The following is a 71,818-nucleotide window of genomic DNA, read 5'->3' as shown; positions in this document are numbered from 1 at the left end:
GAGGCCAGCCTGGTCTACAGAATGAGTTCCAGGACAGCCAGGACTACACAGAGAAACCCTGTCTCGAAAAACCAAAAAAAAAAAAAAAAAAAAGAAAAGAAAAGAAAAGAAAATCCGCCTGTGTCTCTGCCTCCCAAGTGCTGGGATTTAAGGCGTGCACCACCACCACCACCCGGCTTGAATTCTTTCTTTTAATACCCTTCCTGTATTGCTTTTATTTTTCTGTCATTGTTTTCTTCTGTTTTGTTTTTTCTTTTTCTTTTTTAAAAGATTTATTTATTTTATTTATGAGTACACTGTAGCTGTCAGACAGACCAGAAGAGGGTATCAGATCCCATTACAGATGGTTGTGAGCCACCATATGGTTGTTGGGAATTGAACTCAGGACCTCTACAAGAGCAGTCAGTGCTCTTAAGTGCTGAGCCATCTCTCTAGCCTTCTGCTTTGTTTTTCAAGACAGTTTTTTTCCTTGAAAGCCTTGGCTCGCCGGGCGGTGGTGGCGCACGCCTTTAATCCCAGCACTTGGGAGGCAGAGGCAGGTGGATTTCTGAGTGCGAGGCTAGCCTGGTCTACAGAGTGAGTTCCAGGACAGCCAGGGCTACACAGAGAAACCCTGTCTCGAAAAACAAAAAAAAACAAACAAACAAAAAAAACCAAACAAACAAAAAAAAGAAAAAAAAAAAAAAGAAAGAAAGTCTTGGCTCTCCTGGAGCTTGCTTTGTAGACCAGGCTGGTGTTGAATTTACAGATCAAACCTGCCTCTGTTTCCCAAGCTGGTATCAACAGTGTGCCCACCACCTTGCAGTTTATCTATTTCTAAATATTGTGAAATTCCATGGTTCTGATCGCAGCCTCTTTTCTGTGTCTGTGGTGCAGGAGACACAACTCCCAGCCTCACGCTTGCTGGGGCTGCATTCGAACATTGAACTGTAGCCCCAGTCTTTTCTCTCATTTGAGTGGCTCCACCTCCAGGCCTCTTTTCATTCTTTTTCCTTCACTAGTGTGTGTGCTCTGTGGATGCATTTGCCATTTGGGCTTTTGCACCCAGTTATACTCCAGTCTAATCTGGCTTCAGAGCTGAATATACTATAGTACTTCTTTACCATGAACAGTGTTGGGAGGCTATCATCTTCGCAGCTACCTCGAGCCATATACCCTGACAAGAGAGTTGTTTTTCAACAGCCCACAACAGCTGAGCACACTCATAAACATCTTGTTTTTCTCACATATCTTGTTTTGCTGTTTAGTGCCCCCAGCTGCAAGGCACACGAGATATCCACGCCTGCAAGGCACGTGGCAAAGCGTATAAATACCCAGGATTTCCTTTCAATAAACAATACTAGAAAGGAGACTAGAGATTTGACCACATAACCTGTCTTGTCTCCAGTCTGCATGTCTCTTGCCCCTCCATCCCCACTCTCTCTCTTGCTAGACCCTGTTGTCTGATCCCCTCGGACCAGAGCACTTAGCCCCAAAGTGAGGGGCAGTGTGGCCGCAACATAGAGGCCCCCAAACGTGGGGCTGTGCAGTCAGCAACAGAGCAGGATCCTTGAAGCAGAGAAGGGGTAGTTAGAGAGGTGTGTCCTATGCTAAAGTTCCAGTGAGGTCTACCCAAAAAATTAGTCACTGCCTCATCTTCCACAGGCTACCCTCCAAATCAGGATGTCATCGGCTGGGCTGTAGAACCTTGGCCTGCTAAAACTCATACTAAGAAGATGGAGTCTTATTGCGCATGTCTTTAATCCCAGCACTCAGGAGGCAGAGGCAGGTGGATCTTTGTCAATTCGAGAAAAGCCTGGTCTATAAAGCCAGTTCTAGAACAGCTAGAGCTGTTACACAGAGAAACTCTCTAAAACAGAACAAAAAACAATAACAATAACAAAAACCAAAATAAAACAAACAACTCAGGACAAGGGAGTCTCCTGTCCTGCCCATCTCCTCAAAATTAACTTGATTTTGTTGTTGTTGTCAATGGGGTCTCAATGTGCCGCTTTGGCTGCACCGGAACTGGCTGTGTAAATCAGGCTTGAGGCTGGCTGGCCTCAAAATGAAGAGCCACCTGCCTCTACCTCACTGGTGCTGAGATAAAATCTGCGTCACCCTGACCAAACAGTTTGAATTTTTAATTCTGGTCTCATGCTGAAACCCGAAGGCAGGATCTCATAGCTGTAGCTGAAATGAGACCAAACCATGATTATGTACAAGACAGTTGCGTTTCCTTCATTGATGTTGCAGCCTGGGCTGAAGGGAGATAACACTGATTAAAATTTGAGGGAAGGGGTGCTTAGAATCATCATCTTACCTTCCGTAATTATAGGGTAGAGTTACTTTCCATGCTTGAGTTGTCAAGACACACAAAAGTAGTGCAGAAGAAACACCTGCTCCCATGGTCAGCACGCCATTGCATTAATACTGTAGTAGGGTCTTGGACAAAACATTTCTCAAGTGATCAGCGTGTTTCTATGAAGAACACAGCAGCCTGACTGAAAGGCTGAGTCAGCACAGGGAACAGATACAAGACTGAGATACCAATCGGTTTTTTTTTCCCCTATTTTAGCTTCCATCAGATATGCATATGCTTCCATAGAAAAGGTACTTTGATTTATTTTTGAGACAAGGTCTTGTAATATAGCCAAAGGCTAGCCTGACATTCAAAATCCTGGGGCCTCTGCCTCCCAACTGCTAGGATTATAGTCAGCTGCTACTACCTCCTGCCCTGAAATTGATGCTTTTGGCAAAAGCAGCCTTCAAGTTATTGCTAAGTTTAACACTTTTTCCTCCTGAAGCTTATTCAGATGACCTCCTTCAAAACTTCTCATCCACCATAGCATGGTGGCTCACGCCTTTAAACCCAGTTCTGAGCAGAGGCAGGTGGGTCTCTGAGTACCAGGACAGCCTGGACTATACAGAGAAATCCTGTCTCAACAAACAAAAGAAAATAAAACATCTATCCATTCTCCTTATTTTCTCCATCCGCTTCGAAATCTTCTGTTGCAGTAAATCTTCAACCCTAATAAGTCAATGCAAAGAACATATAGCTCGGTTATAATATCGATACGCCTAGATTGGGCAGCAAACCACTACACTGCTCTGTTGCCCCGCTATGAGATCCCTTGCTGCTTGCAGCTTCTCCAGGCCACGTGGTTCTGCTCCATCTTCCTTCCACCTCCTCTTTCTCTGTCTTCCTCTGTCTCCTCCGTCTCATCTCTCTCCTTCCTCTCTTCTCCTTCTCTAAAACCTCTAGCTCCACTTTTCCCTTCCACTGCCCAATCACAGTATCTAGCCTTTATCTGACCAGTTCAAACGGGGAGAAGGTTCACATGAAACCACCTGAGTACAGGATCCACTCCTCGTCAGGGCAGCTCCTCTTACCTCCCCAAACCCCCACAGGGTTTCCTCTGTGTAGCCTTGGCTGTCCTGGAATTCACTCTGTAGACCAGGCTGTCCTTGAACTCAGAAATCCGCCCGCCTCTGCCGCCCAAGTGCTGGGATTAAGGGCGTGCGCCGCCACTGCCGGGCCAGGGCAGCCCCTCTTGAGCCGGTAGAATTAATATCAGAATATATCAGCACCAGGGTAATCCACAACAATCTTCCCCATCTTTGCTCCTAGTACAAAGTAGAAAACATTCCATGCTCTTTAGCGGTAATTCGATTAAGTTACTCCGTAGTTTGAAATCCATGAAGACAGCTGGGTGTGGTGGCACACATCTTTAATTCCAGCATTGGGGAAGCAGAAGCAGGCAGATCTCTTTAAGTTCAAGGCCAACCTTATCCACATAGGGAGTTTCAGGCTAGCTAGAGCTACACAGTGAGACCCTGTCTCAGAAATCAAACCGAATGACCACACAAACAAACAAAACCCCAAACTGTAACGCCTCGTCATCAGCCACAGGACACGGACAAACCCATCCTCAGCAGTCTATTTATACACCCACAGTATTTTTACTTCACATTCAAAATCTGAAACTATCTAAAGTGAAACCCTAGAAGCCCTAAGCTTTCAGGCTGCAGAGATGACTCGGCCATTAAGAGAACTGGCTGCTTTTAGAAATGACCTGGGTTTGATTCCCTGGACCCAGAGGATGGCTCACAGCCATTCATAACCTCAGTTCAAAGGTGTCCATCAGACATGTACATGATGAGTATCTGGACATGTAGGGACATTTATTTTATGTATTTTTTATACATAAAATAAAAACAACTAAGTTGAAATATATTCTTTATAAACTTTCATATGGTTCTATACCATCCTCAATATCCCTGACTTACTTGTCCGTAACTAAATTATTCAAGTCTATTTATTTGTTTGTTTGTTTGTTTGTTTGTTTTTGAGATTGGGTTTTCTTTGTTTAGCCCAGGCCTTGGTTGACCTGGAACTCCCTAAAGAGACCAGGGTGGCCTTAAACTCACAGATATATACCTGCCTCTGATTAGATTAAAAGCTTAGATTACAGCCTATTGACCTTGAAATCTTGATTTCCCCCTGTCTCCACTCTCCTAGTGCTTACAGGAATGAATCACTTCACGAAACTGCAACCTCCTATTCTATCTCTGTGCTGGGGACAAAACTCTGCTGGGACAGCCGAGTAGGTCCTGGGACTGTGGAGGCACATGCTAGCCTGTGGCTAACTTCTACCTATTCTTTATAACTCCTTTGGGTAATAGAACCTTTTTGATTACTTTGCTAAAACCTCATTTACAATGTGAACTTACTATGGACGGATGTCTTGGCCAATGTAGATACTCCAAACCTAAGAGCTCACAAGTTTTATGCACCCAAAAGACACTAAGGATGTGGTAGTGTGTCCTGGTGATCCCAGATCTGGTTGGCCCAAGGAGGAGGGCCAACAAACAAAAGATACATTGAATATGAAAGGGAGGGAGTAATTAAGGGAGGGATTTGTAAGGGTGGGACTGGGAGACAAAGAGGGAGTGGGACTGTGATCAGGATATAAAGTGAATAAAAAAAGATTGAAAAAAGCATGATATAGTAAGTATATCTGGTTTTTAATGCCTAAAATCCTTGAAAGTTCATGAGTGTTAATAGTATCTTCTGTCATTTATAATAAGCTCCTGATCTTGCACAATGTTCACTCCTGAATTTATGCTAATGAGATTATAGAGACCCGAGGCAAGAAATCCTTTAAATGAATTACAGCAATGACTTAGAGGTTAGGGTTGGAATTTGTAGACTCACTCATTGGCTTCCAGGAAGCTGGGATGAAAAACTCAGAAACCTATAAATGCTGGGTTAGTCCTGTCTCCTTTCAAAGAGGTTGGTACAAACCAGCAGTCAAGAGTTCTGTGTCCCTGACTCTGCCAGAACCCAGCCTGCCCTGTGTACCTTTCCATTAAACTCGTCATCTTTGAGAGAGCTACAGTGAGCTGGCAATCTTGGTAAGTTCTGGGAGAATGGTAGCAAATTATCAAAGATAAGGGAGTCTCAAATACTTCTGGCTGGTCAGAAAGACCAGAGGTCTGGCCTTGTGTTATCTGAAGAGGCAACAAAGTCTAGGAACTGAACCATTTACTGGTAGGATCTAACAACTTAGGCAGATAAGGTTGGTATCAAATTGTAAGACACCCAGTTGATGGAAATTGGTGTGAAAAATAGAACATTGCATATCTGATGTTAGGTATTCTGTGTGAGACTAGGTGTACCAGGAGGATGCTATAATATCAGACAGAAAGCAGGACTTTAAGGGTAATTCTCAACTACATGAGTGAAGCCAGCCTAGATGGCAAGACAGTCAGTAAAGGTTGGATCCCCTGGAACTGGAGCAACAGATGATGGTGATTCACCATTTAGGTTCTGGGAATGAAACCCTGGTGCTCTGGAAGAGCAGACAGTCCTCTCCAAATCAACAGGCTTTTTTTTTTTTTTTTTTTTTTTTTTTTTTTTTTTTTTTTTTTTTTTTTTTTTTTTTTTTTTTTGGTTTTTTGAGACAGGGTTTCTCTGTGTAGCCCTGGCTGTCCTGGAACTCACTCTGTAGACAGGCTGTCCTCGAACTTGAACTCAGAAATCCGCCTGCCTCTGCCTCCCAAGTGCTGGGATTAAAGGTGTGCGCCACCACCGCCCGGCCTCAACAGGCATTTCTATAGCCTAGAATCTAATCTTTTCTTTTCTTTCCTTTTCTTTCCCTCTTCTCTTCCCTGTCCTCTTGCTTCCTTTGAGACAGGGTTTTTCTGTGTAGCTCTCGATGTCCTAGAACTCACTATATAGAAGAGGCTGGCCTCAAACTCAGAGATCCTCCTGCCTCTGCCTCCCTCGTGCTGTGTGGGGGGTCCTGCGAGTCTTTAATTTCAACAATCTGGATGGCCAAGGCCAGAGGATCTCCGAGTTTGAGGCCAGCCTGGTTTATGGATGGAATTCCAGGACAGCCAGGATGGGTCCAGAGAAACCCTGTCTGGGGAAGAAAAAAGATGAGCACTACCATGTTCAGCTGTGTTTAGCTTTTGTACAAATCTGGCATCTTGCAACAAGAAGAAAGAGTGACAGATGATTAAGAAGATGAATATAGAATGCAGTACTGAATCCAATGCAGACTTAGCAAGATTGCATAGAGGACTTGTGGAGAATCAGTTATAGAAGTTCAGTTCATCAAAGTTGCCTAGTATACGATGAATCTTCCATCTTCCTTTTTCTTTCTTCTTTCTCCTTTCTCTTTCCTTTTCATTTTGTTTATAAACCTTTTATCTTTGTTTAAACATTTGTTTGTGTCTGAAAGAGTACGGAAATCCAATGAGTAAGTTATGGGACTTATTTCTTTTCCACGTGAGTTCCAGAGACTGAACTTGGGTCCCCAGGCTTTGAGGCACAAGCCCTTACCCTCACCAGCACTCAACCTTGTTATTGCTGTGAGACAGGGTCTCATGTAGCCTAGCTTGGCCTTCAATGTGGTTAGCCAAAGACGACTTCTGAACCTCCTGTCTCCACCTTCCATGTTCTGGGATTTCTCCCTGTGCAGGGATTCTGGTCCTATGCCAGCACACCTCATGCAAATGAAGGATCTTAATTTAGCAGGATGTAGAGTCTGCTCTACTGCTCAGGAGTGCAGGCTTCCCTACTGACAGCATGGTTTCTCAGACTTGCGCAGATGTCTGAATCCCCCAAGGACATGGTAAACACAGATCTTGCCAGATAAATACAATACGATCAGTTAAATGAATTTCAGATAAATAGGTAATTTTTGAGACTGTGTCTCAAGTACTGTAGTGTCTGAGAAATCATCTTTATCTGAGACCAAATGTACCTTCCTGCCACGCATCAGTAAACACCTTTAGATTAGTGGTTTCAATCTCCCTTGAGGCAGGTACTTGCGATGATTATCTAGTTTGTCTTTTTAGGAAATTTCAAAATACATAATCGTATTAGAGGATTTTTTTCTTCCTTACTAATTCTCCTATTAGCCTCACAGAGAAAAATCTCAGGAGAACATTTATAATCTTTCACATGTTCTACTCTTTTTGTTTCTCCTTAATTTTTACGCCTGCCTTGCCTTTTTTTTTTTTTTTTAAATCCATAGCTCATGAGCACCACCTTATGTACAGAAGTGGTATCTGTCTTCCTCCAGAATTATTTGATTTTTATGTAGGTGTTTGTGTAAATGGATAACGTGAATGTTAGGTACTAAACTCAGGTGCTGGGTACTGAACTCAGGTTCTCTGCAAGAGCAGGAAGTGGTCCTAACCCCCAACCATCTCTAGCCCACCCTCACACCTTACTGGAGATAGAATTCAGGGCCTTGTGTCTGCGAGGCAAATGTTCTATCACTGAACCATGTCACCCGCTCCCCTCTCCTCTGGAGACAGGGTCTTTTGTAGCCCAGCCTGGCCTGCCATAAGCTGAAGAGGACCTTGAATTTTTGATTCCTTTCCCTCTACCTTTTTACAGGTGTGCATCTTGGTTCAGTGCTGGAGACTGAACTCAGGGTCTCCTCCGTGCTAAATAACCTTTTCTACGGAAAGGACTACACCCTCCTTTTGTGTGTCTTAAAATTTTGAGATGGAGGTTTACACTAACTTGCCCAGGTTGACTTTGACCTCACTCTGTAATTCAGACAAGCCTTGAGTGATTGTTCCTTTCACCCCGGCCTCCCGAGTAACTGGGATTACTGGCCTGCACCAGGCTGGTCACTGGACCCAACTGTTTTTCTGGTTTTTCCCAAATAATCTCAATACTGTGAACTTTCTATCAGGGCGCTCTCTCCCTCAGAATTCTGCTTCTATCTTTCCCAGTGCATGTTTTCTTCCTTCTGCTCCCCTCGGCCCCCACCCCACCCCCAAGCTCTTTAATAAATTAAAAGCTGAAGAAATAAGCCAGAGCTGATTCTGTTTGGAATTGTCCTTTCGCTAGATTAGGTTCCTGGTCCGGGCAGAAGGGACTTCGAGAAACTCTTGCCTTGCTTGAGTATTTGTCGGGCTATTGATGGATGGCAGGCAGTTAGAACTTGGAAGTACGCGAAGGGGAAGCAGAGTCGCTGGCAGGCGGCGAGAGGGGAGGAGGTGTCTGGAAGAAAGAGCCAGTCAGGACGGCTTAAGGAAGGGGTGGAGAAGCCTGTGTTTGCAGCCCGCAAAGACCCTTCTGCAGACATTGTGCCTTTGTGAGCTGACTGCAGAGGCCTTGTGTAGGCAACGTGTATTCGAATGTGTGCGTTGTTTCTTTCCGATCTTGGGTCTGTGTGAACTGCTGACCGGGGGGGGAGGGGGGGGGAAGGAATGAATTGTTGAAAAGATTTTGCAGTCTGAGTGCTTGTTTGTGGTTGTGTGGTATGTGTAACTGGCTTTTTGCCAAATGCGCTGTTACTGGTTCCAGCTCTCCGAGAAAGTTTAGTAGTGGCCGGCTAACAGATTAAGCCAAGACACAACAAAAGTCAGAATTTAGAAGAAAATACAGGGGCGACATGAGGTGGAAACAGAAGCTGGCACAAGAAGAGAAAGAAGGAAAGGAGACTTAGAAAGGGGAGCGAGAAAGCAGAAGATAAATAACAAGTCCCGTCCTTAGGAAGGGGAGACATTTCTGAGGGGGAGAGGAATGAAAAGCTTTGCACACTTGATACTGGTGCAGGACAGCTCCAGTTTTTCTAGCTTGGAGGCTGGGGGATTCATCTCCCTCATTTCTTTCTTGCCATGTTTTAGCTTGAAATGTGGCTGCTATGTGTATATCTTGGTTATACCAGGGGTTTAAATCTTAATTATTCTGAAAAGAATAAGTGGTTGTTTGTTTGTTTGATCGGTTGGGTTGTCTTTCAAGACAGGATTTCTCTGAGTAACATTCCTGGAGACCCGGCTGGCCTCTAACTCAAAAAAGATCCACCTGCCTCTGCCTCCTAAATGCTGGGGTTAAAGGTGGGCACCACCACATCCAGGCTAATATACAGGTTTTGGGGGATTAAAGTCTTTGTTGCTGGTGGTGATATGGGAGGGTGATTGGACAAGGTGGAAGGGTGTTGATTTTGATCTATGACTCATGGAACAGCATAGAGAATTGTTTTGGTGATGGGTAATGTGTGAAGCATACGGCTTATTTCAAGAGCAGAGATAACTGAAATGCCTCCACAGTCCAGGAAGTGGCATTGCTATTATTGGCACTTTATTTAAATTCAACACCTGGAAGGGGATGTAGGTAGTCTAACACTGAACAGTAACCACAGGGTTACTTTTCGCCTGGCGAGGGTAGAAGAGAGGGGTCCTAAGTTGTGTTGGGCTACCTTTTTTGTAGACTGTGTTTCACTGTGTAGCCCTGGCTGGCCTGAAACGAGCCAAGTGGTCCAATCTAGCCTCGAACTCAGATGCATCTGCCTCTCCTTCTCAGGTGCTGAAAATAAAGGCGAGCTTCACCCTGCCCAGATAGCTGCTAACTAAATCCTTAGTATTGAATTTCAACTTCTGTGGTGTCTTTCCATTCCCAGCACTTCCTCTCCATTTCCCTGCCATTTTAAACCTATTGATCACTAGAGATCACTCCAATCTAGACACTAGAGATCACTACAGTCGCACCCTGAAGCTGGATTTTGCTCTGTTCCTTCATCTGCCTCTTCTCTCATTCTGCCACCGTTTCCTAAGCTCTTTCCTTTTTTTTTTCTCCCACCACAACTCAGCTTTTTGCCGGTTTGTCTTTCTCCCATTGCTTTTATGGTGTCTTTGTCTCCAGCAGACTGAATGCAGAGGCAGGGAACAGGCCTGGGAGGCAGAAGAGGAAATTCTGCTTCAACTACTTCTACCAAAGGCTGACTTAAAACTGTCCTGCACATCCCCTCCTCCCAGCAAGATGTCTCAGGTCTCACGTGCAGAGTGTCTCCATTTCCCCACCTCAAATTCCACCCTTCCCCCCACTTACCCCGTGACATCATTCTTCACCAGCTGTGACTGTCAAGGACACTGACCTACTTTCAGCCAGTCTGTTAGACACTAAATCCTGGTTTTTCTATTCAACTGGCTTTTCTGCTTAACCCCTTTTGTTCCCCACGTGTCAGCAGGTCCCCTGACACCTTGAAATATTTTATGGTCTCCAAATAAGAAGTTTTACTTTTCATGCCTGAAAAGAAAAACCATACTGATAAACGCAAGCAAATCTCCTTATGACTTAAATGGGTTTATTTTATCATCCATCAAAACAGAACCTGTACATATCTGAAGAATCATGCACTTACTAATTTTTGCTGAATTTTTATAGGTGATGCTGCTAATGAATTCTTTTCTCTTTTAAAAAATTTGAACGCATACAACTATCTTTCACATTTTTAAATGCCATTAAGCTTAATAACACAGTTAAATTTAAAAGAAGCAGAAAAACCCTGAAAGCATCAAGTTTGCAATCTTTGAATTGATGGTAAAAAGAACTGGAATAAACTATAGCAAGCTTGGCTTTGCCACTTACCAGCTGTGTGGCCTTAGACAAGATACTCAACATCTTTGTGCCTTAAATTGTTTATTTGCAAAAAGATACTCAAACCCAGGAGGGTTGTTGAGACCTAAAGGGCTTAATGTATATAAAAATCTTAGACGATTCCACGTCCTAAAATAGGCTTATTGTGACACTAGGGACAGGGATCTCTATGCACTCCAGGTCCTCTTGACAAGCTGTGACAAGCCGAAGTCTGCATTTACTATTAAGTGAGCCGGTATCTTGTGTGCCCAGCTGTTTAGAAAAGTTTTGGAGACAGAAGTTTCCTAGCAGTTTTGGCATTTCTACCCATTTTCTTTTCTTCTGGACACAGTCTCATGTGTCTCAGGCTAGCTTCAAATAAACTTAAGATGATCCTGCTCTTCCAGCCTCCCCATCCTGAGGACTGAGATTTCGTGGGCATTTGCCACCATCTCAGTATTCCCTGTATACAAGGAATACTGTTCCTCCCTCGGCTCCCCTCCAATAATCTTTTATTAAAGATTTATTTTTATTTCACATGTGTGCTATCTGCACTGCCTGAATGTTTGTGTACCACATGTGTACCTGGCACCCTCTGAATGAGCCCCTCAATGGATCCACAGACAATTTTAAGTCTCTATGTTGGCATTGGGAAATGAACCCTGAATTTTCCGGACCAACAGTCAGTGCTCTTAATCGCTGAGCCTTGAACCTGGGTTTCCTGAATCCTGAGATTACAGGTGTGTGGCTTGCCCGTCAGTGGTTAATCCTATTTCGGTTTTCTCCACTTAATGCACACTTGCTTTGTTTGTTTGACACAGGGAATCTCATAGTTTAGGTTAGCCTCAAAGTCAGTAGGTAGCTGAGGGTGACCTTGAACTCTCACCAAGCCTCAATTTCCCCTTTACCTCATTATCTGTCTGGCTTTACATTTGCCTGTTTAGGATAAAACTCCAACTGAAAGAGAAGAGAAGCTAAGAGGTAGTCAACAGATCTGGAGTTGATCTAAAAGAAGATGTGAAAATAAATAGCTCAATGATTTTTTTTTTTGAAGATAGTAAAGTAGAAATGATTTTTTTTTTTAAAACGGAGAAATAGAGCAGTAGTGAGAATTTGGGCACACCTTCAATCCCAATCCTTGGGAGGAAGAGGCAGATCTACATAGTGAGACCCTGGAAGGAAGAATTTGGACAAACTTTCTTTAAATGAAAGACAGGAACATGAACTTCAGCCAGCAGTGTTCTCTCATTTTTTTTTTTTTTTTTTTTTCGCGCACACACACACACACACAAACACACACACAAACGTGAAGTAGACTAGTACAATTACGGTGTCACCAGTCCTTATAGGACTCTTGATTAATCTGCGTATGTTCCTTATCATTGCCTGCTGCTGGGGAGTATGTACATGGGCGACAGATGTGCTACAGCTGTTGAGTGGTTTGAATGTAATCGTTTCTGGGTCCACTGGTGAACTGTCTACCAAGTCAGCCCTGTTTTCTTGCACCAAGTGAAGCATCGTTTTCTTTCTTCTCCCCATCCCCGATTTATTTGGCATTATCTCTTATTAGGAGAGAGCACGTTGCCTTTTCAAATTTCTTGATCCTATTGTTTCCCTCAAGTCTTCCAAAATTGGTATACTAGAAAATACCCCGGATGAGCATGAGCAATCAGGAGGACAGGAAATTATCACCAGTGATTTAATCTCATGGCTCACCTTTCTCCTGTGGGAGGGGCTAGCAATATTTACTCAACCTTATACGGTTGCTGGAAGCTGCAGTAAATGTTGAGTGCTTTCGAAAAGTAGCATTTTGCAAATGGTTACCTCGATCTCTTTAGCAACTTCTTCTGTGCGAACTAATCACCTGGCTTGGTTATTATTATTATTATTATTATTATTATTATTATTATTATTAAAATGCAGAATTAGGAGTAGTTTTAGAAGAGCTGCAGCAGATTAGGGTCGGAGGTAGGGACCACACACAACCCGCGATTTAAGCAAGCATCCAGGTGATTTCCTCTTGGGGGGCGGGGGGAATCTCACAGACAGATGCAATTAAAGAAAGGGAGGAGAGATCACCTCACTAAGATTTCCATTCTTTCAACTTTATCATTCTGTGATTCTGCGACCAAGGGAGCTCTCTTTCTTCTCCCGACCCACCTCCCTTTGTGTCCGCTCTGACCATTAGCATAGTTAGAAAAGAGGTGCACAGTTTAACGTGCAGAAATGGGAAAGAAGGCGGGGGTGTGGGCGGGGCAAGGCTTGACCAGTGTTTAGCTATTCTAACTGCGAAGTCTGCCTGGCTGGTTCTAGCCGGCTGACTCTGGCAGAGGAAGTCGTGGAGAGAAGGGGATTCAGCAACTCCTTGTTTGCCAATGGAAGCTCTGACAGAAGGCGCTCAGCATTTTTTCTCTAGCCACGTGACTTTTGCAGTTAGATGTGACATAAAGAAAACACTTAGGTGCTGGTAGCCATCCTAGGACTCAGAATGTATGCTACTTTGCAGCCCTCGTTTGCTATTTTGAGCCCTTCGTTTTTAATCAAATCCCAGCCTGTGTTTCCTTGTCCTGAACCTCAGAAGCAGAAGATTTGCAACAGATGGCGCCTACGGGGCACTTAAGATTTTTCCCTTGTTTTACAAGCTAGAAAAAAAATACAAAAAGAAAAGAAAACCCATAATTTTACCGTCGATTGCTGTGTGGATTGGTGTGTGTGCGTGTGCGCACACACACACGCACCGGTTCATATCAATATACACAATGCAGAGAAGTAGAACCTGCAGTTACCAGGACCTGGGTGAGTGTGGTGGTCCATGCCTGTAATCCTTACTCTTCACAGGGAGTTCGAAGCCAGCCTAGGCTGTGTAAGACCGCATTTCCCTCAAGACAACAAAACAACAAAGAGGCCCGTGTTTTGAGGCATCCCTGTAATTTCAGTACTCTGGAGGCTGAAGCAAGAAGATTTTGAGTTCCGGGTCAGACTAGGTTATTTAGTAGTTAGACTAAGTCTCAAACAAAAAGCAACGACAATAAAAACAAAGAGTAATAAGAGTTGGTTGGGTCTGGGCAGATAAATCTTATTTGATAATGAAGAGATAATCAGAGAGATCCAATTCTATGGGTAATAGTTTTGAGGTGTACTCAAAGTTCATGTTTCCTTTGACCAAGCACTTCCAAACTTACTAATGGTGTCACAGCCCAGGGCATACATTCAAATTTAATTATTTGTATTACTGTCACACGTATCTAAACATATTTCTTTTTGATTGCTACTCCACTATTTTGGTATCAGCTTGAATACTGGGTAATATTTATTGAGTTCTTATTATGTTTGAGTTATGTTAAAGTGCATGAAGTCTGGGTAACTTCATTAACCATAATTAAATAAAGTGGCACTAATAAGATTTTTATCTTATTGATGCCAAAAAAACAAAACAAAACAAAACAAAAAAACAAACAAAAAAGAGGTTTATGGATGTTAAGCAACAGTCCCAGACAGTTAGTAAGTAAAGCTGGGGTGTCAAATAAGATTATCTCACTCCAAGGGTGTATAGTATAACCTGCATAGTACCGACTTTCCAGGGGATTCAGCTCACCCTACAACCTTCAGAGCAATGTTCACTCACCAGGTAGGCTGGTGACCCACTGCTCCTCACTGACTGTTCCTCTAGAGAACCTAAGTTCGATTCCCAGCACCCACATTTTGGCTCACAACTATCTGAAATCCCACTGGGACTTAGGTAGTACACATGTAGGCAAAATACCCACACAAATAAAGTAATCGTTAAAAAAACAAAACCAAACCAGTGGGGATATAATTAAGTCAAGCCAAAATACTTATACTGAAGTATATTTTAAAAGAGATCTGAGATGAGAACTGTCTAAATATACCAACCATGAAGCAAGTCTTCGTATATGGCCATTCTTAGCATTTGGTTCACAGACAGGGAAGGTGGAGATTTCACCAGCAACACAGTCAATCAAAATTAAATGAGCTGGGCAGTGGTGGAGCATGCCTTTAATTCCAGTGGGATTAAAGGCCTTGGGAGGCAGAGGCAGTCGGATTTCTGAGTTCAAGGCCAGCCTTGTCTACAGACAGTTCTAGGACAGCCAGAGATACACAGAGAAACCCTGTCTCAAAAAACCAAAATAAAATAATAAATAAAGTTAAACATTATGTGTTAATCTAGCATTTAATCACAGTTTAAAATGAGCAGTATCCTTAGATAAACCCGAGTCAGGGTAATGTCTAAAATTCCACTAAGAAGCTCTAGGAATCCAGTTTGAGAGCTGACTGTTGTAAAGTTGGGTACCAGCTTATATTACATTAATCTTAAGGGCTATGCTTGTTCAACCCTCAAAGGATTTTTTTTTTGTGTGAACATAAAATAATGTATTTTGGTGTTCAGATATGACCAGGGAAAAGTTTCAAAGGATTTAGACCAGAATTTTGGTATTCTCCTTTAGAACTAAGCCTGGGGATGGTCTTTGCTTTATTTTGTAGTCTTTTCCAGGTCCCTAATGTGTACTTCGGTTCTATTTTAATGCTAAACACAGAAACACTAAAAATTAAGACAAAAGGCCATGCATTGGCTTTGTTTTCTTAAAACACTACTTCTTTTTGTCCCTTCCATTAACATACATTGTATGCATTCAGATGGTGCAGCGAGGGAAGTATGGTGGATGATAGGTAGCATTTGAAAATTGCAGATGGCCGGGCGGTGGTGGCGCACGCCTTTAATCCCAGCACTTGGGAGGCAGAGGCAGGCGGATTTCTGAGTTCGAGGCCAGCCTGGTCTACAGAGTGAGTTCCAGGACAGCCAGGGCTACACAGAGAAACCCTGTCTCAAAAAAAACAAAAAAACCAAAACAAAACAAAAAAAAAAAAAAAAAAAAAGAAAATTGCAGATGGCCAGTGAGTTGATAGAATGCCTACAGTTTCACCTGCACAACCTACTTTTTCTGGAAAGTATACGGTTACTATCAGTTGGATTCTGTTACAACAGAAAGAACAAGCTCTGTGCAACTTCTGCCTCTGCCACCCCCCCCCCCCGTGTGTGTGTGTGTGTGTGTGTGTGTGTGTGTGTGTGTGTATGGCATGCATGTGTTTGTGATCAAGTGTTTAAAATGCCTTTGAGAAGGCATAATCTTTGGTGGAACATGCTTTATGTGCCAGGGGCTGACACTCAGAGTAGCTCCTTCCCCGTTTCTTAAGGCAGTATATCATACCTCACATTGGCTCCTCTTAACGTGTACTTTGTGAAGAGCATCAAACCCTCTTCACAAAAGTTAGCTGAGGTTGCCCTCAATGGTGTATCAAAGAATAGCATAGCCACTCATAATTAGCAGGTGCTCTGTATCGGGGAGTGCTGTGTATAGTCAGACTTCTTTGGTGGTCTTAACCAACTGTGGATTAAAAACCATTTAATTGGGAACTTGTTCAGTGTTTACTCTTGTCGTTTGTATATTCGTTGTGTTCGGTATGACATCATCTGGAGATGGTTTAGGAAGTGTGTAGGTTCTATGCAAGGGTTACCTACCATTTTATATATGCAACTTGAATATCCCTAAGAGTGTCCTAGCTCCAGTTACCATGGATATCGAGGAACTGCTGTGCTTACTAGTTCCTTATGACAATTCTAAATAAAGTAGGTGTGGTGGCTATTCCTGGTTGTCATGGCCAGAATGAACTACAATCCAGAATTGGAAGGCTCTCCTGTGATCCAGATCTTGAGGCTGGAAGACTCAGGCTTCTGAATCAGATCTTGAGATACTTGGAGATCTTGAGGTATAGTGGTCATGAAAAGATAAGGTAGTACACACACCTTTAATCCCAGAAGATTGATACAAGGAGATCAGCATGGAACAAAGCAAGTCCCAGATCCAGGTATGGCAGTACACACCTTTAATCTGGGCCACACCTTCTGCTGGAGGCCCATATAAGGACGTGGGAAGAAGGAAGATGAACTCTTTTTGCCAGCACATCTGTCGGAACCTTCTACAGGAGACCAGGAGACCAGCTTAAACAACCTCGTGGGAACAGCCTTGTGGGACTCATTCACAGCTGCCCGTTTTTGGGTTACTTGGACTACAGACTGTAAGTCATCACAATAAATTCCCTTAATATATAGAGGCTTTTGTAAATTCTATAACTCTAGAGAACCTTGACTAATACTGCAGGTAACTTCTTTTCAAAGTCACCAGGGAGGCGAATTTTCTTCAGATGATCACGCAGGTAGCAGGAACAGGCATCCAATGCCCCGCGGTTCCCACCCTAGGTTATGGCACAGCTCTTAAAATTTATATAATCTCTGTATACACACATGGGGAGACAGAGCTAGATCATACTTATGGGAAGTGGTCTTCTGGCTGACAGAGGTGTACGGGTGCCGTATCCTCTGAGCAATTTCACCCACCCTCTAGACCAGTGGTTCTCAACCTTCCTAACGCTGCGACCCTTTAACACCGTTCCTGATATTGTAGACCGCCCCGCCCCCCCGTTACTTCATAACTGTAATTTTGCTACTATCATGAATCATAACGTGAATATCTTTTTTCCCCCGGTGGTCTTAGGTGACCGCTATGAAAGGGTGGTGACCCACAGGCTGAGAACCACCTGTGCTGCTGGTCTTCAGGATTCAGTATCTGAAATCAGCAGCAATGACTATACTCCTCCTCCCCTCCTCCCCGCCGCAAAAATGACAAAACGAGAGGCATAGAAAGGAATTGTTGGCTGAAGTGACTTGACACGGGGTACAAAGTGCTTAAATTGTATCTGGGACCTCTGATGACAGAAGTTATTTAGGACTGATCAGTGTAAAGAAAGACGTTACTCGTCACCCTTGGTTTCATTCATGGTGTAGAGAAGGGAGTTAAGCAGTGGAGTGTGGTCAAATGTTTCGCCTCTTCTTTGGACCATTTATTAGAAGGTTTCAGGATGTAGGAAATGCCCCTAAATATTATGTTTATTCTGACATCAGCTCTCCGAGCTAGCTCTAACTTCCTCGTCTATCTTTGAACCTGCCCAACCCATAGAATTTATTACGTCGCTTATTTTCTTTTGTGGCATAGGGTCGGTCGCCTGTGATCCTCCTGCCTCAGCCTCCCTTAGCGTGTCAAGCTCGGCGGAGACTGCAGTAATCGCGCCTTTCCTCACAGAGAGGTATTGTCTCCCGTGCGTTCGCAGATCGGGACTATTACAGTTACCATCATCTTTGTCCCCCAAATCTCTGCCTTGTGGTGAGGGCGGACGCCAGGGAAGGAGGGCTGCTAGCCCCACTGCGGGCGGCACGAGTCACCCCCGGCCAGACCTCGCGCGGGAGGCTCGGAGGGGTCGGCGGGCATCAAAGCGCTCACGGCCGCAGCCCAAGGAGGGGCTGCGCCGGCGGGAGGGCGCACAACGGCAGGGCCTACTCTCGCGGTGCCGAGCGGAACAAACCTCGCCCCCCACCCGTTTTCTCCGGCTCCGAGAGGACGGTTTGGCAGGGGGGCGGGGGGCGAGGCGCGTCCTTGGAGCGCCCGCGTGCCTCCCCTCGCGGGCGCGCGCCCCGTGGCTTCCCCTCCGGCCGCGGGGCGGTCTCCTCGCAGGTGTCAGTCGGCCGAGCGCGCTCGCGGCCCCGCCCCCCGCCGCCCCCCGCCGCCCCCCGCCCGCGAGTGCGGCGCTTGGGGGCGGGGCCGCGCGGGTCCTCAGCTCGGGCGGGGGGCGCGCGGCGCCTCGGTCTGGGGGACGCGGGGCGGCCTCGCCGGCGTCGTGCGCTGTGTGTGTGTGTGTGTGTGTGTGTGTGTGTGAGTGAGTGAGCGGGGTCTCGCGCGCGCGCGCGCGCGCGGCCGAGCGACAGGCGAGTGAGGGAGCGAGCGGCGGCCGGGCGTGAGCGAGTGTGTAGGAACGGGAGTGCGGGCTTGGGGGGGGGAGGGAGGGAGGGAGGGAGGGAGAGGCCGGCCGACCGACCGCGAGGCTGTGAGAAAGTGGGCGAGTGGGTGAGGACGCGCGGCCTGGCTGCGGGAGCCGGCGGCGAGGAGAAAGGAGGCGGCTCCCGGCATCCCGCCCCCTCCCCCTCCTCAGCGGACTTCCCGCGGCCCGCGCTTGCTCCTAGGCGGCGGCCGGCCGGGCAGGCGAGGGAGGAGCCGGCGGCCAGGTGAGCGGCAGGCCGCCCGCGGCGGCGGCGGCGACGGCGGGGGAGTGGGCCGGGGGCGCGCCCTCGAGCCGGAGGCTTCTGCCGCGGACCTGGAGCCGAGCTCGGCGGCGGGAGCGGACGCGGCGCTGTGCGGGGGCGGGCGCCGGAGGCCGGTGGTCCCTGGGTACCACAGTCGGCGGAAGCTGAGAGTCGGCTGCGTGCGGGAGGGGGCGTGAGGCGGCGATCGCGGCGTGACATTAGTCTGGTTTCCCGTGGCGCCGAGGGGGTGTGGTAAGCCTGGGAATGCTGCTTAGAGTCAAACCTGCCGGCTGCACGGCTGTCCTCAGGGGTGTGGTTGTCGCCACTGTCCTTGTTTCCTCTGAAGAATTTGATGTGACCGAGGCAGGAGGATGCTGCGAGCCTCACCCTGCTGTTACTACGTCCCTCCACCCCCACCCCCTCACCCCCGCCAGGAGTAAAATTTAGAGTAGCGATCGGCTATTTCCATTTTTTTTTTTTTTTTTTTTTTTTTTTATTTTACAACCTTTGGAACAAGAAGGAAGGAGGTTACCAAATAATTGAATGTTTGACTAGAGTAGACCACCCCCCCCACATACACACACATCCAGATAGAGAACAACTTCAGTCCTATTAATGTTTCTTATCCCAGGTTTGTAATCCCTGTATTCTGTGTACTCTGTGTGACGGAGTGTTAATCAATGAGGTTTTTATTCTAACCGAGTTGTATGTACCTTGAATGTAAATTCTTTCAATGTTATTTTCCCAACAATTGCCTACAGTTTTCCCAGTGTCTCTGAAGTTGGGTTAAGTTCCAAATCGAGGTGGAAAGTATATCAGTTGAATATGGAGGGTTTTTTGTTGCTTGGCTTTTTTTCTTTTTGGACATTCTTAAATCATTAACCATAACCATGAAGATTTAAATACCATTTAAATCTGTTCTTCATAACGGGTACGTTATTTCTTCTGTTGTTTTAAAACAACTGACTTTTTTTTTTTTTTTTTTAAGATGCTTGGAAGAAAACAAGGAAATTTCAGTCATGGAGATTGGAGTAGTTAAACCAAACCATTGTTGATCTTTCCTAGTAGTTCCTTGTGTAGTTGCTTCTTAGTTGTTAGTTTGGCAAACTTTATTTCCATCTCCCTGTTTCCTTCTGTTTGTTGGTAGTTTCTTTAGGTACTGGAGTCCATGTGTTAGGGAGCCTATGTGTTTTGTCCGATTCTGACAAAACAGCTAAGAGCTGGTCCAGCCTTGTAGCCCTCCACCCAGTCAAGAACCACTGCCTGGGCCCCCTTCCTTTCCAAATCGAGTAAGGATCACGGTACCTACATTAGCCTGTTGCCTGTTGCCTACCAGCTACCATCTGGCTTCTGTTAGTTTATACTGGACAGTTTTATGGGAAAAAGAATTTGAGTCCCTATTGAATATACACTTCAGTAGTTGCATGGGGATTGGAGTGACAATACAAAGTCATCTTCCCCTGCCCCCCATTTCCTCTTTGGCCATTGAACTGCTGGGCCCTGAACATTGAGGCAGGGACTAAGGACAAGGAACAGGTTCTTCACTCAGAAGCAGGAGTAGCTTTTCTCACAGCACATAAACTAAGAGAAAAGTGGGTGGAGGAAAAACTGTGAAGAGTGAGAAAAAACAGGATGGGTTTTATAGTAGGTCGCTGTGAGCACGTTAACGTGGATTCCTAGTGAGACTTGGGGCAGAGGAGTTCACAGTATTCTATAATCTCAAATCATAAACAGTCAAAACTGTGAGGGAGAAAATGTTAGCTGTGCTGACATACAGTTGTTCCAAGAGAAGCTGAGTAAGGTTAAGTACCGAGTTTAGAGAAACTGTCTTCTCTTGGAATTTTCTTGCTTGTCATATTAAGATTGTTGAGAAATAATATGGAACCTCCAAAATATCTGTACATAATATATATATATATTTTAGATCCATGTGCTATATGTATTTGTGCAGTTTAGGTTTGTAGAGAGAACTTTCTGGCTTCATAGTAACAAGTGCCAGGCTGTTGTTTTTAATGTTTTCCAGTATTTTCCCTTTCTCCAAATTGCCTTGGACATAAAAGCTATAATCTAGTTACCCCTATTCCCTCTGAGGCTGGAGTGCATGGAACCCCCATGTATGTGCTCTCTCCTTTTTACTAAAGTTTTGTTTTTGTTCTTCCAACTTTAACTGTTAAAACTTTCAGGATCAGAGAGGTGATAATGGACAGTGACATCAGGTTGTCACGACAACCCTGGCTTCACTCATTGTGTGGAACAGGCTGCATTTGAATAAAGAATTGCTATGCCAGCTACTCTCTCTGCCCTTCCAGTGCTAAAGATGTACCTGGTGCTTTGTGTACGTCAGTCAGACTATCACTGCTGCTCCCCTTCATTATGAAACATTGGGAAAATAAAGAAGGAACATTGGCAATTTAACTACCAACGTTTTATTAAGATGACCTGACATGAAGCAAGTTAAGGGAAGGATTTAATTTGGCTTATAGTTCTAGGGCAGTGGTTCTCCACCTTACTAATACTGGAACCCGTTAATAAAGTTCCTCATGTTGTGGTGACCCCTCCAACCATAAAATCATTTCATTGTTACTTCATAACTGCAGTTCTGCTACTGTTGTGAATCGCAATGTAAATATCTGTTGTAACTCCTAAAGTGATCACAACCCATAGCTTGAGAACCACTGCTCTAGGGGATACAGTCCTTCATGGTGGGGAGGCAAGGAGACTGTGTGTGTGTGTGGGAGGGGGGACGGAGGTGTGGTCAGGAAGCAGTATGCGATGAGTGCTGGTAGCTTACTTTGTTCTTTTGACTCAAATCACCTACAGAAAACACTCATGTTGTCTGTATTCAGGGTAGTCCTTCCTGTTCAGATGAACCTTTTTGGGACATCCTCATTGATGAATTTCCAAAGTGACAATGAAGAATAACCATCAAAGATGGTTAGTTACATTTAAATTTTATGGGACACACATTTATCTGGTATTTAATTTGTGTTTGACACAGCTAACTCAAAACACTTCTTTTCAGTTTTATCTGTTTATGTTGTGTGGGGTGCAGCAAGTGTGTGTGGGTGCTCTCGGAGACCTGAAGAGGGTGTCAGAACTGGAGCTGGAGTTACAGGTAGTTCTGATCCACTTCCCACATGAACACTGGGATCCAAACTCTGGTCTTGTCAAGAACAACAAGCACCCCAACTCATAGCCAGCTCTTAGTCTTATCCTTTGTCAGTCTGATATACACTGTGTTTTGTGTCAACCATTGGGGCTAACAGCAGAGAGTAAAACAGACGTGATTCTGTCTTCAGAGTTTGCAGTCCAGTTTCATTGATCACAGTACTAGTTGTTTTTTTTTGTTTGTTTTTGTTTGTTTTTGTTTTTTTTCGAGACAGGGTTTCTCTGTGTAGCCCTGGCTGTCCTGGAATTCACTCTGTAGACCAGGCTGTCCTCAAACTCAGAGATCACCCTGCCTCTGCCACCACAACCCAGCTGATGTACCAACTCATGGTACTTTTTACTCTTCCAGATTTCCCAGCAATGTCTATAAAGTATCAAATTCTCATATACCAACTCAGTTGATAAGCTAGTAAACAGCCTTATGTTTATGTGCTGGATTAATTTTATACCCTTTCCCACAAAATGTCAGTATGTCATGAATTATGACAAAAATTTAAAAATGTACTCATCACCTAAATGGTTCTGTACCTTTAACATCCTTCTGATACTACTTAGCTGGTTCATGCTCTTAATACTTAGACATAAAGTCTGAAACAAAAACATAAAATTGCTTTGTAATATAAGGCCACTTGTCTCATACTGCTTTGCTCTCCTATTTTGGGTAGTGTTTCAGTTTTTGTATTTTATCAGAAAACTACATTTTGGAATCTTAGGTAAATTTTCCCAACAGTACTCATACTGTTGGGCTCCAGTAAGTGAGTAGCTTTCAGATTCCTTTATCAAAGCCAGGAATGTCTGGGAAGGAAATTTGGGGAGGTTTGGCATTTTGACTTAAATGTGAGGAACTTTGAGCTACTCAAACTTTTTTTTAAACTTTGTACCATCTTGTAGAGATACTTTGTAACAATCTTATTAAGTAAACAGGATTTTTTGTTTTGATTTTAGAGTTCATTTATAGTTGGCTGTAGATGATAGACCAAAGGCTGATAATTTAATAACTAAAGATTCATACAGTTTAAGTAAAGGGTAATGTTTTTCTGATTAGTGTTAGAAGTATGTAAAACCTTGCAATTCACTTAGGGTTTTTATTTTTTTTCCTAATTTTCATGTATTACAATAAGCACCGCCATTTTCACTAACTTAGAAGTATCTATTTTCAAGATCTTACCTGCAAAACTGTACTTCTGTTCATTTGATGAAAATCTCTCATAATTTAGCCCTATAATTACCATTCTATATTTTATCTCATGATTTTAACTAGTATAGGTACTTCATCCAAGTAAAACCAAACTTTGTTTTACTGTAATTGTCATATTTGATTTAACATGTCCTCAGTGTTCATTCAACTTGAAGCATTTATCAAAGTTTCTTTCTTTTTTTTAAAGAATTATTTATGTATATGAGTACACCGTAGCTGTCAGACACAGCAGAAGAGAGCATCAGATCCCATTACAAATGGTTGTGAGCCATCATGTGGTTGCTGGGAATTGAACTCAGAACTTCTGGAAGAGCAGTCAGTGCTCTTAACCTCTGAGCCATCTCTCCAGCCCCCAAAGTTTCATTTTTTATAAAGACTTAGTAAATGTTTATATTTTATTTATGAGTGTCTTACCTACATATATGTATGTGTACTGCATATGTGTGTGGTTCCCCATGGAGGCCAGAAGAGTGTGCCAGATCACCTTGAACTGGACTGAGAACTCTAGGTGCTCTTAAATACTGAGCCCCCAAATTTATTTTCTTTTAAAAACTGAACAATTTGAGCTGCTGCTGGCTGGTGCTGCTGCTGGTGTTGGCGGGTGGTGGCAGTGGTGGTGGCACACACCTTTAATCTCAGGAGACAGGCAAGCAGCTCTGAGTTTGAACCCAGCCTGATCTGCAGAGTAATTCCAGAATGGCCAGGGCTGTGAGTGTCGGTGTACAGAGACCTATTTGGAGTCTGGCTTTAATTTTTGAGTTGGGATCTTTGTAGCCTAACCTGGCCTCAAACTCATTTCTTCCCCTTTCGATGGGAATCCAGGTGTGTTGTCAGTTACCATACACAGTGCTTCACTATAATTTTGGCTTGCATTTCCCTTAGTGATGTCAAACTTACGGTATTTAAAAAACGATTTACTTAAGTTTATGTGTTTATGCACAGGCTGTAGGTCTGAAAACAACTTTTGGTTGGCACTCTTTCCATCCTGGGCTGCAGGGCAGGAAGTTGAATCATCAGATGGCAAGTGGTTTCACTTGCCAAGCCTTTTGCTGGCCCACTCAGTGACAGGTTTTGGGGTGGGTTTTTTTTGTTTTGTTTTTGGTTTTTTTGTCTTTGTACATGCTAGCACTATGTCTAGTTCTTTGTGTTTAGTTTGATATCAGGTATAAGATATTAGATACTGAAATTCTGATGTGACTTAGTTAATTGAATCCTTTATTCTAGCCACTTGGTTTTTTTGTTTGTTTGTTGTTTTGTTTTATTTGGTGGTGTGATTAATTTTGGGGATACAATAGTTTGCTCTTTTTATTCTAGTAGAATTTTGTTTTTGATTCTCTTTTTTGAGAGAGGGTCTCTATATAGCCCTGGGTGTCTTGGAATTCACTGTGTAGACCAGGCTGGTCTCAAGCTCTGCTGGGATTAAAGGTATGAGGCACCACACTGAGGTTTAGTAGTATTTTTTGTTTGAATATAGGAATGCTTAGATGCCATGCAAAATAAAATGCCAACATAAAGAAAAACAGTGGTCTTGTTGCTGACGTGTAGCACAAATGGCCAAGGAGATAACTTTCTGTAATGTTGGACATGGGCAGTGTAAAACAGGAAAGTTACAGTGGCCTGTAACAAGAATTCCCGGATACCATTGTTGGCGAGATAAGAGTATATTTATTTCTTATAAGGTCCTAGAGTACTGGTTCTCAACCTTCCTAAAGCTGCAATCCTTTAATATTTTAATCCTTTAATACTTTATGTTGGTAACCCCAACCATAAAATTTATTTTTGTTGCTACTTCATAACTGTAATTTTGCTACAGTTATTAGAATTTAAATCCGTGTTTTCTGGTGATCTTAGGTGACCCCTGTGAGAGGCTCTTTGAACTCACAAAGGGAGCATGACCTACAGGTTGAGATCTACTTTCCTAGAGGCTCCTGGGCCCTGGCTTTACACAGCTGTCAGGGTCAAGCTCTGACACAGCTGTGGTTTGTCAGGGTTGACCTCTCCTTCAGTGGACTGCCTGTACTATTGTCACAGTGCCCATATTCTGATTGCATGGTGGAGGAAGGGCTAGAGGATGAATATGTGCTAGAAGGATGACTTAGAGAAGTTACAGTACTACTTCAACTCGTTCAACCAAGAATTCAGCCAGAGTAGTACTAAATCTAGCTTCAAGAAAGCCTACAGAGTATATAGCCTTTTGTTTACATGGCAGTCTGACCCTTTAGATCTGTCTGCTAAACAACCTTACTGTCAGGTGAAGTCAGTACTATGTCAGAGAAATGGTTTTGTTGATTAAATTGTAAACTAGCATTATATTTGGTATATATAACCATTTTTTTGGTATAGAACCCCAAGTGAGTTTTTCCTTCATCCAATTCTCTCTCTCTCTCTCTTTCTCTCTCTCCTTCCTTCCTTCCCCCTCCCTTCCTTCTTTCCTTCCTTTTTTAAAGATTTATTTTATGTATGTGAGTACTCTGTCACTGTCTTCAGACACACCAGAAGAGGGTATCAGATCACCATTACAGATGGTTATGAGGCACCATGTGGTTGCTGGGAGTTGAACTTAGGACCTCTGGAAGAGCAGTCAGTGCTCTTAACCACTGAGCCATCTCTCTAGTCCCCAAATTTTCATTGATAGAATTTTTGTGTATAGTAAAATGTGAAGAGAAATCTGGTTTTTAGGGAGGGGGTGTAAGGGAAGAATAGGGACAATAGAGGGTGGAAGAATGATCAGGAAGGAGCAGTTTGCTGAATGCACTTTCAAAAATGCTGAAACCAGAAAACCTTTATTCCTGGCTTTATTGTAGCATCTTGGATAGGTTCTTGTAGTAATACATGCCCTTCTTTTTTTCATCTGTATCATATGTAGCATAAATGAGTTAATGTCTGGAAAATGCTTTGTGAACAACTGTAAGTGAAAGTTTTTTTTTCATCCTTTTACCTACATCCATGTTTCACATCTGTCTTGATCTTGTACAAAAAGAGCAGGTACTTGTCTGTGTTTACAAGTGTTGCTTTTGCCACATCTCAGTTGCCTTTTGTGGTTTTTCTATATGGTAAAACTTTTTTTTTTTTGTCTTTTGCTTGAGGAACCATGTTGAATTTGGGTAGGAAAATGGTCATATAAAATAAGATAAATACTTTTTTTAGTGTCATGAGAAGAGATATCTTTTAGATAAAGGGCATGAATGGACAGGACATGAAAAATTTGAGGGTTTTGTTTAGTCTGTTTTTGTGATGACGTATACTTATATCAGGAGACAGTGGTGATAAGATTCCTGTCACTGCTAAAGTCCTTTTAAATATTGTCTGTCTGCCTTGAAGTGTATGAGGTTGAGTTGTCACTCAGGACTTGGAAGCTGTGATCCTAGAAGTGAGGATATGTATGAATTCCCTAAGTTGGAGGATGTGATAATTTGTTGGTGACCATTTGCAGGTGGAGGGGATGACTGAGTATGGTGTGATGGTTTGAGAGATTTTTCTTCCTACACAGCTTTAGCTACTTTATTAAGAATTACAAAGAAGGCTGGTGGCACACCTTTAATCTCAGCATTCAGGGAGGCAGAGTGTTTTCTATTAATATTTTCTATTTCATCTCTATACTATTAAGTCCCCTTTTCTTTTCAACAGAGATTTAGATCTGCGTTTGGGAGGTGGGGCTGGAGATTGTACCCAACACCTGTGTCAGGTTAGGTGCAATGGAAATACTTGACCATTGGAAATACATACCCAAAGTTATGTCTGTGATACATGATCAGTCTAATTTTATGTGAATTCTAAATTGTATTTTCTCTGGGTTGGAAGGATTTGTAGACATTAGGATCTGTTGAATTAGGGAGAAAAGCTTGATTTGACTACATCTGAAGTGTAAAAGATAAAATTGTATTATCAAGTAAATTACTAGGCACATGGTGTGATTAGGACAGACTCTTGACACTGAGGGCCGTAAACTCTCTGGAGATCTGCTGCAAAGGTATTTTTGATGGGGTGGGGAGTCTCCATCTCTCTCTTCCTAGTGTGCTGGACTTTCAACCCATGCCCTTTATCACCTGGCTCTGTCTTTAGCTCTTTTAATGAAGTTTCTTAATCTGTGATAACTATTATACTACTGATGGATGAGTTGAAATAGTATGTGCAAAAACATTCCTTAGGAGCTGAAGAGCGACAATACCAAACAACCAGAGCTCCCAGGGTCTATGCCGCCAGCCTGGGAACACGCATGGAGGGACCCATGGCTCCAGCAGTATATGCAGTGGAGGAGAAGGCGGATGCCCCAGGGTGGGGGAATTTGAGGTTGGGGGGGAGTGGGTGGATGGGTGGGGGCACACCCTCATAGAAGCAGCGGGAAGAGGGACGGGATAGGGATTTTCTGGGGTGGGGGAAATGGAGAAAGGGAATAAATATCTGAAATGCAAATAAGTAGACTATCCAGTATATATATTGACTATTCAATATATAATTTTTATCTTTTATACTTCAGATATAATCAAAACAACAACAACAAATATTCCTTAGAGCTGGAGATAGGTTAAGTTGTTTGGTGTTTGATTAGCAGAAAGCTAAAGTTCATCCCCAGAACCTGATAATCAAATGCATTTAATTATTGTATGCCAAGCCTGAAATGGGAAGGGGAGACAGTCAAACCAGGTGTTAGAGGCATCCTTGGTGTCCGATACATGCTGCTTGTAGTGTGAGTATGGAAGTTGGGACAACTTGGAGTTTTTCCTTTCACTCAGGGTTCCTGGATCCAGCTCAGGTTGGGGATTGAGTTCAGGTTGTCAGACTGAGGCTTGTACTGCATTTTTACCTGCTGAGCTGTTGCTTCTGGCCCCATTTGTTTTTGTTTTGTTTTTTATTTTAGTCTGGGTGTTTACTGTGGTAGCTCAGGCTGTCCTGTGTAATTCTGTTGGCCTTGAAGGACTAAAGGTGTAAGACTTGCTACACTGGCATGAGAAATTCTTATAATAGCCACTTCAAAACACAATTAACATGAAAACACTGTGTGCTGTATGGCTTATCTGTCTGTGTGCTTGTCTGTATGTTTATATGAAATCTAGGTATCTTCCTTTTGTTTTTTACCTTTGTGCGTGCGTGTGCATTCGGGTAATCTCTCCTCCAAGTATCTAGGCTAGCTGGCCATTATCTGCCCATCAGTTCCTTCTGGTACTGGGTTTATAGACTGCTATACCCAGCTTTTATAAGGGTACTAGGGATCTGAACTCAGATACTTGTGCTTGCAGAGCAAACACCTTTACCACAGAGCCATTTCCCTTGGCTTCCCCCACTTATTTATTGACTTTTCAGATAGGGTCTCATTGTCCGAGTTTGACCTCAGGCTTCATGTAGCCTCAGGATAACCTTGAACTTTGTGCTTCCACATCCTGAGCCCCTGGACTACAGGTGTGCACCTGGTTTATGGGTAGATGGAGTTTGAACCTAGGGACATGCTGGGTAAGCATTCAAAGCTGAGCTATATCTCTTGTCCAAATTTTTTTTCTTAGTTTTTTAGATTAGATTATAGGCCAGAGACACTCAGTTAGCAAAAGTATTTGCCACCGAGTGGGACAGCCTGAGCTCAACCTCTGGGTCTTACATGGTGGAAGGAGAGGCTAACTTTTCAGTTACTTATTTGCTTTACATCCTAATAGAAGTTTTCCCCTCACTCCTCGAGAACCTACTTCTAAAAGTTGTCCTCTGACCACCACATGGGCCCATGACACATATACTTACTTACACACCTTACATAAATAGAACTGAAGGAAGAACCAAGCAGTCCAAAGTAATGGGCTTCATATGGCATTTAAGAAATCTTTTATCATTGTTGTTTGTTATTTGTGTATTGATGTTTTGTCTGTACTTACATCTGTGCGAAGGTGCCAGATTCTGAACTGGAGTTATAGTTAGGAGCTGTTGTGTGGGTGCTGGGAATTGAACCCAGGTCCTCTGAAAGAGTGCTCTTACCCACTGAGCCATCTCTCTAGACCCTCAAGACATTTTATACAGAATTTGGCCAAATTGTCCCTACTACTCACTTCCCCTGTTATGTGCCTTTCTCCTTAGCCCCACCTCCTCCTATCTCACACACATTTATTGCCCTCCCTTCCCTTAAGATTTCCTCTTCCCCTATCATGGTCTTTATAGTTTTATGACTCCTCCCATATGTACACACATATAAAAATTAAAACCTAGGATGTGCATATGAGAGAACAATATTTGTCTTTTTTTTTAAATCTGGGTTTGTTTTATATAATAGTCTAATTTCCAGCTCTTTTTTTTCTATAAATGCCGTTTTTCTTTAAAACTGAATAAAATTCTATTGTGTGTCTGTGTGTGTGTGTTGTCACATTTCATTATCTATTCATCTTGACTAGTTCCACTTAGCTCTTGTGAATAGTATAGTTATAAGCATGGATATGCAGATGCCTCTGGCATGAGTTCTTTAGTTACTTACCCAGAAGTGGTATAGGCTAGGTCATGTAGTGCAATTTTTTTGTTTTCTTTCTTGTTTGTTTTTGAAAATCTCCATACTAATTTTAGCAATTGCTGTACAGAAGCAAATAGCCGTTTCTCTTTATCAGCATTATTTGTTGTTTCTTTACTTGATAACCTCCTGACTGAGGAGGTAAAATCATTGTATTTCCCAACGACTCACAATATATTGGCCATTTTTGTTTCTTTTTGAGGATTGTCCTCAGTTCCTCTTTTTTCTCCTCCTTTGTTTGAGACAGGGTCTCTCATTAGCTTATTTATTGTTTGTAATGTTTTTAAAAAATATTTGTAATATATGTATAAGTGTCTGCCTGTATAGATATTACACCATACGTATCTGGATGCTGGCAGAAGGCATCAGATCAGAATTATGAGTGGTTATGAGCCACCATGTGGGTAGTGGGAACTTAACCCATGACCTCTGCAAGAACAGTGCATGTTGAGCTATCTCCTCTTTTTAAATTGTATTGGTTCCTTGTGAATTTCACATCATGCAGCCCAATCCCACTCATCCCCACCCCATACCGGCCCTCTACCCTTGCAACCCACCACACAACAAACAAAAGTTGTGAAAAAAAATCTCATTGTGGAACCTGTAGTGTGTCAGTGTGTCCCACGGTGTTCCCTTTTATCCACATCAGTTTGCTTGCAAATATTCATTTCGATGAGTCTTTGGTCTGACTTCTACTCTATCAATACTGGAATCTCCTGTCAGATCCTGTTGTTGCCCTTTGTCATGGAGATCCTGTAGTTTTGGATCTGTAGGCCTGGCCCCTTCATGCACTCCAGTAGTTCATCTATGGGTTAGATGTTGGGAGTGGGCTAGCTCAAATCCCTGGATCTGGGCCTAAGAGGTATTTGAGATGGTCAGCCTGCTGGCTCTCACACTTAAATACTCTTGGGCAGGCTCACCATAATCAGGGCCATCTATTCCCTGCTGCCCAGGTGAGGTGCAGGACCCAGCTGAGCCATGTCTTTAGCTCTGTGTGTGTGTGTGTGTGTGTGTGTGTGTGTGTGTGTGTGTGTGTGTGTTTTAAACAAACGTTAGCAGTTCTTATAGTCTAGGTAACAATCATCTGAGGTATAATTGACAAAGACTTTCTTCCATTCTGTAGGGCTGTCTTCACTTTAAATGTTTCCTTTGCTGGTACTGCATTTTAATTTCCATATAATTCTGTTTGTGCAACTTGTTCTATTGGAATCCTTGGAAAGTTGTATCTTAAGCCTATTTTGAAGTTTTCCCTACATATAAAAATGATTATTAGAGCACTGGAAGATAGATCCTAATTTATAGGAACTTGAACCTGCTGGACAGGTGGCTGCTGACTTGTATCACCAGCCCTGTATTTTTATTTTATTTTATTTTTTAATGATTTCTGTCCTGAGGACTGAGTCCCTAGATTCACTAGATAGAACTTGCAGACACAGAGAGCTAAGTATATTAAAGAACTTCTGCATACCATCTGATGTTAGACCATCTGATTTATATAACAAGTATAGGAGCCTGGTATGGTGCCACATACCTTTAATCCCAGCCAGGTTCACATAGCAGGGTTCAGGCCCGTCAGGCTTACATGGTATGACCTTGTTTCAAAAAGCAATCAGCAGCAAAAAAACATGGTTGGCATGATAGATTAGCAGGTAAAGGTGCTTGCTGCCAAGTCTAGCAACCTGAGTTTGATCCTCAGAACCCACATGGTGGAGAGAACTGACTAGGTTAAGTTGTCCTTTAACCTCTGTATTAGTGCCCTGTCATAGAAGTATCCTTCCCAATAAATGATCTCCCCAGAAGATAATATGATAGTGCTAGAGTACAGGTGTAGTAGTAGACAGGGCCTCGTTAGTATAGTAGCGACTGCTAGAGGAAGGAAGAAAAAGGGCAAACAGCTATATCAGGTCTAAGTGTAGACTTTCAAGTAACAGGAAATACAGAGAATAGACCGGCAATGAGGTGGTGCAAAGGGGAGAGGTATTTTATAGTACCCTGGGTGTATGATGAGTGAAGAGACCAGTGAAATTGAGATAATACAGAAATAAAACATTGTGTGTTTATGTGCCTTTTCAGAAGTAGCAACGAAGGCAAAAAAGAAGCAAAAAATACATTTCTAAATTGAGTACCACTATTAGGATATATATCAGCCACCGGGCGGTGGTGGCGCACGCCTTTAATCCCAGCACTTGGGAGGCAGAGGCAGGCAGATTTCTGAGTTTGAGGCCAGCCTGGTCTACAGAGTGAGTTCCAGGACAGCCAGGGCTACACAGAGAAACCCTGTCTTGAAAAAAACAAAAACAAAACAAAACAAAACAAAAAACCAGATATTTATCAGCTGCTGTTGGCCAGAAATACAGAGTAGATGTATGAATGGATGAGTTACATAATTGTGAGGCTAATAAATCTAAATCTGTCAAGCTAGCTAACAGTTCATAAACACACGAGTTGGAAATTGCTGCCTTGAAGCACACTAATCAGCTTAACGGGCGTTGGGAATTTTGACTTTTTCCTGTGAGACCTGAGACTTGGCAGAGTTTTGTATTTGAGCAGGGTCTTCAGTTGATTGGACAATGGAGGCATTACACATCATACTTAAACTCAGTAGATTGTAGCTCTTGATTTCTTCTACAAAATACCTTGAACATACAGACCAGTATATGATCCAACAGATGGGCACTGTAGCCTCGCTAAACTGGTCTAAAAAGTTTAATGATCATGTGGGGGGGATATAGGTGCTAAAGCAGATGTGAATTGTAAGCTCAGTGAGGCAAGAGAGGATGGCATTTAGTTAGGGAAACCAGTGACTTCGTCTCAGTGTGATTTGAAATTTAGTGATGAGCTCATAATTGTAACAAGATACTTAGGTCCATGTTTCAACAATAGCTGAAATCTGGGTGAAAATAGCATTTCTAGGTAGTAGAAAGTGGGTTTTGAATGAAACCCTGAGGTTTATGAGCAGGAGAGCTGTGAGGGACAAAGGAGCCTTGTAGGCGTGCCTAAAAATCAGCAGATAGGTTATCAGTTTCTACAAATCCAACTCCTGTCCATTTCAACACAACCTGTAGCCATTTCTAGATTGTTTAAATGGTATTAGAATTTATTACACATTTTAATATACAAATTCTGTTCCATATTAACATTGCCATTTCCCCCTCCTTGCTATTTTTTAACCACATACTCAGAAAGGAGAGAGAGAGAGAGAGAGAGAGAATCAATTTTTCATTTACTTTTATTTTTCGATGTTATGCATCATTCTGCAGTGGATAGTTATAGCTCATTGAAAATGCTAAGTATTCATAAAGTTCAAGGATTTTGAATTTTGAGAATATTTTTATTAAGGAAATTGGAAATAGGAACTAGAATGCTTTCAAAATTATTTGAAAGGTGAAAAAAGTAACCGTTTTTAGCTTTACTGTAGTATGGAAATTAGAAATTTGAGAAAATAAAGTCATAGTTTAAAGAATGTATAGCTGGGTATGGTGACATTTGACATTTCCAGCACTGCTAGTGGGGGTGGGAGCAGGGTTGGGGTACATTAAGATCAAGGCCAGTTTGAGCTACATTTTGAGACTCTTTTATAAAAATGATCTAAGAAGTCTTAAACACTGAAAACAACTTTTCCTATTATTAAAAGAACTTCATTTTTGAGCCTTGTGTGCTTTTTTTTTTTTCTTCTTCTTTTTGGGTTTTTGAGACAGGGTTTCTCTGTGTATCTCTGGCTGTCCTAGAACTCACTCTGTATACAAGGCTGGCCTTGAACTCAGAAATCCGCCTGCCTCTGCCTCCCAAGTGCTGGGAGTGCGCCACCACTGCCCGGCATTGAACTCAGGACCTGTAAGAGCAGAGGGTGTTGTTAACCACTGAGTCATCTCTCCAGCCCCCTTGTTTGCTTCATTGGCATACTAATGCTGAACTTTGCAAAGGAAAAATTGTCAAACATGTAGATGACTCAGTCATTCAGAGCACTTGCTACTCTTGCAGATGACCCAGGTTTGATTTCCATCTCCCACATGGTAGCTCACAATATCTATAATTTCATTTCCAGGTTGTTTGCTTCTTAACCTCCATAGGCACCAGGTATCAACCTGGTGTAAATAATAAACAGGCAGATAGACACTCATACACATTAAATCAAAACCTACTTCTCACTAGAATTTATAATTCAATATTTATACATTGCTTTCCTTGATAATTTGGAAGAAATAAAAAGGGCTAGGATTACTTGACCTGATTTTACAATATAGGAGGAAGTGAGCAGGCTGTGGTGGTGCACACTCATACTCACAGTATTGCACACTCAAAAATCACAGTATTGCACACTCATACAGCATTTTGGAGATAGAGCTGGAAGGATTGCTAATTGAAGTCTGGCCTGGTCTATTTAGTGAGATTCTGTTAAAAAGGGACTGGGAGGGGGTGGTGGCAACACTACTATATTCCTGTAGACATTTGCTAACATTCTGTTTACCTTATACCTGTAGGAAAAGTAACCATTTCATTTTACACGGGGGATCTCTTAATTTAAGATAGTAAATACTAGGGCCAGTGAGATGGCTTTAGCAGGTAAAGACATCTGTCATAAGACAGTAAATCTTCCAAATACTCCATGTGCATGGCATCATAGTCTTGAGCATGTAAGATAGAAATTGGCCTTTCCTTGCCTAGGACCCAAGATGGGCTATAGGACTTGGAAATCAGGCACTAGTCACCTCTAGCTGTATAACTGTCCAGGAATGTTGTATTGTATACCCTCCACAAGTACACCTATTGCTCTTCTGGTCAGAGAGCTGAGCATGCATCATCCCAGTGGTGCCAGATACTTGTCTCAAAAACAAAAACCAAAAAAAAAAAAAAAAAAAAAAAAAAAAAAAACCCCACAAAAAAACGCCACCTACAAAAATCCCCTTCTGTTCAAGGAAAAAGGAACATAAGTTTGTAGGCTCTATAGGATATCCCATTATAGGAAAAATAACATTTTTTTTTACTTCTATTATAGTTATTTTCTAATGAGATTTAAGTATCTTAAACTACACAATCATCATGATTTACATTTTTCCAAAATTGGGGATGATAGGGCATTGGCTGGATGTCTTCTTAGCTTTGAGTTAAGTTTTACTGTATGTAGCAGAGATTAGCCTCTGACTTAAAACCATTGGTTACCTTGTGATAGAAATGGCTGTGATGTAGGAGAGTTATCATCAGGAGACGTTTCAGTGGTAGGCTTAGCAAGCCAAAATACTGAGGGTCTATACTGTTGGCTTACCATGTGGGTCTGTGGAAAAAGTCCCCCTCAGGTGATATCTAGGAAAGTGGGAAGGGTCTACTGAAGGACTAGTTCTGTCTGCTGCTCAGGAAGCTGCTGATCTGCCTTGCCTTTGCTTCCTTCTAGTCTTGACCGTTGTTTCTTGGTGGTATTCCATGCCATCTGGCATGATACTTGAACAGCCATAAATCCTGCTCACCTGCTCTGCGTCAGTGGTCTCAACCAAGAATGTTGTAGTGAACATGTATAGGCTTTGTTCCTGCTCTTTGAACAGTATAAGTATTGTCATTTTAAAGTATACAAGAGAATATGTGCAGGTTATGTGGAAATGCTTCCTACTTTAAAGGCCTTGAACATCAGTATACTTTGGTGTGCTCTGGATGGGAGGGGGGAGGGATGTGAGTAGCTAGCCTCCCTCACATCCTGGATGCCGTGGGCAAGGGACAGTTCTGGGAGGTTTTTAGGGTTTTATTTTTTATTATTATTATTATTATTATTATTATTATTATTATTATTATTATTATTATTTTGGAGTGGGAGAGACAAGGTCTCATTTTGTAGAGCAGCCTGGCCTCAAGCTCACAGAGATCTGCTTATCTAAAAAAGGCTTTTAACACGTTCCCTTCTTTATCAAACTGTGAGTGATAAGCTTTGCTTTTCAGGAAGACATTTTCAACTGTTTGATTCAGACTCAGAGAAATGGCATTCTGTTGCAAAGACATCCTCATTTTTTGCACTCTAGTAAAATATGTTTCAAATACTCTATTTAAAGGGACACAAACAAAACACAGTGTAAGAAAGTGATTTCCCTGAATAGTGTCTCAAGCAGTGATGGGGATGGGTGTTTGCTTGCATTATGTGGAGCTCTCTTTGTCATTATCAAAGTCTTCTTTCTTTATTACTACCTAAGGTGCTGTTTTTTGCTTATGTAGTAATACACGTTTTTTATTGTTTGTAAGTTATTATTATTGAAAAGTTTAAATATAAAACTATAGATAAAAATAAAATAAAAAACTTAATGGGTTATGTAATGATGGGGAAGTAGGATATTGTCAACGATTTATACAATCCATTTCATACCAGGAAGGGAAGTGACTTTTTTTCTCTAACACGGGGTTTCTCTCTGGTTGTCCTAAACTCAGAGATCCACCTGTCTCTGCTTCCTGAGTGCTGGGACTACAGGTGTGCACCACCATACTCAGCTGGGAATTAGATTTTTGTTGCTAAAAATGTTTTTAGGTTCATTAAGTATATGAGCTTTCTGCATGTACAGTTTTGCAATATATGCTTGCCTGTTGCCACATGTGAAACCAAGTCACAGGAGGGTGCTGAATGGAACTGCAGTTATGCCACATGTGACACCAAGTCACAGGAGGGTGCTGAATGGAACTACAGTTATGCCACATGTAACACCAAGTCATAGGAGGGTGCTGAATGGAACTGGGGTTACAGATGACTGAGCCAGTGTATACTGCTGCCATTAAACTTAAGTTTAACCATCTTTACAGCCCATAAGAATTAGAATTTTAAGGGAAGGGTGAAACCGTAAAAATAGACAATCAGATTAAGTATAATTTGGAGACAAAATTATATAATAATAATAATAATAATATAATAATAATAATAATAATAATAATAATAATAATAATAATAATAATAATAATACAGGGAAATTGTACTGAAAGTTTGTGCTGTGTGACCTGCTGTATTGCTAGCTTCCCCGGGGGAAATGGAGAAATCTTATTTTCTGAGAAGATGTCCATATTTTTACTGGTATACCAGCAGAGAGAAGGCATTTGTTTGAAACAGGATTACTGAGGTTGGCTTTAGATTCTCTATGCAGCCATGTATGACACTAAGTTCCTGATCCTCCTATGTTTAACCTTCAAGTAGTCAGATTAGCTGGAAATACTCCTCTCCACTTGTGTGTTTAGTTAGCATAAAACTACAGAATTCATCTGTGAAATCCAAAAACCTAGATGATTTCACCAATCTCATGTGTATTTTCTTTTCCTTCTAGATAAAAGTTTACAACAAGTAATCCAGGAAAGGAAGAACAATCAGACCGAGATGTGTAGCTCAGGGGCTGGTAAGCTGTGGTTCTTGACAGATCGTCGCATCAGGGAAGACTACCCACAGAAAGAGATCTTACGAGCCTTGAAGGCCAAATGTTGTGAAGAGGAATTGGACTTCAGGGCTGTAGTGATGGATGAGGTGGTGCTGACAGTGGAGCAAGGAAATCTGGGTAAGACTGTACACACGCTCTTCTGTGGTGAATCTGTTTCTGGAGTAATGAGAACAAGTGATGTCATAATAGCCCCCATCATAAGTACTACCCCTCACATTGCAAGTCTGTTTATAGAAGATATAGGAGTTCTAACAGTTCCTAAAAGTATGAAAGAGCAGGAGGTGTCAGGAGGAGTTCAAGTCAGTAGGTGTATAGAGAGTTCTAGGACAGCAAGGGCTACACAGAGAAACTCTGTCTTTAAAAAGGCCAACAGTAAATCAATCAAAATTTATCTACAAAATTTAAATAACTTTTCTTAAGGAAAGTTCCTTTAACTAATGAGAATTATTGGTGTGATTTTTTTTCCCTTTAGATAATATCTGCAGCATTAATTAAAATAGCCTATCAGATGGTAGAGTATCTTATGATCTGCCTCAGCAGGTGGTACATGCATTTCTAATGTTTCACATGTATTCAAAAGATAACTGGCATGGTGGTTCATGCCAGTAGAAGCAAGGCCGGAGATCATAATAGCCAGTCAGCTATGGAATGAAGAACGTGTCCCCACAAACAAAATAAATATAAATAAACAAATCTGGTGGTAGCCTTTGGGGGCTGCTGCTGGTGGTGCTGCTTCTCTTCTTCCTCTTCCTCCTTTCCATCTTCCTCTTTTCCTTCTTCCTTCTTTTCTTTTATTTTTTCATCCCCAACACAGGCTTTCTCTGTATAGCTCTGGCTGTCCTGGAACTCACTCTGTAGACCAGGCTACCTCTACCTCTCAAACACTGGAAGTAAAGGCATGTGCTCTCCTGCCTGACACCTTTCATTTTCTAACCTTTAAAAACGACTGCTAGTGAGCCAAAATTTGGGAGGTAGAGTTGGACATCACTCAGTGTGATAGTTAGTCCACATGACTTGGCAGACGATGGTGAGCTTCACAGGATCTAGAATTACCCAAAGATGTGCTTCTGTGCATTCCTGTGAGGCGTCTGAACTAGGTTCATTCATATGGTAAACGTCACCTGGATTAGGATTCTTCATCAGTGGAGTTCCTGTGGGTCTAGGCATTTTTATACTTAAATTTTTAATATTTTTAGATTATTGGAGCTGGAGAGATGGCTCAGTGGTGCTCTTCCAGAAGTCCTGAGTTCAATTCCCAGCAACTACATGGTGGCTCACAACTATGTGTAATGGGATCTGACCCCTATTCCGGTGTGTCTGAAGACAGCTACAGTATACTCAGACATTAAATAAATAAATCTTTTAAAAAGTTTTTTTAGATTATTACTTTATATGCATGGGTGATTTGTCTGCATATATGTATGTACACTAGGTATATGCCTGTTGTCTGTGGAGGTCAGAAGAGTGCATTAGATCCCCCGGGAAGATTTTTGGGTGCTGAAAATCAAACCCTGGTCTTCCTCAAGAACAACAAATGCTCTCCACTGCTTAGCCAACTCTTCAGCTCTGTATCATGTACTAACTGCCGTCCTCTTGTAGGGAGGTGATGGGACAGCTTCTTTCACAGAACTGTTTTTCTCTTTTATTATTAAAAATAATATTCTTCAAGTTCTTTTTCTCTGGAAATTTTTCCTTAGTATATACTTAATTATAGAGCAAAACCAAACTATGTATGCAGTTATACTAACTGGAGTCAGTTGGCCCAACCCAAGTTGGGCCTGTGGGGCTCTGTCCTTGGGCTGCCAGTATTCTATTTTCCCTGCTTATCTCTTAGTTTTACTGACTGTGGTTTTGACTTCAGACTCCTGCTTCATCTCAAAGCCACCCCATTTGATAGCAAGGTTCCTTGTTTTCAAAATTGAATACTTGGGTCAAGCTCTTGTATCAACTGACCCGTCGGGGTAGAAAGAATAATGAAAACAGCTTTTTTCAAACAAGTGGCAGATTTTCATGTTGCATGCTTATAATGTGGAATATTGCAGCCCAGAGTGGCCCCAGATGTCTGATGATCTCCCTTTTCTACCCTTCAGGGCTGAGATTAGTGGTATGGGTACCACATGTGGTCCTAGATGTAATTTATGTGCTATTGATATTTGTTGATTTTTTTTTTTATGAGCTTTCTACTTTGAAGTGACACTGACATTAATTTGAAGAAAATTCATAGTTTAAAATACTTATGTTTCATTTTCAGTTACATGCAATATCTGCTACATATGGATTATATTTCTTGTTGCCACCCTTTAATTTTTGAATAACCTCTTTTTAAAAATACCTTTCATTTTTAGATGATTGTCGTGTTAATTAAATTTTGAGATTAATTTTCTAGCTAAGTCCAGTGTAGTGAAGTTCCTCCCAAAGACTCTTTTTGTTAGTGGTTTTTGAATGTACCATTTTTGTTTGTTTCTGTCTGTTGTATCCTGTCTGCTTTTCCCATAGAAGGTCTAATGCTACCAGTCACTGTTACTGCACTCTCATCTAGGCTGACTTGGAACTCCTGTAACTCAGATTGACCTAAAAGTTATGGTGAATCTCCTGTCTTGGCCTCTCTTGTGCTGGGATCAGAGGTATGAGCCACTGTGCCCAGCCTAATGGTGTTTTAAAATCTGACACTCTGTAACATCTGACCCTGTTTCTGATGATTTCTTCAAACTATTTTTTACTCTTCTATTGGTATAATGAAACACCCCGGCAAAACCCAACCTACAACTTAGGTGAGAAATGGGTTTATTCCAGCCTACTGTTGAGTCTGGCATTGTAGATAAGGGAGGAACTTCAGATTGCTAGTTACCAGTAGAGTGAGCGCACGACTGTTCATTTGCTTGTGCTCAGCTTGATTTCTGTGCTCAGGAATTCTGCTTAGAGAATGGAGTTGCCCTTAGTGAGCGGTCTTCTCCCACTGGTTAAGGTAATTAAGACAGTTCTCCACAGACATGCCCACAGGCAGTCCCTCATTGAGACTCTCTTGCCAGGTTATTCTAGGTTGTTTCTAGCTGGCAGTTAAAACTGACAGTATCTGTACCTTTGTGTCTGATTTATCCCATTAAGCATTTTTTTGGGGGGGGATGGGGGTGAAGGGTCTCAAGCTGTAGTGCAGGCTGGCTTTGAATTTGGCTCTTAGAGTGCTGTGATCACAGCGTGAGTGACAGCCTGGCTAGCCGCGTGATTTCACCAGAGTTCCATCTCTCGTAATATACACACACCAAACTTTCCTTCTAAAAGCCAAGTACTAATTTACTGTTTTACTCTTCATTTTATCTACTTGGATTCAAATCAGCAGTGCTCAGGGTTCCAGTATTGTACTGTGTCAGTTTGTACTATGTTATTCTATGTCAATTTGTCTGTTCTGGAAATGAACTTAGGGCTTTGTGCATGCTATAAAAATGCATACCACTGATTGCATGCCTAGTCCAACTTACTTGATAGTGGCCATTCTAATGGATATGAAGTACTGTCTCATTATGGCTTTGATTATTGGTGTTGAATATCATTTCAGTTAGTAATACGATCATCAAGTAATCACTCTCTAGGTAAATCTCATTGGATGCAGTGGTAACTGACAAAGAAGGCTGAGTATCTTTTCCAGGGCAATGATATTTTGGAGAAATACATATTCAAGTCCTTTATATTGGCTTGAGGAGAGTTTGTGGAACTTGGATCTTTTCTGAGTAGGTTTTGCTTAGGTTTATGTGTATTTTGACTTCCTTTCTGGTTTTGGGTGTCTCCATTTCCTGCAGTTTAGCCACAGGGCCAAGGTTGTTACTCTGTTCCTGTAGTGACTTGCTTCAGGTAACTGCTGAAGCCCCGTAGCTTTCAGAAACAGTGCCTTTAGCTTTTCTACCTGGGAACCTTCTTAGGTGAAGCAGGAATCAGTTCTTTTGCAGTATCCTGGTAGATCCGAACACTACACATAAGATCTGTGTTACTTTCAGGGAACTGTGTTGCCGAGTTCTGTAGGAGACAGTGTCTCCACTCAAATGGGGTATGTAGGCACAGGTAAGAAAGGATTCCATGAAACTAGCCTTGAACCTTTTGATCCTCCTTCCCTTTGCTTCATAACTGCTAGGTTTGCAGGTGTATCCCAGCATATCTGGCCCTTTATGTATTTATGTGAAACAGAGTCTTTCTGTGTAGCTCTGGCTGGCCTGGATCTTACTTTGTAGACCATGCTGGCTCAATATCATCCTACTCCTGCCTCCCAAGTGCTGGGATTATAGGTATGTCACACAATGCCTCGATTTCTTTTATTTTTTTATTTCTGCTTGGCTGTTTTGTATGTGCCACTTTTATGCCTGGTTCCTGAAGAGGCCAGAAGGTGTTCCATTCCTAGGAATAGGAGTTGCAGACAGAATGGCCATATGAGTGTTGGGAATCAAACACAGCTTCTCTGGAAGAGAAGCCACACAATTGCTGAGCCATCTCTTCAGTCCCTCTCTTGGAAATACCTCATTTCTTATGAGTAAATAGAGTTAAGTTATACAGAATAGTAATTTTGACATGTCTAAATAATTTGTAAAAAACAAATTGTATGAGTGCCTGTGTGCATATGTGTGTGTGTGTGTGTGTGTGTGTACATTTAACATATGCATGCTTGGGGCAAAAAGAGGTCAGAAGAGGGTATTAGAAGCCATGTTGCAAGCCACCCTATGGGTGCTGGGAATTAAACCCTGGTCCTCTACAAGAACAGTAAGTGCTCTAGTCCACTAAATAAAAATAAATATTTCTTTTTTATTTTCTGAATATTTGGGTTTTTTGCCTGCATGTATGTCTGTATAACGCATACACAAAGTGCCTACAGAGACCAGAAGAGAGTGTTGGATCCCCTGGGACTGGACTTACAGATGGTTGTGAGCCACCATGTGTGTGTTGGGAGTTGAACGTAGGTCCTCTGGAAAGAGCAGCTAGTGCTTCTTGCTACTTAGCCATTTCTTCAGGGATGGATAATACAGAAGTCATGTGCCCTTCTCCCTACAGCACGTGAAGCAGGGCGCCATTATCTTTTATTGTTGCTGATCTTAAGCTGGTTTCTGCTTGCTTAACTTTTAATGTTTCCCATTTGTAACTAAAATATTTAAGATAGGGAAGATTCCTTTGAAAAAATGTAGATCATTTCCTGTTAATTGAGTGGGGGCTGGGAATTATAACTGGGTTGTAGGCTTAGATTTTTTAAAAACCTGCTTTAATAAGGGTTCTCAAATGCAGCTGCCCTGCTTCTAGCTCACTGTCCAAAGGTAGGAGAGAAAAGAGGGTAAATAGGACAAGGGGATGTAAATCTGCTTAGAAGTTCATTGGGGTGATTCCAGTCTTTGTTGCCAGGATACCATCAGTCCAGTTCAGTAGTGTCAGGATACCAGCAGTCCAGTTCAGTAGTGTCAGGATACCAGCAGTCCAGTTCAGTAGTGTCAGGATACCAGCAGTCTGCTGTGAGGTGCCAGACATGGAGGCGATTTCCTCCCTCCCTTTGCCCGTGCCACTTGTGGTAGTCCAGAGAGCTGACCATGAGCTCATGAGAGCGGGAGAGCTATCCCTGCACCTCACCTGGGCAGCACAGTAGGGCAGGCCCTGATGGCAAAGGCATGGGTAAACCAGCCCGAGAAATTGAAAGCAGGAGAACTGGCCCAGCCCCTTTCCTGCTCCAGCACTTGGGAGAAGTGGTTCCATACCTTGATGGGAAACACAGTGTGTATGAGCTGAGCTGACTCTTCCTCCTGCCAGTGGTGGCATTGGGTGGGCTAGACAGACAGTGCTGGAGAGCTTGCCCTGGTAGAAGAGCTGGCAGGCTGATTATCTCAGATAATTAATAGTGTGAGTCCGTGTGGCCTTTCCAGATGTCCTTACTGTTATTTTAACTTTCTTTCTCCTGCTTCCTCCTCTGTGCTTTCCTAATTAGAGTCCCCTCCCTGCTCTTTCCATATCCCCCATCCAGTCACCTCTACTCTGCTAGTCTCTACGTTATTACTCCCCTACCCCACCCTCCACCTTGGCAGAGATTCCTTTACTTTTCTGGTTTTTGTAGTTACTCTAGGAAATGTAGTCACATCTGAAGAGTCAGAGCTAGGACCGTCGTATGTGAACATGAAGTGTTCTCTCAGTCTATTTTCTAGTTCCATCCATTTGCCCACAAAGTTCATGCTTTCATTTTTCTTTGTTTATAGCATGTCAGCATTCCACAGTGTACAGATACCACATTTCACTATCCATTTGTTGGCTGAAGGACATTCAGGCTATTTCTGTTTTCTGACTGTTGCGAATAGAGCCAAGGGACATAGTTGAGCAGGTATCAGTAGAGTGGAGTGGGTCATATGGTAGATTTATGTTTAGCTTTATGAAAATTCTGCATATTGGAGTAGAAGTTGGACAGTTTTGAAGTGAATAGTGGCTTCCTTTCCCCACCCTCCAGCGTTGGTTCTTTGCCATTCTGACTAGAATAAGAAGAAATAATCAACAAAGTTTTGATTTGCGTTTTCCTAATTGATAAGGACAGTAAACATACTTATTTTGTTTTTGCTATTGTTCTTTTGAGACAGGGTCTCTCTGTGTAACCCTGACTGTCCTGGAATGCTGTGTAGACCAGACTGCCCTCAAACTCACAAGAGCTTCTGCCTCTGCCTCCTGAGTGCTGTGATTAAAGGCACGTGTGTCCATGGCCAGGTTCACTGTTTCCAGGCCCACTTTTCAGATGTGTTACTTGTGTTTTTTGTTGTTGTTTTGTTTGTTGTTCTGTTTGTATATTCTAGTTACTACTTCATTGACAGAAATGTATAGCTCAAAGAGTCTTTGGGCTTCTTCACAGAGTTGATTCTTTTTTTTCTTTATCCATTTTTTAAAGTTGATTGTTTCTTTAGTTGAGAACAAGTTTTATGAAGTCCTTGTCAGTTCTTGATCTCAATTCTTGGGCAAATAGAGTACTCTTTAGACAGTCCTTTCCTAAACACCTATATCCTGCAGGATACTCTCTGTTTTCTTCTAGCAGTTTCAGGGGTTCAGGTTTCAGGCTTAAGTCTTTGATCCATTTAGAATTAGTGTTTGTATAAGGTGATAGATAGATAGATAGATAGATAGATAGATAGATAGGGTCTAATTTCATTCTGTTTTCAGTATAGCCATCCAGTTTTCCCACCACCATTTACTGAAGATGCTTTATTTTCTCCAGCAAATCCTTTTGGCATCATTGTCAAATATTAAATGGCTGAATTTATGTGTTCTCGTTTTTGGATCTTTGGTTTTGTTCCATTGGTTTTGTTTTTTGCTAGTACTACACTCTTTATTACTATGGCTTTATAATATATCTTAAGATCCTGAATGGTAATCGCTCCAGCGTTGGGGTTTTTTGTTTGTTTGTTTAAATAGTAAAAAACTTGCAAAGAAAAAGATAGGATCTCACTTTCTAGTCCTGGCCTTGAGTCTCAGTCTCATGAGTGGATTACAGGATGAGCTGCCAAATCCTTTTGTTAATACTCCTTCCAGTGATGTTAGCTTCACTATTCTGTTTCAGGTCTGCGGATCAATGGAGAGCTAATCTCTGCCTACCCACAGGTGGTGGTAGTGAGAGTTCCAACTCCATGGGTGCAGAGTGATAGTGATATCACTGTTTTGCGCCACCTAGAGAAGATGGGGTGCCGACTGATGAACCGACCTCAAGCCATCCTGAACTGTGTTAATAAATTCTGGACATTTCAAGAATTGGCTGGCCATGGTGTGCCTCTACCAGATACTTTTTCTTACGGTGAGTTCAGCACTGTTTCAAAAGAAACATTCTTTTGAGGGCCGAAAGGGATGGCTCTGCAGGTACTCTGAGTGCTTACTTTACAGTATGAGAACCTGAGTCCAGATATCCTGCACTCTTGTGAAAGATGGATGTATTCATGTATCCTGTAGCCACAGTGCTGTTCAGGGTGGACAGGAAGATCACTGGCTACCAGCATAGCTCCAGGTTCAGTGAGAAAGACTGTCTCAGGGAATAAGGCATAAGGAATAAGTGATAGGCTAAGACCTAGCATCCTTCTATGACGTACACATGGACTAGTGTATGGATCATATAGAAACACATAAAAAGGTGTTTAGTATTCCATATTTAACTAATAGAAAAAACAATTGAACCAGAAAGAGCTTATCTTATAGACGTAACGTTCAAGATGGTTGTGATGAAGAGGTAAAAGCAGGAAGCTTTGGGTTCTAGGCCAGCCCAGAATATATAGCAAGGCAGAGAAGCATCCTGGTCAGGAAGAGTCATCGTGTATATTTTTCTAAGATTTATATGTGCAAATGCCTCCATGTATGCATTTGTACTCCATGCATGCAGTGCCCGCAGAAGCCAGAAGAGGTCCTTGTGTTTCCTAGAGCTGGAATTACAGACAATTTGAGCCTATCATGTGGGAGCTGGGAATTGAGCCTCTGTTCTTACCAGTGAACCATCTCTTCTGCTCTGTGAGTCACATTTTAAGGTTAGCTTTGTGACATGGAGTTTAAAAGGTTTAGCACAACTCAGTTGGACTAACTTAGTCCAGTTAGTAAGCATCTTTAGTTTTACAGTCCATAAGTTCTTTGTAGGGACTGTCAACACTACTCTTGTAATATGATAGCTGCCAGCTACAGTGCTTAAACAGATGAGTATTTCTGTGTTCAAATAAAACTTTATTGTAAAATCAAGCAGTAGGTCAGAAATACCCCACAGGCCGTGGATTCTTCATAGTTTAATATTTTTATACTGTTTAAGAAAATGACCTTATTAAAGATGGGATTAAAGATTTACCAGTGAATGGTCACTGTAGGAACACCTCTGACTCATAACAGAGATAAGAAAGAAATCATATGTTTGAAGGCTCGTGACATCAGTGCAATATCAGCAATTTGAAACTTACAGAAATTAAGACTTTAATCCCTCACCATTAAAGGGACAATTAACAGTTTTTGCCTTCCCAAACGAAACCACCAAGAGCATTAGGGAATCAGCCTGGAAGTGGTTCACACTAATTCTGTACTTTGTGTAAATACTAAAAGCAGTAACACGAGTAAAATACTAAAAGTATCAACACGAGTGTGGGGTTCCATTCTTTATAGTAAGACAAGGATTCCTTTTAAAACCTCATTAATTCTTCAAGCATTCTACTGAGCATTACTTGAAAAATGCTTTCATAGAAAATGATAGTGTATTTAATAATCTCATCACTCAGAAGGCTGAGGCAGGCAAATCTGAGTTCAAGGCCGGCCTGGTTTACAGAGGATGGCCAGAGCTACACAGAGAAGAAACCCTGTCTCAAAAAAAGAAAAAAATGAAAAGAAAACAATACTTCTGTAGAACACTGGGTGACTTGGTACAAATCCAATAACTGTAGCACCAGAGAAGCAGAGGCTGAAAGATTTAAGGAAAGCCTGGTTACAGAGCAAGTTGAAGGCCATCAGCCTTAAACAAACAAAATTAACATGGTAATATCTACAGCAGTGTTACTCAAAATGTGCCTTTTGTGATGTTTGCTATGGACAGGTGATGAAGTACAAAAACCATTTCACTTTAGTGTTAATTTAAAAAACAAAATAAAACCACACTGGGCCTAGTGGTACAGGCCAGTAGTCTCAGCTACTCAGGAGGTAGATAGAGGCAGGGAAATCACATGTTAAGCACAGTTTGGACTATGAGTTCAAGGCCAGCTTTGGTAACTTAGTGAAATTTTGTCTACAGTAAAAAATAGATGGTTGCAGATAAAAGCCTGGTAAGAATGTTTACTTAGCATGTGTGAACGTGGGTTAAATCCGTAGTGCTGCACACAGAACAGAACTCAGTGAGGCACTGGGACAAAAACAGATGTGCAGATAGATGTTGGAGCATAACTGGGGCTCAGGTAACTCATTTAGCTGTATCCATCAGATTCTCTGCAGAAAGAATGTCCAAGAACATGCCTTGGAGAAGAGATTGCTGCAGGCTGGGAAACCTGGGTAGCCACAAGTAGAAGAAACTAAATCCCGATTTCTCATCCTGCAGAAACATAATATCAGAAGTGATTAGAATCTCAGTATAAGCTCTGAAACTTATGCAACCACTAGAGGGAAACAGATATAGGTGTAGACAATTACTCACATGCATGCGCCCGCACACACACACACTGCAGTTCTTAAAGTTTTATTATTTTGTGTATGGTTGCTTTGTATGTCTGCACCAGGTGAGTGCTGCTAGTGGAAATCAGAAATGATTATTAGGTCCTCTGAAACTGGAATTTTGAACAGTTGAGAACTGCCATGTGGGCACTGGGAATTAACTAGGTCTTCTGGAAGAGCAGTCAGTGCTGTTACTGAGCCATCTCTCTATCCTGCAAAGATGCTGTTTTCAACAGATAGTTGAGACATAATTTCTTCAAGAAAAGCAGAAATTAGCCATCAGTCTCTTAACCTTCTACCTCCCTTGTGCTGTGCTTAAAATTGGTCCCAACATACTTTTGCTATTAGCCAATTAATTTTTTCCTCAAACCAGGTGGCCACGAAAACTTTGCTAAAATGATTGATGAAGCGGAAGTGCTGGAGTTCCCAATGGTCGTGAAGAATACACGGGGTCATAGAGGTCGGTAAGATTTGTGGATATGGTACTTAGTTTTGAAATTGCTTTTGCAAATTAACAAGGGGGATTTTGGATAAGGACTTGAATAGAATAATTGAAGAATAATTGAAGACCAATTGAAGACCAACCAGCAAGAGGTATGAGACCACAAACTTACAGGGGATTTCCAAAACTTGCATTTGGTCAGGTGCTGCTCCAGCTTAGAAGTTAGAGTAGAGGTGTTAACGTGTATAAGTCAGTCCACAATTAGTGTTTCTCTTCAGCAGTAGTCGCCATCCCACAGGTTGTCTAGTTGGAAAACTGGAATGTCTAAGGCAGAATTGATAAAACATTTTAGTAAATTAATCATACTGCATCGTAAATGCTGGGTTTGTTGAAATTTTCTGCATCATACTAACTAGTCACTGACCTTTAAATGCAAATCACATGAGGTCTCAAGACATGGACAAATAGTTATTTACTAAATGTCATGTCTGTGGCCTCTACTCTGTCATGGCCATCTGAAACCTCCTGTGCATGGTCGGCTGTAACATCTCTGGAGCTGGCATACCGAGCATATACCTTCCCATGTTTCCAAACTCTTCCACAGAAGCAGTCCCGAGGGCTCTTGCCCACATACATCATCAGGAGCAGGCTCAGCCGTGTGTATAGTCTTGGTACCAGTGTTCTGTATCAGTCATTTTCCCCTTACTCTGACAAACGCTTGCCCCAAACATCCCTACTTGGAATAGTATTTTCATAGGTTTTTATTCTCTGTCTCAAGAGGGCTACTGCAGTAGCAAGACATTTTTCTTGACCTTCTTTCAAGAATGTTGTTTTACTAGGTCTTTTCTCTGGGTCACTGTCTGGTTGTCATCCCCCAATATTTATCAGTATATTATATAACATGTTTTTCAGAAACTTGGACTGAGATATGGTAGGTTGACCAAAGATCTAAGGTTTGTTACCTTAAGATGTTTATGCCAAAAGTGTCAGCTTTTTATATATCCCACGTAGTCATTCTACCTACCCTAACTGTTGGACATTCTTTCCATATACAGAATTAGATTAGTCCAGTGCTGGTATACTTGTTGCACCTTTCTTCTCTCAGTATTTCCCACAGCTAGGCTCTGTTCCTGGGGCAGCAGTCTATTTCTAGCCATTGTATTTGCAGCCATTCCCAAGCCAGCCTGATTCCTGTTACTGTAGCAAGTACTGTAGACTTTTAAGCAGAAAATAAAATAAACGCAAGGATATGATGTGTAGTACCTTGACTGGGACACATGGTTCAAAATTCATTTAAAGCCATGGAGTTTGTTTATGTTGCTTCTTTAATATGATAGCTAAGAACCTGGGACCTCTTGTGGTGAATGCTCAATAAACAAAAAAGCTGCACACTGTATACAACTTAAGTGTTAGAAGTCAGCAAAAAGGAACCTAGAGTCAGTTCCCCCAGGGAAGAGCTTAGAGCCACATGTTGAAAAGAGCTACTTCTACTAGCATAAAGATAAACAAAGCAGTGGGGCAGGCTAGACAATTCAGAAATAATTCATCTATGATAGTGCTATGTTACTGTGTTTGTTAGTATGTAATAGGTATGCATATTTAATTCAGGGCAAGGGCTTTGCTAAAGAATGAGCTAAATTGAGTAGCCTTTGGAAGAATACAGTGTGGGTCCTCTACATTCTAAACTCAAGGTGAAGAGTTAACCGTAAGAGTTTGTGTTTGGGGGAAATAATTAAGTTTGACTATTTTTCACATTATCTCAGTAATCATAACTAAATCACTGTCGGCAAAGAATACTGTAAAAATATACAAGTATAAATGGTTTTGAAGGAGTATATTGGAACCCAAGAATGTATATTTATCAACTATTCAGTTTCATGTCTTGCATGTATTTTATATTTTTATTCTTTTAAACCCTAGGCAAAGCTGTTTTCTTGGCACGAGATAAACACCATTTAGCAGATCTAAGCCATCTTATTCGGCATGAAGCTCCATATTTGTTCCAGAAGTATATTAAAGAGTCTCATGGAAGGGATGTACGAGTCATTGTTGTGGGAGGCCGTGTTGTTGGCACCATGTTACGTTGTTCCACAGATGGAAGGATGCAGAGCAACTGTTCCCTAGGTAAAGATCCTGCAGCATCTTTGTGTTGGCATATAAATGAGTGTGCCTTACACATGGAAATCATGTTAGAGAGTTAGGTTTCACTGGTCATGAATTTACTCTCTATTTTGTGATAACGTAAAGTTTTCATCTCTGGTCAAGTTTTTTCATGCTTTTATACATTGTATGCTTATCGTATTCCCCATACCCAGCCATTCTTGCTTTCCTTGCCTCTTTTCCACTGGTCCCTTTGTCACCTTTAAAAGCAACAGTTTTTTTTTTTTGTTTGTTTTGTTTTGTTTGTTTTTTTTAACTTTAATGGGCCTGGCCACATCCATCGCTAGGATTAAAGGCAATGATCCATCCCACACGTGGCCACCATCCCCACGGTTAACTTGTGTTTTAGTAAGCCATTACTCTTTAAGCGGCAGAACATTTCTCCTTTTTGTTTTTATATGTACAAATACATATACAACTGTTTTGCCTGATGTGTATCATATGCTCTCAGGAGCCTGAAAAGGGCATTGGGTCCCCTGAAAATGCATTTACAAGTGGTAAGCTACCATGTGGGTGCTGGGAATAGAATCTGGGTCCTTTGTAAGAGCAACTAGTGCTGTTAACCTGGAACCATCTCTCTAGTGCCCCCCTCTCATTCTGTGGTTTATGTACTTCTGATAACAGTTTCCCAGATTTTCTACTTTGTTTTATGATTTTAAGGTTTTGGGGTTTTGTTTGTTTTTTTGTGGGGGGGTTGTTTGTTTTTTGAACTGTGCTTTAAAAATATCCCCTATATTTGATTTCATCGATTGTACTTCTTTTTGTTGTTTGGATTTGTTCTATTTTGAGAAGCTGGTCTTGAATTCACTGTAGCCTATGCTGATGTTGAGTTCTCCCCTGTCTCAGTCTCATGACTGCCCCTTTAGCACACTCTGCTCTCACAAACTGCACTGTCCTTTATTTCTTCTGTGCTCGTAAGTGCTGAGCTATCTCTCCAGCCTTCTTTGTCTCTTCTTTATGTGTATATTAAATTATTTTTGAGACAGTCATACCATAAAGCCTTTGCTGGCCTGGAACGCACTCTAGACCAGGGTGACCTCAAATCCCAGCTCCACTGGGATTGTACTATAGACCTGATTCGCTTGTTATATAAAAGCCAGATGGTCTAACTATTTTTATGCAAATTTTTAACAGAACTTTCCATATCTGGAGGTTCAGATGATTGAACTCAGGTGAATAGAGCTCTTTGTATGTATGCTTCCTAAAGGTTCCTAAAGGCAGACACTATGCTAAGTCAGCAGGAGTCAAAAAATAGTCAGTCATTCTCTGCTTTAGCCTCCTGGGATCCTCATGGTTTCCCTGGCACTGTTAGAACGTTTGGATTGAGTTTATGAACTGGAAAGGTGAGCCTACAAATGTTGCATTGAACATACTGTCATTGTTCTTAAGCAGTAACATTTTAACAACTCTTTGGAGTTTCCATTGTAGCAGGTATTATACTCTAGACCTGATTTAAAGTATACAGGAGGTTGTAAGTACTACAGACTCCGTTAAGGGCTTGTGACCTTCTTTCTGTGGGTTTGTTATTTCTGGCAGTGATAGAAGATTCTGGAAACCTTCCCTTGTGATACTAAGGGACACTATTTGGTTTATGTTATCATAAGCAGGATAGACCCTTAGGGCAGTTTAATGTCTTCCTAAGACTTCCTCACTTTTCTTTATGTTCTGGAAGATTAAAAACTTAATTTTAAGCCAGTGGTGATAGTGCATGCCTATAATTCTAGCATTCAGGAGGCTGAGGCAAAGGATGGTGAGTGTGAGGCTGTTTGGACTACATGATTACTATCTAGCCTTGATAGGACAAAACAAAAACCAGTTTACAATTAGAATTGTGTTAATTCTACTTCTAAAACTCTCTACCTCTTCTCTCCAGGTGGTGTGGGGATGATGTGCTCATTGAGTGAGCAAGGGAAGCAGCTAGCTATCCAGGTGTCGAATATCCTGGGAATGGATGTATGTGGCATTGACCTGTTGATGAAAGATGACGGCTCCTTCTGTGTCTGCGAGGCCAATGCAAATGTAGGTTTCATCGCCTTTGATAAGGCTTGTAATCTAGATGTAGCTGGTATCATAGCAGACTATGCTGCCTCCCTTCTGCCCGCTGGCCGGCTCACCCGGCGCATGTCCCTGCTCTCTGTGGTATCCACTGCCAGTGAGACTAGTGAGCCGGAGCTTGGTCCCCCTGCCAGCGCTGCTGTCGACAACATGAGCGCAAGTTCCAGCTCTGTTGATAGCGACCCCGAAAGCACCACCGAGCGAGAGCTGCTCACCAAGCTCCCAGGGGGGCTGTTCAACATGAACCAGCTGCTAGCCAATGAAATCAAACTCCTGGTGGAGTGACTCCACTGGTAAATAGTTAAACAACAAAACCCTTGTAAAACTGTCACCCTGCACCCCATCCCCTTCCCCTTTAACCAACTTGCAATGCTGTTCATGGAGAAGGTTGAGAAGGTTGAGATAAAGGTATAGTAAGATTGGTTAGAAGAAGGGAAAACAGATGAGACCCCTAAAAGTAAGACTTAACTGATTCATTTACAGATTTCACAGAGGAATACTAGGTGACACACAGAGAAATGGCAGGCTCTCATGTTAACCTTTTCAGTTACTAAAACCCTGCTCTTAGGCCATGAGGAAAATGAAAGGTTTTTTTTCTCCCCCATGGTCTCTTGCTTTTGTTTTTATGTAGAATGATTTTGAACCAATACTTGGTAGCATGACTTCAGTTTCAAGATTTGTAAAGAGGAAAACATCCACTTAAAATACAGAAATGTTTTAAATAATAATCTGAAAATTCTGCCGTTTCTAGCTAGCATTTAGCGAATAGTTGTTTATGAACTCTAAGGGGCTCTGACTGGAATTTCTTATTTTCATGTTTGTCTTTGTTTTTTTTCCCTTAATTTGAGTGGGAGGGTAATGTGATTATAATCCAATAAAGATTTTTAATAACAAAATTGGCATGTTTGCATGATGAAAGGGAAATGAACAGTATTGCAATGTCTGGTATACAAAGTAACATTTACTCAATGTAGATACAGTTACACTAGTTAAAAGTTTGTGCATTGACTTGTATTTGTTAGTGTTTTAGTCTTTTTGAAGGATATGCTCTGTTGATGTTGCATTTTTAATACATGCTGGTAACACCCTTGCTCTATGACTGCATCTTTAACAATGGCCAAAGTAAACAAAATGCTACTTTTTTGGTTAATAAGATACCACTCAAACACACACACATTTAAAAGTCTCCCTGCCTTCCTTTTTTCCTCTTTTGATGAGTTAGACATTTAAAGGATATAAAAGACATTTTGGGGAGGCAAGTCAAAGTTATTAGGTATAAAGCTGAAAAGATTTCTTAATGCTAACTTTTTGTGTTTGCATTTTTTCACATTTTAGAAAGGAGCATATATGTTGCATGCAAGTGTACATGTTTTATTCTTTGTTTACACCAAACAGAAAGAATAGATTCTAGAAAATGGCATGATGGGAAGCAGTTTTTTACTTAAAACAGATGAATTGCCTTAGACCTCCATAGTATAGAGATAACTCCCTAAAAGACAATAGGAAAGTAGATGTTTCTTAGGCTTTTTTGTGTGTATGTATGTTGTTCGTTTTTGTAGACTGTTTGGCATATGATTTATTCAAGGGTACATGCTTTTATTGAATGTTACGGCTGTGCATTTTCTTTTTTATGCTTAAGATCTGGAGGGAGGTGGGCCCGCTGTTTGTCTTGAGTCTCATATAGCCCTACTCCTACGCCTTCAGTGCTGAAAACTCTGCTCCTTTTTTGAATTGATGAAAGCCCCAAACTGCATATAATATGAGCCTTTAAGTCATGGAGTAAACAGTCTAGAGATGAGTCTGGACGATGTGTTAAGAAGTGGAGATGCTTCAGGGATCAACATAATTTTTTCCCAAGCTTTTCTTGCTTCTCCAGTGCTGTTTTTCTTCAGATGGACCGTAACATAATTTCTTGGACACTAAAGACTTCAAGGTGATAATAGAACATCAGCATTATCCAGCTCTAACAGAGGTTTGATCATGCGTAACTGTATAGTTCTTCCATTTTAAAAAGGAATGTAATAAAACTTGGTTTTCCCCATAGAATTAAATAATATTAAAACGGAGTGAAAGGTTTTATTGACAAATAGAATAGTACCTGTAATCTGTGCACTCTTCTCATTTCACCTCAGAAAAAGACACATAAGGAGTTTCTAATTATCTTTAGGGTACTCTCATTGATCTGCACGTTCTGATTTGCCCAGGATTATTGGGAGTCGTACATACCTCTGATTCATTAACAGAGTAAAAGTACTTGGTACTTTGCTGAATGATCATATTTTGGAGGGTACATACTATTTGGTATAGACAAATAAATGAACAAGTGTGTAATCAGATCCTAAGACCATCTGGTTGCCACATACATGATGATATACATGTATATAAGTTCATGCATTTGAAAACAAATAGAACATCTTCACTTGTTGAAAACTTCACTTTTTATGGTGGGATAATAAAGAAACAGGACAATTATAGTTAGCCATTTTTCTAAAGCAAGCAGTGTTCTAAGAAGCTTTCCCCGCAGGTTCAGTCCTGGTCACGCAGCCACTGTGCTAAGTGCAGCTATTCCCTAGCCACCCTCGGTGTCACACTCACACTCAGACTGAAAGTAGGAAGGGTGCTCACCTTGAATTCTCTCAAATTAAGGTAAACAGTGAGAACAAATCATTCTGGAAGAACTCAAAGGAAACAAGTGAGAGTTGACATATTTTCATATTTTGTATAGTCTTCATCACTACTGTGAGAAAATGTATCAAATTTGTGTAATTGTGCCAACAATCCGAATTACTGTAAATTTTTTGTACACTGTTAAAATTGTTATTGTTAACTGTATTTTAATGATTCTGATTTTGTTTTTATGTTACTTATGATGAGAATTGGACTCATAGATCCATGCATTATGAACTATGCCACTTAAACTTTCTAATTGAGTAAATTTTTTTTTGATATTTTGTTCATTTCTGCTGGCTTTTCTCCAATGAACTTTGAAATCTTTCTCTATGCTATCAATAAGAAACTACTTGGAACGTTAGAAAAAAAAATCCAACAAGAGACTTGCTTTCATCAAGCACTTTATCAGACTTTAAGAAAAAGCAATGGAGGCATTCGAAAAGGTCCCTGGCCATCAGTCATCTTCAAGAAGGAGAAGAGTGGAAACCCAAATGCTCTTCACTCAGTGAACCCCCAGTGTGTGGGTTCGGGGGGTGTTAGAGACACTGTGAAGTCAAATCTTGTGTTATGTCTTCCTCCTGGTTCGCTGTTTTTGAGAAGGTTTGTGGGCTATTTGGCTGGTGAGACACGATCCCCTCCTAAGAACATGTAGGTGCTCAGACAGGTAACCTCTGCTGCTGTTTGTTTGTCTGTTTGTTGGCTTTTATTTAAAATTTACTTTTGTTGTGCTAGGATTTTTTAAAAAATGTAATATATTGCAGGATTTATAACCAGGTTCACTGCTTTCTTTTGTTTCTTTAAAAAGAAGAAAGAAAAGTTTCACTTAATATGATGTAGGCGCCTTGGAATGTTTTAGTGATGGACAGAAGTCTGCTGTTAAAGTCAATTAGTCTTCCAGATTAGATTTAAAATGTTTTCATTTTGTTTTGGGGTGTCTGGTATTTTATTTCCTTTATCCCAGTGTACTTTGCCATGCCTTTGGGGTGGCTGCCTAACTCTAGGGAAAATGTTTTTCTATGTTAACAAAAGATTGGTTCTTAAAATTTCCTTAATGTTTACATTTTTGAAATTGTTTTTCAAGAAATATTCTAATATTTTGCACTGTTACTGTTCTTTGCCAGCCTTTTCAGGAGCCAAAATATACAAATACAAACAAACAAAAAATACTCAGAGAAAATACTTTCCTTCTTCCCCCTTCCTGCTGATGAGTGAGCCGTTTTGAGAGCTTTGGGGTCAGTGCCCTTCTAAACTTCCCCTCCCCCAGTAACGCAGCTGCTCAGTGCGTGCTCAGTGCAGTGGCTCGGACCATGCCCAGCCCAGCCTGCCGGCAGGTAATTAATTTCTCCTCGATTTCTATCAGAAGGCTAACATTTTACTTTTTTAAAGTTTTCTTTCTGTAACACTTTAAAAGTTTATCATAACTTGGTTTTTACAAATGCATAAATATGGTAGCAAGTAATGTGAAGAGTTTGGGGGTAAACTTTGAATCGGTTGGGATGAACTGAGAACGTGGGGATTTTGTTTATCCATTTAGAGTCTCCATTCCTTGCATATATGTCTATAATTAAGTTTTTCCGAGTGTGACTTTTTGGCTTTGTTTTGTTGTGGGTTTGTTTGTTTCTTCCATTGTGCTACTCTGGCTTAAGCTTTTTCAGGGCTTGGTGTTCCGAATACACAGTGAGCTCACAGTTTAAAGACATCAATTAGGAGTTGACAGGTATGGAAAACTAGAGTTGTGTAAAGTAAATTAGGCTTTAGGTTATATATACGGTTTAAAAATACTCTGTAGTGTCTATTTGGCCATAGTGAAGTGCAAGGGACTTGGGAAGCACATAGAAAGCCTTTAGTCATTTCAGAGTTAATGTATACAGAAGTCATCACTGTAGCTCGATACACTAGTCCTAACAGAGATCAATGTGCTTAAAGACGATCAGATTCTAAAGCATACACATTAGAGATTTATTTCTGAAGCACAGCATGGTTAGCCAGATTAGTTAGCCAGGGTCATAAAACAAAGTCAGTGCCAGGGTAGAAGTATAGTTGTACAATTTGATAGTCTTTCATTAGTTATCTCTTCCCCTTTCGTCTATCCCTGTCTGCCTACTGTTCCCTCCTTTCCTGTCCTTTCTAAGGTTTTCACTCTGAAAGCTAGTCCTTGTATTTTACACGTGGGGCAGTAATCTCTTTATAATAGAGGATTTCAGAGACATTAGCCAGCACCTTCTTATCTGCTATCTTATGATGTCCTATACAAAGAGTGTAAACATTCAGCAAACTACTAGTTAATGAAGAAGAAACCCTAGCCCTTGGCGCTTTCTACACCTAAATAGAGGCTTGTAGTTAATTATTAGCCTATTCTGTGCTTCAGTTGACACATGAGATAGGAACATCTCTAGCATCTAGACAAGTATCTGTTGAACTGAACTGAAATTGACTTGTCCAGGAACCCCAGCTGCACTCCTACAGGGATATATGAAGTGTTCTGAGAAGGAGTCCTGCAGGAGACTCTTGTCCTCTGGATGAGAATGGCCACCATTACAATGTTTGCATAGTATAGGGTGCGCAGAGTTGATTTAAACCATCTCCATTCTGCTGCCCCGTTAAGTACTGCTGACTTGTAAGGACTCGTGCTGTAGAGTTTATTGTACTCAGAGTTACTAGGTGGACCTTATAGTATGTTTACCTGGCTGCTATTTGGGGTTTGGGGAACATGAGGGGTGGGGTGAACTGTTGTTGTTTTAGGTTTCAGTCAGACAGACATCCCTGCGCCTCAGTTCCCAGAAGCACAGCAGGCCTCTAGGAGCATCCGTGGGAAAGGCGCAGTCCTGCATCACCAGCTTCTCCTGCTCAGGCTCATCCCATATGCAGAGGTCAAAAGGGTGGGGCTTGAGATGGGGGAAGGAATGAGAATGTAGAAGCCATGGCATTGCAGTGCTGCTGTTGACCAGCTTTTGGTGCTTCTGTCAGTGTGTGTTTGCTTGTTTTAAGTTGGCAAGTCTGTACATACATTTATTTGGGAGGGTGGAAAAACAAGCCATTATTGCTAGTCAGTTTTGGGAATAGTTCCTCAGTATGTAAGGTCAAATACATTTCAAATGTAGACTCCAGTGGCAAAGAATGGGAATAGGAATATTCAAGTTTTAAAGGCAGAAGACATCATCCTGTGTTAACTCTCAGCTCTTAGAACCACATTTGTCATTCTTTCCCCTCCCCCAGATTTTGCTGTGTTTGTAAATAGTTTAAGGAAAATACATTCATGGTCAGTTGTTTCTAAGGGACTTATCGAGTATTAACTCGTTTGCAAAAATACCCAATGCTTATATGGGCATACAAATGCTACCCTATTTTAAATGTAGGTGGCGTATGTGTTCGTGCTTTAATGTATTCAGAGCCATTGGGCAATAAGCAGTCCAGAACATTCATTGAAATCTCAAGCAGGTAAAGCACCTAATACCCTTAGTTTCTAGAATTTAACTACTTTATATTGTGTGTTCTTTGGGTAGTCTCTGAATTTGAAATTTGTAGGTGTTGTAGACTACCTAGATAAATTTTCCATAGTTGTAGGACTACATAAGGAAGGGAAACAGCAGAACAGACCATGGCTCTGAGACGATGACTGCAGAGTGGACAGTTGTTCCTCTCCTTCCTTTCCATTTTTAATTTTCCTAGCTTAGCATGAACACAGACCATACAATATCTGATTTTCTGTGATTGGGTTTTCTCTACTGATGATTGGGGTGGGATGGGCAAGATATAAAAGTGTTGATTCACATGTGAAAATACGTAATGCTAAAGCTTTTGTTTAATTTGAGCAATAAGCAAGGCCTTTTTCTATATACCCTTCTGCTGCAGCAGAGACATAGACTGGTAGGTGGCAGCAGAGAAAGGAGGTCTTCAGACTGATGGCTGTGGACATTAAACCTACATAGGAGAAGAGATAGCATGTGACGTACCAAGAGGAGCACCAGAGTGAAAGCTGACCCAGGAAGGCTGCCTCTTTACTGAAGGTACGGTATTTCCAACCCAGAGGGGGATTTGACTGCTGTGTAAGGTAGGAAAACTTGATGCCTGTCATTTTCTGCTTCAGGTTGAATCTGACCTTACTGGTGCATTATCATTCTTCCTTTGAAAAATTTAGCATTATGCAAAATTAAAATCCCACCAATACATAGAAACATTGACCTTTAATGGTGTCAAAACTATGTTGAATGAAGTTTTAAACTATTTTATGAAATTAAGACCCTCCCCTTTAGTAGGAATGCTGGAGTAAGGAGAGCTGGTCTCCTGGCACCTCAGTGCTCCTGACAGTGCACCCTCACCAGTCTGGCAGAGTGAGTCAATCAGTCTGTCTCTGTCTGTCTCTGTCTCTGTCTCTGTCTCCCTCCCTCCCTCTCTCTTCCTCCCTCCCTCCCTCTCTCTCTCTCTCTCTCTCTCTCTCTCTCTCTCTCTCTTCCTGTCTCTGTTTCTATCTCTCTCTCTCCCTTCACCCTTTACCTGACCCTTTTTTATCTTCCTTTGATTCTCCCCATTGCCTCAAGATTTTTACTTAATCAGTGTTGCCCTGTTCCTTGTCTTTTTGTTGTGGCTGTTTTGTGCTAGGTCTCTACAGAGCCTTGTCTGTTTTGGAACTCACTATGTAGACTAGGCTGGTCTTGAACTCACAGAAATCAACCTGCCTCTGCCTCCAGAGTGCTGGAATTAAAGGCATACAGGTTTTTGTTTGTTTTTCTGTTTTTTAAAGTTTTATTTTTTTACAGTCCAGTCATTGCCCTTTTCTCAGTCCCCTTCATTCAGTTCCTCATCCCATTCCTCCTTCCCCTGTCTCCAAGAGGATGTTTCCTCCACCCCCACCAGGCCTCCCCACCTCCCCACTCCCTGAAGCCTCAAGTCTCTCGAGGGTTAGGTGCATCTTCTCCCACTGAGGCCAGACCCTGGCAGTCCTCTGCTGTATATATGTGTCTATGGTCTCGGACCAGCTCCTGTATGCTGCCTAGTTGGTAGCTCAGTATCTGAGAGATCTCAGGGGTTCAGGTTAGTTGAGACTGCTGGTCTTCATATAGGGTTACCCTCCTCCTCAGCTTCTTCCAGCACAGGGATCACTAGCTTCTGTCCATTGGTTGGGTGTAAATATCTGCATCTGACTCCTTCAGCTGCTTGTTGGGCCTTTCAGAGGGCAGTCATGCTAGGCTTCTGTCTGTAAGCACACCATAGCATCAGTAATAGTGTCAGGCCTTGGGGCCTCCCCTTGAGCTGGATCCCAATTTAGGCCTGTCACTAGACCCCCTTTCCTTTAGGCTCTTCTCCGTTTTTTGTCCCTGCAGTTCTTTTTTCAGACAGGAACAATTCTGGGTCAGAGTTTTTGACTGGGACAACCACCTCATCCCTGTACTTGATGCCCTGTCTTTCTACTGGAAGTGGGCTCTACAAGTTCCCTCTCCCCACTGTTGGGCATTTCATCTAAGGTCCCTCCCTTTGAGTCCTGAGAGTCTCTCATCTTCCAAGTCTCCAGTACTTTCTAGAGGGTCCTCCCACCTCCCACTCCCACCCCAGAGGTTACATATTTCCATTCATTCTGCTGGCCCTCAGGGCTTCTCCCGTCTTCCCTCCCTCCTTACCTGATCATGTCCGTCACTTTCTCCTCCCCAACACCTCTCCTACCCAGGTTCCTCCTTCCCTCTGTCTTCAGTGATTATTTTCTTCTCCTTCCCAAGTGGGATTGAAGCATGTTCACTTGGGCCCTTCTGCTTGCTAACCTTCTTGAGTTCTGTGGATTGTATCCTAGGTCTTCTGTACTTTTTTTGGCTAATATTCACTTATTAGTGAGAACATACCATGCATGTCCTTTTGGGTCTGGGTTACATCACTCAGGATATTTTCTAGTTCCATCCATTTGCCTACAAAACTCATGATGTCCTCATTCTTAATAGCTGAATAGTATTCCATTGTGTAAATGAACCACATTTTCTGTAACCATTCTTCCATTGTGGGACATCTGAGTTCTTTCCAGCTTCTGGCTATCACAGATAAGGGTGCTAAGGACATAGTGGAGCATGTGTCCCTGTGATATGGTGGGGCATCTTTTGGGTATATGCACCAGAGTGGTATAGCTGATCTTCAGGTAGATCTATTTCCAATTTTCTGAGGAACCACCAGATTTCCAGAGTGGTTGCACCAGTTTGCAATCCTACCATCAATGGCGGAATGTTCCTCGTTGACAGCATTTGCTGTCACCTGAGATTTGATCTTAACCATTCTGACTGATGTAAGGTGGAGTCTCAAGGTCATTTTGATTTGCATTTCCCTGACGATGTTTTGTTTTACATCAGTGTCTTTTAGCCCGGGCTGTCCTCAAACTCCTTATCCTTTGGTTTGTACCAATGAGTGCAGACACGCACACTATGAGCAGCACAGATAAATGGTAAAAACAATTGACCCAAACAGGAAATGTTTCTCAGAAGCATATTTGTTAGGTGTCTTATTGTTACATAGAAGTAATTGTTTTCAAATATACATGGATACAAGTAGGATATCCAGAGATAGGTGACATTTGCAAAGATTCATGATCAAATGTAGTCTTGAATTCAAGCTCAGGTTAGTCAGGTTTGCACTTCAGCTTTTTTACATGCTAAGCCATCTCTTAAGTCCCAGGCAAGTCTGGGCAACTTTTCTGAACTTTAGCTTCATCCCCAGAACCCATGGTGGAAGGAGAGAACCAGCTTCTGAGAGAGTTGTTCCTTGATGTGCTTGCATAATGAACACAACAATTTAAATAAATTAGGAAAAGATTCCTCAGGATTACAGAGCCAGAGCTAACGTTTTATTTTAAAGTGTTCTTTACATTTTACACCACGCATTCTTTAACATCTATAGTTAGCAGAAACATACCCTGCGGTGGGAGCTGTACTTAACCAGTGTAAGCGTGGGGGATCTTTTCAGAAAGCTTGCTAAGATAAGGTAACCACCTTTATGTACGTCTGTGCATGTTCACTGCTTACATGCAGTTTACGTGTGTGCTTGTTGTTTACATGTGTGCTTGTTTACATGCGTGCTTGTTGTTTACATGCACGTCGACTTGGCTTCCTGTTCTTTCCGAACCTATTTGGAGCCTACAGGTGGCTCACACGCTCCTGTAGCTCGAGCTCCAGAGACTGAGCTTCTGGCATTCACCAGCACTTACATTCATGCCTGCACACCCACACACAAGCATATGCATAACTCAGAACAGAATCTTCTGAGTAAGGAAAGATGCAAAGACTCCTTTGTGCTCTCTAGAATATCTGTTGAAAAGAGAACACATTCACACCATGAAGCCTGCCTCTGTTTTGCACATTCCATTCCTGTTTCAGAAAACGAGTCAGTCTGTCACAGAGATGAACTCTTCTGAAGGCCTTTTATTTTCCTTGTAGATTTTTAAACTAAAAGACAGGTAGAGACAGCAGGATGACTAATAATAACACAGTAGTGTGGGACACCTGCTTGTCCAGGTGTCCTAATGTTGAAAAATACTCTCCTGCTTAAACAGTTATGTCCCAATATAAAAATGTTAAAAAAAAAAAATTAAGGCTGAAAAAAATGACCAACTTGAATATTAATCTGAAGTAAAATTTGTTGTGCATGTAATTATTGAAAATTTAATCTAGAGGACATGAGTAAGAGAATTAAAGTTATTAAAGAATTAAAGTATGTTTGTTTTGGGCCTTGTACAGTAATTTTATTGTGTAAGAATTTTCATTTTTGCTTCCTTTTGAAGTAATACATTTATTTACAGTAGCATTCTTAAAGAATACTATAATGCAACCCATGATTATAGTTTTAAAGAATTATGACCATTAAATATCTTTGTTAACTAAGATTAAGCCAAGTCGAAAAATGGTAATAATAAAAATAAAAAAAGTTTTGTTTCGTATGGTAATATTGGTTGACTTTTTTTTTTTTCTTTTTTTCATTTTCCCCATTAATGAATTTTGGTTTTCCCCCAGGATCTCTTGAAGTTAACAGTGATCTTCTGGATGAAGACAGATCTGCGAGTGGAAAAAGAATGCAGAATAAGAAAGAACTAGTTCTTTGTATCTTGTTGCATTCAGTGTGGGTTTTCTTTTTCTGAATTAAAAATACTGAATGGAAATAAAACTCATGGACTGTGACTTGTTCTTTTAGCAGCTGTAGTTTGTACCCACTCTATCTTATGTGTCAGTCACCTTAGTCCAGGGTTCTAGACTCAGCCAGAGTTCCTTTCATTCTTTCCCATGAGCTGTCTTTGCAGTGAAGTGAGTGCTCCATTTGGCACATAGGCAGGCACTGCGCAGTGTTGGGTGGTTTTCTGTCTCCTGCACACACTGAATGCTCATGCTGAGTATTATTGCTGTGTGTTGATCTCTAAAGAGTACTCTTGAAAAAGTATAGTCCTGTTGCCTCAGATTTCACATCTAATAATGGTTACACAGCCTCTGCACACCTCTGTCTCCACAACATTGAGTATTTTTTTCTTTTTTCTTTTTTTTTCCTTTCCAAGTGGAGTTGTAATTTTAAAAATAGATTCTGCCAAGAGCCCCTATTCCCACCCCTGCTGCCCCCTTTTGCATCTCACTATGAAACCAAGTCTGGTCTCAAACTTGTGACCCTGCCTGCCTGAGCTGGGACGATAGAGATGCATACCACCACAATCTGGCTTCCATAGCACTTTTTAGACAAATAGGATTTTTTTTTTCAACTGATCCCAGCCACTGGAGGCAAAGCAGGTCCCCTCTCATTCTACGACTAGGTAGAATCCAAGAACAGAGCAATATTGACTCCATCTCCACACCAGAGTGTACTTCCTGAATAAATTTCCTCACACCTGTGGGATGGAGCAGAGCAGAGCAGTTGATGAGGCATTGCAGTGGCACTGTTGTGACAAGGGAAGGGAGAACAAGCTGTGTAAGAATAGTCTGTGCTTCACACGGCGAATTTACACTCTTCACAAAGCCTATTGGAGGCAGTTATCTCTAGAAAAGTTGGACAGAAAGAGCCAAAGAGCAGCATGCATTTTCCCTATAAAAACACCTTCAGTTAGGGATCTCAAGTCTACAGAACTGAGGTACACACCAACAGAAGGCCAGCCATGCAGGAGCTTCCTCAAACTATTTACAACTCCAAGTGGCTCCCTGGCTTTGGAATTACAGGGAGCTTATTTGGGATAAATGTAAAACTGCAGTAAGACATTTTTCTTATGTAGAAAAAGAGCAGAGGAGAGGCAGAGAGAAGCCGAAGCGTCTGTCCTGGCCATCCTGGTGGGTGTGGACTGGCTTTGCTAAGAAAGAAGCTCTTCTTTGGAGCCATCTGAGGGGCCCAGGGAGACTTCTTAGCCAGTGGGCTGAGGCCAGCAGCTATAATGGAATCACACACACTTGTGGTACACTGGAGCAGCACCCTGGCCCCTGGGTCACACAGGGACAGCAGAGACCCAGGGTTAAGCTCCTTCCTGCTGGATCTTCCTGATGACGAGGAGGGCAAACAGAAGAGGGATGGCTCCTAACCAGGCCTTTCCAAGTACTTCCAATGGCTTCAACTTGGAAGATTTGACAGCAAGTGTGAACTGGCACGTGTGGTAGGGGTTCTGCTGCTGTTGTTTCCAAAGTCTTCAGGTTCCAAGATGGCCCTATTAAAAGAAAAGAACCCGGAAAAGCCTTACAGGGGCTGCCTCACCAAATACTGGCAGCCAGTTGTGCTTCAGCTGATGAACAGCTGGGTCCACTTGACTCGGGATGCCAAGAGGACGTGTGGCAACAACAGGCTGTCAAGTCTGCACAGCAGCATACAGGTCCACAGATGGTGGTGGCATCAAAGCCCCATTCACAGTTCTGGTCTCTAACACCTGTGCTTATCTCCCCTTCTGCTTGATGTGGAGGTGCCTGGGAGACATAGGAGATGCTCAGGAAACTTCTGAAACCACACCCGCAGGCTCATCCACTCCTTTTGGCATAGGGTGATATCAGGGTGCTTTGGTTGTCACAAGCTCCAGATGCCTAGGGTCTCAGCTTGCCTGCCTCAAGAGTTCTTCATGAGGCAAAGGAAGTGACAGTGGGTGCCCCAGGCAGAGAGCAGCCAAAGCGGAGTCTGCTTGTGTTCCTCCTGGCTCCATACTGATGTGTGCAGCAACAGTCTGCTCCTTGCAGCAAGCTATACAATATTCTCTGCCCCAGGGAGGGGCTCCTGAGGGGGACCGCGGTCCTGTTTACTGTGCAACTGGGCCAGCTGTAGCACCGGCATGTTGCACAGGGGACACACTTTTCAGACTTCCAGCCACTTAACAAGGCACTTTCTATGGAAGGCATGCTTACATGGGCAAATCCCCAGTTCATCTCGAGGCTTGAAGTCTTCTAGACACACAGCACAGAGCTCATGTAAATTAAGTTCCTTTACTTTTTCTTTTAATATAACCTGTTTGTAGGCATAAAATTCCTTGTGTGCTTGATGTCAGCCTAATCAAGTAGCAGCAGAAGAGTAAACTAAGGATGAAGACAAACACAGCAGTGCCAAAAAACACAATATATATGTTGAGAGGCAGATTCTGGAATCCAATATTAGGCATCCTGAAGTTATAATGTGGGAAATCTGAGCTCATGGATGAACCGGGTGGCGGGCAGCGGGCGTGCGGGCGGCGGCGCCCGAGTCAGCTTTCGTGCGGCGAACTGCTAGCGAGCCGCGTCCGTGAGTCCGAGCTGCTGAGCTGGCGATAGCGACTGCTTAGACTGGGCCCCAGCGAGGGGCGGGCCCGGCGGGGGAGAGGTGGGCGCCGCGCCTCGAGTATTTTTTTCTAAAGAAAGAAAATGAACTTAGTTTGTTAGATTAATATGTAATGATTACCTATGATACAGTAGTACCCATTGTTGAATATTAAGTCAATCTTATGCATTTAGTTATTGATAACTTATTCAAAACTATTGAATTATTTAATTACCTTGCTGAAAACTCAGCATGGGGTCTTGCCTATATTGGGCAATCACTCTACTGAAATAAATGTATTCCTAAGTGGTGTTTGTGTTTCAATTCTTAGAAGATCTTGTACTTAGATGGGACCTTGTGTTGTGTGTGCTTATGGCACTTTTTCTAGACTCAAATTCTTATCCACATTTTATTAGCTGGATTGTTTACAGTGGACTGTTCCTTTAGTCCTTAGGAGGCAGGGGCACACAGATCTCTGAGTTCAAGAACACCCAGGGCCACACAGAGAAATCCTGTCTCAAAGGTAAGAAAAAGGTGAAACAAATTAACAGTGGAACAGGGTTTGGAAAGTACATGATAGAAACATGTTTGTTCTGGAAAACAACGGAATAGTAAGACACCCTGTGTACTTCCTAGTTACCTCATTGCTGTGACAGTACACCCAACCAAAGCAGCTCATCACAGTGTGGAGGGGAAGAGTGCTGCTCACGGCTCTTCCTCATCAGGAAGCAGAGATGAGTGCTGGTCCACTTGTTTTCAGTTCAGGACCCATGGAATGGTGCTGCCCTTACTTAGTATCTGGGGAGAAGGGTGAGGGTGGTGGGGGAGCTTCCCACCTCAGTTAACCCAGTCTGGCAGCTTTCTCACAGGTGTGCCCAGAGGTTTAACTGTCACACCCAGCAATATAGATAGTGTACCCCTCAGGTAGCAGGCCGTTATCCAATGAGAAGTGTCCCATGCCCAGCAATATCACAGCATTGAAAGTATTTCTGAGGGAAAGGTACTGTTTTGTAGAAAACATCTGTTGAAGAATGAACAGATTGAATGTCTTATGAAATGACCTACAAATTGAGACTCTGGTAATAGCACAGTCTAAAAGGAGTAAGAGATGATATCTCATGAAGTTAGTCCATCTGAACCTATAAATAGAAAGCCACCCTTCATAGTAAGATGCCCAAGTATAAGCAAAAAGTTCCAAGACATCAAATCTAAACACTCAATGAGTAGATGTCAACTTCTCTATTAGAAACACGTGATCTTTGACAGATTCAGGGGGATTTGTTTGCTTTTGGTTTTGGGAGTACCCTATAGTCAGCTCCTTTGATAGGCAACAACAGCCCTCAGCCTTGTTTATGAAATCCATACATAGTGTAGACGACCTAAGAGCTGATAAATGAAGATCTTAAAAACTGAATAGTCAAGAGATACAGTTTTGAGGAAAAGATGCAAAGGAAAGGGAAAAGCAGCAGACAGGAATGCTTTGGGGGTGCAGAGAGAGCAGACTTCATCTGCATGCAAACCTGCCAGTCTGAACAGGTTACCCATTAGGATGCTCTAGTACTACTGCTTGGGTAGAAATGGCCTGACTGCTGTGTCCTAGGAAATGGAGTCTGGCTGCTGCAACCAGTCAGGAGTGCTAGAGGCTGTGAGCCAGGTGTTAGTCCCAGACCTGGGTGTCACACGCCCATGGCAACCATGTTTCATCCCTTAATACTACACAGATACATTTCACACACTTTGAGAACCCATTCATGGTTTTATAATCTGCTGAAATTCCCTGTGCCATTACAACTGACCCCTTTCATGCTCTTAGGATTTGGTGCAGACAGTCCAGTTTGCAAAGCCATTGGCATCTCGCCTAGAATCTTACTGCAGCTACTCCTTGTTCTTGTTCCTTTCTCAAACTTAGCAATGTCTCCTAATCATTGAATACAAAGAAAGGTTGAGGCATTGTTTCTGGGCAGATTGTTACCTCTGTACCTGGAGTAATCAAGTAGTGTTTGTTTCCTAATAGCATGTGATGAAAAGTATAGTCACATTTCTTTCATTTTGTAGGGCATTTCCCAGCACAACCTTGACAGGCCTCCTAAAATATTAGAACAATGGCAGAATCCTATGTCTTTGGAGATTTTACATCTACCCAGAATACAATGTAGCAGGATTTCATTATGGTAACTACCTTATGCTCATTCTACCCAGTTAATGCATCATGGATGAAATGGGTTTTGTAATACATTATCCAAACAGCTTAATTATGTCCCAAGAACTGCAGTGGATGCCTGAAACAGCAGATAGTACTAATTACTGTGTATATACTGGTCTTTGTGTATAGCCGGATGCTTCCCAGTACCAGAGTTCATTTGTCTTTCCGTGTCTCGTGTCATGATACCTCTGTGCACCTTCATTCCTGTGCTTTGGGTCATTCTCGAGTGAAATAAAGGTACTGACACACAAACAGTGAGTGATAAAGCAGTCAGCTTAGTAACCAAGATAGCTACCACCTGAGCAGACAGATAGTACACAGGGTGGGTATGCAGGACAGAGGGCCAGCTCAGCCCTAGTCTAGGTTGGACAGCAAAACAGTACAAGATTCTGTCTTGCTACACACAAAGGTGTGCTACTTAAACCTTTGGAAATGGGTCTGGAGTGTAGTTCTGTGGTAGACTGCACACCTGTCTTGTACAAGGACCTTAACATTCCAAAAAATCAAAAATAAAACTTAGGAACTATTGATTCTTAGAATATTACATTTCATATTTTCAGACCACGGTTGTGATTAACTAAAACTGTAGGTGGTTGAGGGCTGTTCTGTGGGACATACTTGACTATCAAAGATTAAACCACCCCCAGAGCAAAACTATTGTTTTTTCCCCCAGGCATGAGAACACTTCTGTTTCTCTTTCTTGATAGAATAAAAGAGAACCCACATTTACTAAATCTGAGAGTATATGTGGATGGTATAACTGAGTAGTACATAGTCTGTGCAGTTTTACCTGGTCTGATGTCTGACATCAACAAATTCTTTGGGTCTGAAGTGGATCCCAAAAGTGGCAGCTGGAAGCCAGCTAGCCAACTACGTTTCGTTATTACTCACTTTTGAGACAGGGTCTCACTGTGTGTGTCTGGCTGGTTTGGAAATAGCTCTGTAGACTGGGCTGGTCTCAACTCATAGAGATCTGCTTCCAGAGTGCTGGGATTAAAGGTATCCACCAACATGCCTGGCATCATTTTTTTTTTTTTTTTTTTTTTTTTTTTTTTTTTTGTCAAGATTTTAAAAATAAAGACTTGGCTGAGTTCGAGGCCAGCCTGGTCTACCGAGTGAGTTCCAGGACAGAGAAACCCTGTCTCGAAAAACCAAAAAAAAAAAAAGACTTGGAAATACTTGCTCAGTGGTTAGAGCAACTGCTGCCTTTGCAGAAGACCTGAATTCTGTTTCTAGTAGACATATTAGGTAACTTACACTCACCTGTGACTCCCAACTCCACAGAATCAGGTGACACACACTTCTGCTTCCACAGGCACCGGATAACAGATGTGCTGACACACACAAATATTTTAAATTTTTAATTATGTATTTAACTTGGTCTTACAAGACCATGAGGTTTCCATGGGTCTTTTGTGTATGTAACGATGGTGTCAGCTATATGCATGTGCTGTGTAGCAGATCTCTTAAGACGTATCCTGTGAAATTAAAATGTATATCCATTTCATTGCTTGTCAGTTCATTTACCACTGCCCCAGCCTCGGCCATCTCACTCTGCCCCTATCCTTCTTTATAGCATATCCTCAAGGTAATCCTGTTCCATGACGTGGCATTGTGTGCATGTGAGTGTGTACGTGTAGCATGTGTATGTGTACGCTTATGTGTGTATGCATGTGTATGCGTGTGTGTGCATGTGTGTATATGTGTATATATGTGTGCACGAGTGCTTTTTAATTAATTAATTAATTTTGATTCAGGGTCTCTCTATGGAGCCCTGGCTGGCCTGGAATTCCCCTGTAGTCCAGGCTGGCCTCTAACCCTCAGATTTACCTGCCTCTGCCTTCTTGAATATGGAAATTAAAAGCTTGCACCACCAGGATAGCCTAGCAAGCATTTCCTTTTTAAAAAGCTTAATTATATCTCACCATGCAGAGGCAGGTGGATCTCTTAGTTTGAGGCCAGCCTGGTCTATAGAGTGAGTTCCAGGACAGCCAGGGCTACACAGAGAAACCCTGTCCCCCCAAAATAAACAATAAAAAACGCTAAGGCTTAGTCATCTCTCATTCATTCCATGAATATAGCAAATTTTTGAAATTCTTGTCATCTGTCAATGAACTTGAGGCTGGTCCCATAGCTATGCTAAAAGATTATACAAGAAACATAAGAACAGATATATCTATAAAAAACTGATTTCAGCTCTTTTGGGTAAATACCCTAAAGTGGCATTGCTGGGTCACTAATATGACTATAGCTGTATGTTTAATATGGGAGTTGGGGAGGGACTCTACACTGTAGCCTCACTGTTTGTCAGTGAGTTTTATTACAGGAAGTCATCAGTATTTATGGTAGACAAACAGTTTTCAGCAGGAGAAAATATATTAAAGTCAAACCGATGCTACTTGCCTCCTGTTGGTTGTGCTCTAGAGCAGAGACTCTCAAACTGTGGGCTGCGACCTTTTTGAGAGTTAGATGTTTCTTCAAAGGGGTCATCTAAGGCCATCAGAAAGCAGACACTTACACTGTGAATTCTAACAGTAGCAATATTATAGTTATGAAGTAGCAACAAAAATAATTTTATGGTTGGGGGAGGGGGGAATCACCACTACCAGAGAAACTGTATTAAAGGGTTGCAGCATTAGGAAGGTTGAGAACCACTGTTCTAGAGGAAATCACTTTTGGCATTTTCTTTCATATTTTTTTTGGCACATTTATATCTATCTTTTTCTCTCTTTTGAAGACAGTATCTCTTGCATCTCAGGCTGGTCTTGAACTCACTATATAGCAAAGACTGGCTTTGAACTCTTGATTCAACTGGTTCCATGTCTCAGGTACTAGACACGCCTGGTTCACTTATAACTATTTTTTGTTTGTGAGGTTGTTTTTGAGGCAGGATCTAATATAGTCAAGGCTGGCCTCAAATCATTATATATTTGAGGATGCATTTGAACTTCTTACCTTCCTGCCTCTGTCTCCTAAGAGTTGGGATTGCAGGTGCGCCCCCCCCCCACACCTGTGTGTAGTACTTCTTAACCCAATTGGATCATTACAGAAGCAGTGTTCTGTAGCTTGTATCCTGATATTTTTTCATACGAGCAAATATACATTTTATTTTGTTAAAAGATTTATTTGTTTTATGTATGAGTACACTGTAGCTGTCTTCAGATACACTAGAAGAGGACATCAGATCCCATTACAGATGGTTGTGAGCCACCATGTGGGTGCTGGGAATTGAACTCGGGACCTCTGGAACAGCAGTCAGTGCTCTTAACTGCTGAGCCATCTCTCATTTTATATATATAAATATATATATATTTGAGACAGGGTTTCTCTGTGTAGTCCTGGCTGTCCCGGAACTCACTCTGTAGACCAGGCTGGCCTCGAACTCAGAAATCCGCCTGCCTCTGTCTCCCAAGTGCTGGGATTAAAGGTGTGTGCCATCACCACCTGGCGCATTATTATATATTAACCAATATATAGTATATTGGTTCTGTTTTAAGGAATCTCCCTTTTTGCTAAATCTTGTTATTTGTAGATGCATTCTAAGAATTCTAATATAAAAAGGATGTTTACTTTATTTACCATCGTTAATTAGGGTGACTAATTGAAAATTATTTGAACACATTACCGTTCTTGGAAAAGTAACTAATCCCTGGGGTTGGGAATCTGTATACTTGTGTTGGAAAATTAGCACCTGGCCAGGCAGTGGTGGCTCATGTCTTTAATCCCAGTCCTCAGGGAGCAGAGGCAGGTGGATCCCTAAGAGTTTGAAGCCAGCCTGGTGTACAGTGTGAGTTCCAAGACAGCCAAGGCCACATACAAGAAAAAATAGCACCAGGAAAGCTGTGGAGAGTAACAGGAATCATACTGTAGTTGGGTCTCAAGGGAACTTCAAAACGTGGTTATAATTATCAGAATCAATAGAAAAAAAAAACATGGGTTAAAAAAAAAAAAAGATTGCTTTTCTTTACCAACATAGTCAGGAATTCTCTTGGGACCTGGCCTAAGACAGCTGGAGGATAATGGACATGACAAGAGTAAGGAACTGCCAGGTCCAATTAACATCTGGGGCCTGTAAAGTACCAGCATAAGGAGCAAAGTCATTTGCACTTGTTTAATAAAATCAGTTGAATATTTGAACACACACTAGGGAAATATAATCAAACCTTGTGTTTAGTTAACGA

At 41.9% G+C, this 71,818-nt stretch overlaps 1 protein-coding gene and 1 pseudogene across 5 annotated transcripts; one reads left to right on the top strand and one right to left on the bottom strand.

The window, feature by feature from the left end:
* Positions 1 to 18,575: 18,575 nt before the first annotated feature.
* Positions 18,576 to 55,017, top strand: Rimklb (ribosomal modification protein rimK like family member B). Of its 5 annotated transcripts, XM_076940520.1 has the most exons (7): positions 20,034 to 21,354; positions 21,866 to 21,953; positions 37,147 to 37,371; positions 44,807 to 45,037; positions 47,777 to 47,863; positions 49,766 to 49,969; positions 51,879 to 55,017. In XM_076940520.1, exons 3-7 carry the CDS (start codon positions 37,197 to 37,199, stop codon positions 52,343 to 52,345), a joined length of 1,164 nt encoding a protein of 387 aa, XP_076796635.1. In that variant the 5' UTR covers positions 20,034 to 21,354; positions 21,866 to 21,953; positions 37,147 to 37,196; the 3' UTR covers positions 52,346 to 55,017. The 5 variants fall into 5 exon arrangements, with proteins under 5 accessions (XP_076796636.1, XP_034368081.1, XP_076796638.1 ...); XM_076940521.1 differs by lacking the exons at positions 20,034 to 21,354; positions 21,866 to 21,953 and adding an exon at positions 18,576 to 18,741; XM_034512190.1 differs by lacking the exons at positions 20,034 to 21,354; positions 21,866 to 21,953 and adding an exon at positions 18,762 to 19,001.
* A 9,377-nt stretch (positions 55,018 to 64,394) lies between these two features.
* Positions 64,395 to 65,446, bottom strand: LOC117715536 (RING finger protein 24 pseudogene; annotated as a pseudogene).
* Between the last annotated feature and the right edge of the window lie 6,372 nt (positions 65,447 to 71,818).

Source organism: Arvicanthis niloticus, chromosome 9, assembly GCF_011762505.2.
Source record: "Arvicanthis niloticus isolate mArvNil1 chromosome 9, mArvNil1.pat.X, whole genome shotgun sequence".
NCBI classification, from domain to species: Eukaryota; Metazoa; Chordata; class Mammalia; order Rodentia; family Muridae; genus Arvicanthis; species Arvicanthis niloticus.
This window is presented reverse-complemented; position numbering and strand designations above follow the sequence as displayed.

What these genes read in the sequence shown, in the direction of transcription:
- Rimklb (XM_076940521.1), top strand. Translation starts at nt 37,197, where the DNA reads ATGTGTAGCTCAGGGGCTGGTAAGCTGTGGTTCTTGACAGATCGTCGC. An exon ending in GAATACACGGGGTCATAGAG is followed by an intron (nt 47,864 to 49,765) that starts GTCGGTAAGATT and finishes TTTAAACCCTAG; the next exon opens with GCAAAGCTGTTTTCTTGGCA. An exon ending in GCAGAGCAACTGTTCCCTAG is followed by an intron (nt 49,970 to 51,878) that starts GTAAAGATCCTG and finishes TCTTCTCTCCAG; the next exon opens with GTGGTGTGGGGATGATGTGC.